This window comes from Helianthus annuus, chromosome 7 (assembly GCF_002127325.2).
Source record: "Helianthus annuus cultivar XRQ/B chromosome 7, HanXRQr2.0-SUNRISE, whole genome shotgun sequence".
Taxonomy (NCBI): Eukaryota; Viridiplantae; Streptophyta; class Magnoliopsida; order Asterales; family Asteraceae; genus Helianthus; species Helianthus annuus.
Genome location: NC_035439.2, coordinates 128,749,261 through 128,821,349, shown reverse-complemented (window position 1 = coordinate 128,821,349; position 72,089 = coordinate 128,749,261). Strand labels below are relative to the sequence as shown.

General features: G+C 39.7%; 3 protein-coding genes across 3 annotated transcripts; 2 read left to right on the top strand and 1 right to left on the bottom strand.

Annotated features, from left to right (window-relative positions):
* Nucleotides 1–19,629: 19,629 nt before the first annotated feature.
* Nucleotides 19,630–21,801, bottom strand: LOC110890077 (zinc finger protein BALDIBIS). Its single transcript, XM_022137645.2, has 3 exons — nt 21,333–21,801; nt 20,720–21,119; nt 19,630–20,526 (listed from the first exon to the last, which is right to left on the bottom strand). Exons 1-3 carry the CDS (start codon nt 21,463–21,465, stop codon nt 19,782–19,784), a joined length of 1,278 nt encoding a protein of 425 aa, XP_021993337.1. The 5' UTR covers nt 21,466–21,801; the 3' UTR covers nt 19,630–19,781.
* Nucleotides 21,802–38,211: 16,410 nt separating this feature from the next.
* Nucleotides 38,212–39,313, top strand: LOC118480427 (agamous-like MADS-box protein AGL29). Its single transcript, XM_035975263.1, has one exon. The coding sequence runs from the start codon at nt 38,354–38,356 to the stop codon at nt 39,095–39,097; it is 744 nt and encodes a 247-aa protein (XP_035831156.1). The 5' UTR covers nt 38,212–38,353; the 3' UTR covers nt 39,098–39,313.
* A 545-nt stretch (nt 39,314–39,858) lies between these two features.
* On the top strand, nt 39,859–40,542 carry LOC118480267. The gene has a single exon (XM_035975027.1). The coding sequence runs from the start codon at nt 39,859–39,861 to the stop codon at nt 40,540–40,542; it is 684 nt and encodes a 227-aa protein (XP_035830920.1).
* The last annotated feature ends 31,547 nt before the right edge of the window (nt 40,543–72,089 follow it).

Here is a 72,089-nt window from a genome sequence, read left to right as displayed (position 1 = left end):
AATCCCATGGATAAAGGAAAAGGGATCGAGATGGGGGAAGGTTCTAGACCAACAGAAATAGAAATTGGGGAAAGTTCTAAGAAATCTGAAGAATTACCATTACAGGGAGAATTAGATCGCCTACTGGCAAGCTGTGATATCATTAGACCTATCAACACCAACCTCTACCCTTATCCTGCTGAAACCCAACTTCCAATAAATTTGGAACCAGCCATCCCAGAACCTTTGATCCACACCCAACCTTTAGGAGAAATGGACGAGTGATGGACTAACGACTGGCAGTTTCAAAACCTCCTCAATAACCCCTATACCTTTTTCCCTCAGTTCGACCCAAAACCTATACCAAACCCACCAATGAGCAATGAAAACCTAGCTGAACTCCGCCATTTTGGCGAAGAGCTGGTGGATGCGGGAAATAGGATCCGGGAGGTGGGAGCACAGATCTCCTGGAAATACGACGAGAGGGAACGTCGTTTCTAAAATATCAACAGAAGGGATGGTGTGAGAAAGTAGTTGTGATTGTATAATAATAATAATAGTAATAAAAATATAATCTTGTAAAATAACTTAAAAATAAAACTTTTTATAAAATAACAGTGTGTACGGATGCCTAATATAATCTATAAAAATGGAAGTCGAGAAATCGACAATTTTGGCTATACGTGTGTTGTAAAATTTGTGTGATTATGTGCAATTGTTTTGTTATATTTGGTTATCAATTATTTTATGCTAATAATTTATATATATATATATATATATATATATATTAATTACCAGATGGAACCTGCTAATAATGAACCAGTTAATGAAGTGAACCAATCGGAGCAAAACCAGGAAAATCAATTTATGACTAGGCAAGATATCGAGAATATCGTTGCTCAAGGAATAGCCAATGCTATTCCTGCAATCCTGGCTGCTGCCCAGAAACCTGTTGAACCTCAACAAATTATTCCTAGCAAACGTACTCATGAAGATAACTTCAGTAATAACGTAAACGGGGGCGGTCATCATACTAACAACAATAATGAAATACGGCAAGCCCCAATTCTCAAAAGAATGAAAGCTGCAGCGCCTGGTTGCACTTACAAAGAATTTCTTGCTTGTAAACCAGCTGAATTTGCAGGCAATGAAGGGGCGACTGTGGCACTGCGTTGGTTGGAGAAAACTGAAGCAGTAATTATAATAAGTAAATGTGCTGAGGAAGACAAGGTCATGTATGCGTCGCATCTTTTTAAAGAAAGGGGCGCTAGAATGGTGGAATACGGTAATTCAAGCTAAAGGAAGAAATATGGCCTATGCCTTGAGTTGGGAAGAATTTAAACAACTAATAGAAAGAAAATTTTGTCCCGAATATGAAAAAGAACAAATGGCAAATAAATTCCTGAACCATCAGATGGTGGGTGTAGACTGTCGAGGATATACTTCGACATTCTTCGAATATGCTAGAGTGGTACAAACGCTGGCTTCGCCAGAACCGGTACTCATTTCTCGCTATATTTGGGGATTGATTGGCGAAATCCGTAATATCGTTAAAGCTGTGAGACCTCGCACTATTGACGATGCGATAGAATTAGCTAACACCCTAACTGACGAGCTGGCACGCACAAGAGAAGAAAACCGGAAGAAGGAACTGGCTCAGAAAATTACCCAAGGATTTCGTGTGGGTAATAATATCAAATTCAAGAAGAGGGGAACCGGGCAATCTTCCACTCCGTCTTTCTACAAGAATTGCAGAAAGAAACATTTTGGAAAATGCAATGAAACCTGCAACTTTTGCAAAGTTGTAGGACATCGTGAGGAAGATTGTAGAAAAAAGACCAGGATCTGCTATAATTGTGGAGAAGCTGGGCATTTCAGACCCGAATGCCACAAATTGGTCAAACTAGCAGACAACAAAGCCAAGACGGCCAACAGAGCTACTAAGAAGAATGCCAGAGCATTCCAGCTGACCACCCAAGAAGCAGAACTCATTCCAGATGTGATAGCTGGTACGTTCCTAGTTCACAACGTGTATGCAAAAGTATTATTTGACTCTGGTGCAAACCAAAGTTTTATCAATACTTCATTCTGCCAAGCTCTTAATTTAGCTTTGACCAATCTTAGGCAGATTTTTACAATCGAAACGACAAATGAAAATTCTGTTAACATAGATAAGGTTTTGCGAGAAGGAAAGATAGAACTCTTAGGCCATAAATTTTCTGCAAACTTGTTACCTATGAATTTAACCGGATTCGATGCCGTTTTAGGAATGGATTGGTTAGTAGCCAAGCATGCTCGAATCCTTTGTGACAAAAAATCCGTAGAAATTCGTACCCACAGGAGAGGTAATCTCAATTACAGGAGATAAGCCACGAAAGTCACTGAAATTTATTTCAGTAATGAAGTTGGCCAATTATTCAAGAAAACAAGAAGTAGTGTATATGATTTCAGTAATCATTAACACGAAAAATAAGGAACTTACAGAAATTCCTGTAGTAGCAGAATACCCAGATGTATTTCCCGAAGAACTATCAGGATTACCACCAAATAGGGAAGTAGAATTTAGGATTCATCTAATTCCTGGAATTACACCGATAGCCAAGGCACCTTATCGGTTAGCACCCACAGAAATGTTAGAACTGAAAAAGCAATTAGATGAATTACTAAGTAAAGGTTTTATACAACCTATCCCCATGGGGAGCACCAGTGTTGTTTGTTTAAAAGAAAGATGGGTCAATGAGAATGTGTATTGATTATAGAGAATTGAATAAGGTTGCAATTAAGAATCGATACCCATCACCTAGGATTGATGACATCTTTGATCAACTTTAAGGAGCTAGATATTTTACTAAGATTGACTTACGCTCCGGATACCATCAGTTAAAAGTACAAGATGAAGACATACCAAAAACTGCTTTCAGAACTAGGTATGGTCATTACGAGTTTACAGTCATGCCCTTCGGACTAACGAATGCACCTGCAGCATTCATGGACATGATGAATAGAATCTGTAAATCGTATTTGTATAAATTTGTAATTGTTTTTATCGACGATATACTTATTTATTCAAAAAGTCAGGACGAGCATTGTCAGCATCTGCATGCACTCTTAACTTTGTTAAGAAAAGAAAAGCTTTACGCCAAATTTTCGAAATGTGAATTTTGGCTACAGGAGGTGCAATTTTTAGGACACATGGTGAACCACGAAGGTATTCATGTAGATCCCTCCAAAATAGAAGCAATCACCAAATGGAAGGTTCCACAATCAGCTATGGAAGTTAGAAGCTTTTTAGGATTAGCTGGATACTATAGGCGCTTTATTAAAGATTTTTCTAAAATAGTGGTGCCATTAACTAGGCTAACCTGTAAAGCAGTTAAGTTTAAATGGGGACCTAGGCAAGAAGAGGCTTTTAAGATTTTAAAGCAAAAGTTAACAAATGCCCCAATCCTAGCCTTGCCAGAAGGGATTGAAGATTTTGAAATATATTGTGATGCTTCAAAACTAGGATTAGGATGTGTGCTAATGCAACGCAAGAAGGTAATTGCGTATGCCTCAAGGCAATTGAAAAAGCACGAGGAAAACTATACGACTCATGACTTAGAATTAGGAGCCATAATTTTTGCCCTTAAGATTTGGAGACATTATCTGTATGGAAGTAAGTTTACTGTCTATATGGATCATAAAAGTTTAAGGTGCATATTTGGGCAAAAAGAATTAAACACGAGACAAAGGAGATGGATGGAAATACTAAGCGACTACGACTGTGATATTCAGTATCACGAAGGAAAGGCAAACGTAGTCGCAGATGCCTTAAGTCGTAAGTATCATGAGAAACAACGACGAGTTCGTGCTCTTAGATTAAATCTGCAATTGGATTTAATGGAACAATTAAAGAATGTTCAAGAAATCGAAGACGATGCTGAAGGAATGAAAGGACGAATAAAAGAGTTAGAGCAAGGAAATGATGGAATTTGGAGATTCCATAAGAAAAGAATTTGGGTACCTAAGCAAGGAGAATTAAAACATAAGATTTTAGAGGAAGCTCATAAATCTCGATATACCATACATCCAGGAAATAATAAGATGTACCAAGATTTAAGAAATAATTTCTGGTGGATAGGTATGAAAAAGGACATAGCTAGATATGTTTTTAAGTGTCTTACTTATTCACAAGTTAAGGCAGAACACCAGAAACCTTCCGGGTTACTCCAAGAATTAGAGATGCCTGTTTGGAAATGGGAACTAATAACCATGGATTTTGTTACAAAGTTACCCAAAACCAAAAAAGGTAATGACGCGATTTGGGTAATTGTGGATCGATTAACCAAATCAGCTCATTTTCTACCCATGAAAGAAACCTTTAGTATGGAAAAGTTAGCCAAGTTGTATGTAGACGAAGTAGTATCCTTACATGGAGTTCCACTCTCCATTGTATCGGATAGGGATAGTCATTTCACTTCCCATTTCTGGACTAGTTTCCAGGAAGCAATGGGAACCCGACTAAATTTAAGTACTGCATATCATCCACAAACAGACGGACAAAGTGAAAGGACGATACAAACTTTGGAAGACATGCTCCGGGCATGTGTGATAGATTTCGGTGGAAACTGGGATGATCACCTACCTTTAATCGAATTCTCCTACAATAATAATTATCATACAAGCATCGAAGCTGCCCCATTCGAAGCACTGTATGGGCGAAAATGCAGAACCCCAGTTTGTTGGGCAGAAATAGGAGAAAGTCAATTATCAGGTCCTGAAATCGTGCAAGAAACCACCGACAAGATAACTCAAATCAAGGAAAGACTAAAGACGGCTCGAGATCGTCAAAAGCGTTATGCCAATCGACGCAAGACACTAGAGTTTCAAGTTGGTGACAAGGTACTCTTGAAAGTTTCTCCTTGGAAAGGAGTAGTACGGTTCGGTAAGAAAGGAAAGCTGAGTCCAAGGTACATAGGACCATTCCCAGTAATTCAACGAATAGGACCAGTTGCTTATCGTTTATAACCACCAGAAGAGTTAGCAGGAGTACATGATGTGTTTCATGTATCCAACCTCAAGAAATGTCTATCTGACGAATCCCTGGTAGTACCTTTTTCAAGATGTAGAGGTAAATGAAAAGCTAAAATTCGTGGAGAAACCACTGCAGATAGAGGATAGAAAGATCAAGTTTCTCAAGCACAAACGACTCGTGCTAGTCAAAGTCAAGTGGGATTCGAAAAGAGGACCCGAATACACCTGGGAGCTGGAATTAGAGATAAAGCGAAAATATCCTCACTTATTTCAATAAATCTCGAGGACGAGATTTTAATTAAGGTGGGAGGATGTAAGGACTTTCAAAATTGTCCCAAAATAACCCATAAGTGAAAACCTGAACCCTGAAACCATACTATGCATGAAAAATCAATAAAATGTGAAACGTGGGTTTCAGGCGGGCCGCGTAAGGGTTAGCTTAACCTTACGCGGGCCGCGTCAAGGTGTGGTTGACCGGATAAGCATTCCCGGGCCATGTGGCATACACATGGTGACCTTACTCGTGACCAATCAGACCTACGCGTAGACTAGGCGGCCACGCGGGCCGCGTAAAGTTTGGCCGATGGTTCACGCGGGCCGCGACAGAACCAATTTTCAGCTATAAATAGCTTGGCTCCTGAGCAGTTCGATGGTGTCGAAAACATTTCATAAAAACGAAGTTATACTGTCCAAATTCGAAATTTACTTTCATAATAGCGAGGTGCTGCTACGATACCGGGTATTAACTCGATCGCTGCTACGATTCAATGTCCGATCGATTGAAACTATCCAATGAAAGTTTAAGTGCTGCTCAAATTAGGGTTTATACTTTGTCATTCGTCGTAAATTTAATGGATGTTTAAGTATTGCACTTTGTCATTCGTCGTGAGGGTTTAATCTCGTGAGTTATCGTAAATGCTGGATTAGTTACTGACCTAGTTCGTATGCATTGTTATTTAAATTAGGTTATCAGGCTAATCAGTAGGTTAAACTCTGCCCGCATAAATCTACAATGTGAGTCATTCTCTTTTTATCAACAATGTTTTACAATACTCCAAATTATTTTCAAAAGTTATAATTACAGGGATTAAGTCTTTGTAATCTTCAATTACAGCCGGTATGTGGGGTTTTGTATACATTACTTGATAACCGTCACCATTGGACAACGGGTTAGCCAAGGGGTGATATGACCATAGTCACAGACACCATTGGACAACGAGAGCCAATAGGTGGTCGAGTGACAAATACCGTTGGGTAGATGGTTGATATATATATAAACATTGTAATCGCTCTTAATACTGTAAATTATAACAATGCGTCGTTTTAGACAAAAAGAATGATTAACCAGTATTTCCCCGCTGACAAAACCTTTTTCAAACATGTTTCAGGTGATCTGTTGTGATCCAGGAAAAGTGCCGTGAAGCACTACAAGCTTAAGGAAGTGGCTCAATATAAATAAAGAAACATGTTTTGTAAAATAAGGATTTCCCAGTGAAATCACTTTATTATAAACTACCGGGTTTTATCCCGAATTTTGAAATAAAATAATCGGGCATTTCAAGTTTTAAAAGATCCTGTTAAAATCTTCCGCTGTCGCATCAATTAAATACCAAGGGTTCCTGTCCTCGGCTCCTGATCGTGTCAAACCGGGGCTGGGGCCGTGACATAATCATGTTCATGTTGGCACTCATCATTTATCCTACAAAGTGTAAGAAATCTATGTAGGCATGGTGTTTTAAATTTTAGGTATGGTGTTATATTCTTTTGATATGGTATAACATAGAAAACATCAAACACAACAATTTATAACACAATCATATATGTATTCTAGGCATTTAATTTTAAACACACTAATTAATTTCTTTGCATGGTGTTTAGATTTCATGCCTAGAATACATTAAATCGTGTTTTAAATTCTTACGTTTGGTTTTTTTCTATATAATACCATGCCAAAACAAATATAAAATATCATACCGAAAATTTAAAACACCATGCCTACATAGACTTCTTACACTTTTTACGAAACATGCCCTTTTTTTACAAGAACCCTTACCTATACACACACACATTATTGTATACTAGAGAAAACTCGCACGATGGGGCGGAGTGGTCAGTTTCACTATAATAATAAAATTTAAATAAGATTAAAAAATGAAAGAAAATAACATGAAGGTGTTGGTTAGCCACTACATTAAAGAGAATGAGGTGATCGGTCTTTAGGCTAGAATGATGGGGAACTAAATTTCAAACTTTCACTTTATAACAAATATATTGTATCGCATTAATATATCGCGTTTCAGTATCTCGTGTATTCAATTTCAAGCTTTTACTTTATAACCCCATATATCGTATCATTTTAATATCTAGCGTCTTAATATTGTGTAGAAATTATCTTCTTATCCTAAAGAGTTGTATTTTAATAATAACTGGCAATAAGACCTGCGCGTGTTGCAGCACGGGTACATCACAAACATCGAATAGATTAGTCCAAACCTTATGTTATGCGTTAATAATATGAAAACACGTGTTTCGACGTATCCTGTTGAATTCAATGCAACCTATATAAGCATTGCGATTGGATCAAAACATAAAGAAATCAAATTCATACCGTACAATTATAACCTATTATATGTGGCACGAGTCATACATAGAAAATATAACGATTATAACGAAAATGCTGACACCTATAATCAAATGAGATTAATTAGAGTTAAAAAAAAGGAAAAAAACACAATTTGACTCCATTTGGATCGAAACAAAATTTACAAAACATTCATAAAAATCACGACAACATGTTATATTTAACCTGACTCGTTTCCCAAAAAGTTTACGTCGAAACATACACCAACTCGAATTTATACCGAAATGTACATAAAAATATGTACGTAAAATTAGTTTTTTAACGAAAACGTATTATATTTAATAAGACTCGTTCCATAAAAAGTTTACGTCGAAACGTAGAGCAAATCGAATTTATATCGACGCGTACAAAAAAAATATGCACATAAAAATTAGTTTTTCTTAAGTAAAAGATATATAGCTGTAAACTCGAAACAAATTATTAGTAAAAAACTTTAGGTTAAATATGTTTGCAAAATCGTGTCAAGTAGCACTAATGCCACAACACTGTCAGCGACCACTAACATCAGAAGAGCTCGTAAAAATAAAATTAAAAAAAAGTAAAAAATAACACCGAACGAAAAACATACGTAAAATCGTTGAACTACCTACGCCGGTTGCAACGTGTTAATACGAAAAATTAGACATAAATGTAAAACGTAGAAAAGAATAACTAAGTCGATCCAGGACCCAAGTGTTGCGACAAACTTGTCAAATGAAGAAAAATAGACGTGTTGCGACTGCTTGTAAAATGGGAAAAAATAGACGAAAAAACGTTGAACCCTACACGCATGTTGTGGCGTGTTCACTCGAAAAATTAACGAAAGTTAAAACAAAAAATCTGTGAAAGTTGAAAATAAAAAAAGTGTTAGGCTTAAAGTGCAAAAGATGAAAAGCTTTTTATTAAAAGTAAAAAAGTCAAAGGGGTTAAAATGCAAAAAAAATAAAATCTTTAGGTTAGAAGTGAAAAATGCAAAAATCTTTTATGGAAAAACTCCCAATACCTATGTTACAACAACATAAAACATAAATTTGTTGCAAATTTATAGTTTGGAAATAATAATAATAATAATAATAATAATAATAATAATAATAATAATAATAATAATAGGCAAAGAGTTGGCTGCAAAATTTAAATTTACGAAAAAGTGTAAAAAGTCATAAAACACCAAAATGTAAACCATAAAACACACCCAAAACTCACAAATAACAAAATGAAGATTACTAAAACATCATATATGTGGGTTGTGTTTTGTGTGTTGCATGATAAGACTCTGATTATCGAATGACAAACATTATTGTGTTTTATGTTGATTAGTATGTTGTGTTTTATATTCATAGTTCTACCATTGTGTGTTTGAAGTTTTTATAGACTATTATGGTTTGAATATGGTGTTTTAGCAATCTTCACTTTGTTATTTGTGGGTATTAGGTGTGTTTTACGACTGAAATTATAGTGTTTTGTGACTTTTTACACTTTTTAGGAAATTTAGACTTTCTAGCCGAACCTCACCCATAGTAATAATAATAGCCCAAATTCATCGAATATCATCCACTAAATTGGTAGTTGAATTCATGTCTTATGCAAAATTTGTCTTAACATGGCTATGAATTTATAATTTTGTCCATCTAAAATAAATTATATATTAGTATATTGATTATTGATGCACATTTTTTCAATATTAGACACACAATTGTAAACATAGTATATGTCCAATAAAGGGTTATTGGATTTTATCACTCCCAACTATCACTTTGACTCTCACCACTCCCAACTTAATACTTTGTGTGTTGTGTCACTTCGGTTGAGTGGTTTTTGGCTCCCCATTTGTCTTTTAGGAGCAGATTCACCTATAGTCATTAGTAATTCACAAAGTGTTAGCCTTGTATCACCAATAACAGAAGTCAAACACTAAAAAGTGAAATTGTGTTTTATGTTGATTAGCATGTTGTGTTTTATATTCATAGTTCTACCATTGTGTGTTTGAAGTTTTTATAGACTATTATGGTTTGAATATGGTGTTTTAGCAATCTTCACTTTGTTATTTGTGGGTATTAGGTGTGTTTTACGACTGAAATTATAGTGTTTTGTGACTTTTTACACTTTTTAGGAAATTTAGACTTTCTAGCCGAACCTCACCCATAGTAATAATAGCCCAAATTCATCGAATATCATCCACTAAATTGGTAGTTGAATTCATGTCTTATGTAAAATTTGTCTTAACATGGCTATGAATTTATAATTTTGTCCATCTAAAATAAATTATATATTAGTATATTGATTATTGATGCACATTTTTTCAATATTAGACACACAATTGTAAACAATAGTATATGTCCAATAAAGGGTTATTGGATTTTATCACTCCCAACTATCACTTTGACTCTCACCACTCCCAACTCAATACTTTGTGTGTTGTGTCACTTCGGTTGAGTGGTTTTTGGCTCCCCATTTGTCTTTTAGGAGCAGATTCACCTATAGTCATTAGTAATTCACAAAGTATTAGCCTGGTATCACCAATAACAGAAGTCAAACACTAAAAAGTGAAAGAAAATAAGATGAAGGTGTTGGTTATTAAGAGGTTAACGAGCCACTACATTGAAGAAAATGAGATGATCGGTCTTTAGGTTAGAATGATGGGGAACTAAATTTCAAACTTTTATTTTGTAACAAATATATTGTATCGCCTTAATATATCACGTTTTAGTATCTCGTGTATTCAATTCAAGTTTTTACTATATAACTCAATATATCGTATCATTTTAATATATAGCGTCTTAATATTGTGTAGAAATTACCTTCTTATCCTAAAGAGTTGTATTTTAACAACAACAATAATAATAATAGCCCAACTTCATCAAAAATCATCCGCTAAATTGGTAGTTAAATTCATGTCTTATGTAAAATTTGTCTTAACATGGCTATGAATTTATATTTTTGTCCATCTAAAATGCATTATATAGTACTATATAGATTATTGATGCACCAATATTAGACACGCAATTGTAAACAATAGTATATGTCCAATAAAATGTTACTGGATTTTATCACTCCCAACTATTAGGTATTGGCCGTTGCCACTCCCAACTATCACTTTGACTCCTACCACTCCCAACTTAACACTTTGTATGTTGTGTCACTCCGTAGATGAACATTTCTTAGTGTTTGACTTATGTTAGTGGTGATACTAGGTTAACACTTTGTGAATTACTAATGACTGTAGATGAATCTGCTCCTAAAAGACAAATGAGGAGCCAAAAACCACTCAACCGAAGTGACAAAACACAAAATGTGTTAAGTTGAGAGTGGTGGGAGTCAAAGTGATAGCTGGGAGTGGCAGCAACCAACACCCAATAGTTGGGAGTGATAAATTCAATAACCCTCCAATAAATACGTAACTATGCAATTACGTAATAGTACATAGTCCAGTAGTGTTACGTAATTACACACTATTACATAATCATGTAACGTTACGTTTGTTTTAGAGTAAAATGCATATTACATAATTACGAACGTACTGGTATATAATTCTGTAACATTATACAATAATACGTAATCACATAGCTTGTAAAATAAAGAAAAAATAAAAAGAAAAAAACAATAGGAATAACCTACTCAAATTAAAGAGAATAAAATATTAGTTTTTATAGTGTAAGATTTGTTTTAAATATTAACATATGAAAGAGTTATGGGTGTTTAAAATTCGTAAGAGAAGTGGGTTCAAAAGTTAACAATAGTGGTTTTTTCTTTTTTGTCATGTCCCCACTTATTTTTTAGACTACACGAAGTGGGTGGGTGGGTGGGGGGGGGGGGGGTTGGGGTTCAAAATATGACGTTATGCGACATGTGCTCGATACGTCAACACTCATCAGAAAACTGTCGTGGAACAAAAACGGAAAGGGTGGGACGTGGCGTGAAAGGATGACGCTATTCGACACGTGGCACCCATTTTTTATTATTAATTTATTATTCAAAATTATATAAAATCCATTTAATTTAAAAAAAACATTAATACTAATTAAACAAATAACATTAATAATAAAAACATTACATAACTAAAAACAACGAAACTAAAAAAACACAAGAAATAAACTAAAAAAGATTATATAATTAAACTACAACGTTAAACCTAAACATAATTAAATAAAAAATCTAATTATCTGTCACGTCGAAACGTATTTGAAGTCACAGTTGTAGGCATGCCTATAGTTGATGAGGGTGACTTGTAGGATGTATTCTGCAAGGTCACCACCCTGATTTTCCACCGCATTGTGCATAGTATCAAATCTTTCACTATCCGTTTGTCCTAAAACAAGAAGAAAGTACATCCACGGTTCGGGTGGTATTACCCCTATGAATGCAAAATTGCTGGAAAATACTCCCCTAAAACGGACCACTCGAGTGATTACGAGGTGTGTAGTGGGTTAGCGCTTCGACCCATGATTCACACAACGCGATGTTTTCTTTTTCGGTCCACGGAATCATTGCCATTTTCTTAGAAAATTTTGAAGTGAAATTGTAAAGAAAGTTGAGAGGAAATTAGATGAGTTATTGAGAGAGTTTGTAAAACAAATTGAAAGAAAATGGGTTTGTTTATACTGGAGATGTAATTTATTTTTAAAAAGTAAAAAGATAATTTAAAACTTTACCGTTGGCACACAATGGCTACAACCCACGCCCACGCAAAACGTGCCACGTCGCCCCACATAGCACCTCCACACCGGTGGAAAACTTACCGCCTCAAACCCCATGCCGCCCTCGCCGTTGGTGGGCCGGTGTGCACGACGTGAAGAGGCAATCGCGCTGAATTTCTACGCCCACACAGTATAATCTTAATATGATTTAATTATTGAAGACCATTTTAATCTCAACCATTAAATTCTTTGATCAGCCATTAAATTCTTAATCTCATACAATAGTGGTGTATTTGGTTTTGAACGAAGAATATTGTTTCTTTCTCACAAGTCTCACAACTTTATGTGAAGGCATGATTTTTCTATACAAATAACTTTGGTCAATTTTTTTAAGATGAATAATAGCTTATTAAAAGAAGAATGTTGTAAAATATTTGGTTTGATAAACTTATCATAAATTTCAGTACTCATATAAGTAAGTTACCACTGACTACCAGTTGTCACTAATTACCAAAGGGTGAGGGTATTGGTACATTCCCTAAAAGTAATGACACACCCTCTTAGCAGCCCCATATAAGGCAATGAGGGTTGTATAGGGGTTGAGTGCATTAATTATATCAGAAAAAGTAAAATTATACAACCCTCATTGCCCTATGAGCGGTGTATTAAAAAGGTGGTAGTTGGAGCATTAAACCCTATACGCATCTCATTGCCCAATACGCCTCAAACTAATGCCAATCATTGGATGTCAGCCAATGATTACCAATGATTGGGGTGTAAGTAACTTTATTTTGATAGGGTATTTGTATGGGGAAGTGGTGAAATATTAAGAAAATTAATTTTTTTTATAAAATGTTGTTATAAAATATTTTGTAAGTATTATAAAAACTTTATATTTTTATAAAATGAATTGTGTATATTTTTAATAAAAATATGTGCATGTTTTTTTATATTGTAAAAAAAAAAAAAACCACCACAGCCGACCCACCACCACCACCACAGCCGACCCACCACCATCACCACCACCAGCACCACAGCCGACACACCACCACAACCACAACCGACACACCATCACCACCACTGCCACCAACATAGCCAACCCACCACCACCACCCTAGCAGACTCACCACCACCACAAGCACCCCAGCCGGCCCACCACCACCACCATAGCCGGCCCACCACCACCACCATAGCCGGCCCACCACCACCACCACAGCCGACCCACCACCATCACCACAGCCGACCCACCACCATCACCACCACCACCACCACAGCCGACACACCACCACCACCACCACCACCACAGCCGACCCACCACCACCATCACAGCCGACACACCACCACCACAACCGACCCACCACCGCCACAGCCGACACACCATCACCACCACTGCAACCAACATAGCCGACCCACCACCACCACCCTAGCAGATCAACCACCACCACTGCCGACACACCACCACCACCACAGCCGACCCACCACCATCACCACCACAGCCGACACACCACCACCTCCACAACCGACCCACCACCACCACCACCACTACCACAGCCGACACACCATCACCACCACTGCCACCAACATAGCCGACCCACCACCACCACCCTAGCAGACCCACCACCACCACAAGCACCCCAGCCGGCCCACCACCACCACCATAGCCGACCCACCACCACCACCACCAGCATAGCCGACCCACCACCACCACCATAGTCGACCCACCACCATCACCACAGCCGACCCACCACCATCACCACCACTACCACCACAGCCGACACACCACCACCACCACCACAACCGACCCACCACCACCACCACCACTGCCGACACACCACCACCACCACTGCCACCAACATAGCCGACCCACCACCACCACCATAGCCGACCCACCACCACCACAACCACCCTAGCCGGCCCACCACCACCACCATAGCCGGTCGACCACCACCACCACCATAGTCGACCCACCACCACCACAACCACCCCAGCCGGCCCAACACCACCACCATAACCGGCCCACCACCACCATAACCGGTCCACCACCACCACCATAGCCGACCCATCACCATCACCACCCCAGCCGACCCACCACCACCACCACAACCACCCCATCCGACCCACCACTACCACAACCGACCCACCACCACCACCACCCCAGCCGACCCACCACCACCACCATAGCCGACTCACCACCATCACCACAGCCGACCCACCACCACCACCACCACCAAAGCAGACCTACCACCATCACCACCACCATAGCCGGCCCACCACCACCACCAAAGCAGACCTACCATCATCACCACCACCAAAGCAGGCCTACCACCATCACCACCACCCCAGCCGACCCACCACCACCACCATAGCCGACTCACCACCATCACCACAGCCGACCCACCACCACCACTACCAAAGCAGACCTACCACCATCACCACCACCCCAGCCAACCCACTACCACCACCATAGTCGGCCCACCACCACCACCATAACCGGCCCATCACCACCACCATAGCCGGCCCACCACTACCAACATAGCCGACCCACCACCATCACCAACCCAGCCGACCCACCACCACCACCACAACCACCCCATCCAACCCACCACCACCACCACAACTGACCCACCACCACCACAACCACCCCAGCCGACCCACCACCACCACCATAGCCGACCCACCACCATCACCACCACCACCACCACAGCCGACACACCACCACCACCACCACAGCCGACCCACCACCATCACCACCACCACCACCACAGCCGACACACCACCACCACCACAACCGACCCACCACCACCACAGCCGACACACCATCACCACCACTGCAACCAACATAGCCGACCCACCACCACCACCCTAACAGATCCACCACCACCACTGCTGACACACCACCACCACCACCACCACAGCCGACCCACCACCATCACCACCACAGCTGACACACCACCACCTCCACAACCGACCCACCACCACCACCACCACAGCCGACCCACCACCATCACCACCACCACCACCACAGCCGACACACCACCACCACCACAACCGACCCACCACCACCACCACCACAGCCGACACACCATCACCACCACTGCAACCAACATAGCCGACCCACCACCACCACCCTAGCAGATCCACCACCACCACTGCCGACACACCACCACCACCAGCACCACAGCCGACCCACCACCATCACCACCACAGCCGACACACCACCACCTCCACAACCGACCCACCACCACCACCACCACCACAGCCGACCCACCACCATCACCACCACCACCACCACAGCCGACACACCACCACCACCACAACCGACCCACCACCACCACCACCACCACAGCCGACACACCATCACCACCACTGCAACCAACATAGCCGACCCACCACCACCACCCTAGCAGATCCACCACCACCACCACTGCCGACACACCACCACCACCAGCACCACAGCCGACCCACCACCATCACCACCACAGCCGACACACCACCACCTCCACAACCGACCCACCACCACCACCACCACCACAGCCGACACACCATCACCACCACTGCCACCAACATAGCCGACCCACCACCACCACCCTAGCAGACCCACCACCACCACAAGCACCCCAGCCGGCCCACCACCACCACCATAGCCGACCCACCACCACCACCACCACCATAGCCGGCCCACCACCACCACCACAGCCGACCCACCACCATCACCACAGCCGACCCACCACCATCACCACCACCACCACCACAGCCGACACACCACCACCACCACCACCACAACCGACCCACCACCATCACCACCACCACCACCACAGCCGACACACCACCACCACCACAGCCGACCCACCACCATCACCACAGCCGACCCACCACCATCATCACCACCACCACCACAGCCGACACACCACCACCACCACCACCACCACAGCCGACCCACCACCATCACCACCACCACCACCACAGCCGACACACCACCACCACCACCCTAGCCGACCCACCACAACCACCCCAGCCGGCCCACCACCACCACCATAGTCGGACCACCACCACCATAACCGACCCACCACCACCACCACAACCACCCAATCCGACCCACCACCACCACAGCCGACCCACCACAACAGCCGACCCACCACCACCACCACCACAGCCGACACACCACCACTGCCACCAACATAGCCGACCCACCACCATCACTACCACCCTAGCCGACCCACCACCAAGACAATCGAGATTATCATGACATATGACATAGTGAAAAATTAATAAAATCTAAGAAAAGATACATTAATCTTATGTATTTCGGCCGTTCCTAACGAACTATTTAATAATACCATTATACCACACAACAAGACATCAATAAACATTTTAATTTTCATTTGTAACATTAATTATTTTTTCTAGTAACCATCAAATTCTTCCTATATATTAATTTCCAACATTACAAGCAATAGTATTGATTTTAAGTTTTACATTTTAGCCACCAAGTTTTCCCACTTTTTCTTTCTAACATTTTCTGCCCTAAGTGTATACTATAGATTATCCTCCCTTCAACTAAAATTACTTCTTTTTTATTCTTCCTACATATTAATTTCCAACAAACTTTTATTTTTAACTTACATTATTCACTCAACAATTCACTTCTATTAAATGAATAGATTCTGTTAAAATATGTCAAAGATGATTATAAAACTAATTGTAGCAAATTGTTTGGTTCGATTCATGATGTAGAACGAGCAACGTTTTTTTTTTACTTTTTGAATTGTTCTTTTTGGTAGAGTAAGTTATGCGAGTGCTGGTTTCATGACGAACACAACAACATCGATATCTATATAATCAAAACATGTTTTCACAGACTTTATTTTTTAGTTTTCTCTATTGGTTGTTATAACGAGTGTCGGTACCGTAATGAACTGAACTGATACCGACCAAATTTCCATCGCGTAGTGCGGAGAGATCCCACTAGTTTAATAAGAAAAAACAAAAAACAAATAACCTGATAAAAAAAATTAAACTATATTAATATAACACATCACTAGAGAAAGCACATGTCAAAACTCTAAACACACCTTTTACCCTCAGTGAGAAAGCACATCACATGGATCTCAATCCCAAACCCCTTATCCACCATCCATTCAAACCCCTCATCCAACGGTTTAAAATAACTCTAAAAACACAAAATCCTTAAACACAAAATAACCTCTCAAACAAGCACACCCCAAGATCCCTGCCCCCAAGTTGAAGCTGGTCAAAATTATATCCATCTTAAAACCACTCCTGCACCGTCATCTCCTCCAAACACCCATCTCAAAACCACCTCCAACCTCATCGCAGGCCCATCTCAAAACCACCTACTGCACCATCTTCCCACCACCATTGCAATCGCAGATCTAAAATAGTGATTTGGGGGTTGGGCGGTGGATCTGAGATCTGAAATTTCGATTTGGGGGTTGGGCGAAGTGACAACCGTGAATGTTATTAGTTGCAGAGGTTCTAGAAGGGGTGGTTGGGGTAGCAGTGGCGACAGTTGGTTCTCTTCAAATGATGAAGGGGATAGCTTCAGGCGAGGTAGTAGGAGTGGCGGCAGAGGCGGTTCTAGAAGTGATGGAGTTGCTTATCATGGTGGTGATGGTGTTGGTGATTATGATGGGGCTGTGAAGGATGAGGTAGGTGAGCTGAGAACGTGCATCTATATTTCCTTTAATTTTGTTTGATTGACTCCAATAATTCTCAACAGATTAACGATTGGTTGTGGGGTTTGAAGGATAAAATTGTTGGGGTTTCTTTTGGGTAATTACTCAAGTCTTTTTAATCACCTTAATGGATTGATTGGGTTGTTAATTTTGGATTGAGTTGATGAATAATTTTGTTGAATATTGGGGATTAAAGATCAAATTTATATACTCTGTATCTGTATTTCGGGGGAAATGAGAAGTTATTAGGGGAAATGATTTGCACATGGTAGGTTGGTAATAAAAGAGACATTAAATGACAAATGTACCCTCATGTGACCTGCACATGGTCACATTTAACTGAAAAAACAAACTGAGTTATGTCTAAAGGACAAAATGTGATCGATTTTAAAACATAAAGTACAAAACTTATCAATTTTGAACATAAAGGACAACGCCTGAAAATAGGTATAAAGATAAAGGACAATCTTTGAAATTCACTCGTATTCTTATTATTATTATTATTATTAATATTATTATTTTAATTATTATTATTATTATGAGTTTGAAAAATTTTGAATCAAATAAATCATGTATGCTTGGGTAAATAAACATTCTTGGTCGATAAGGGTCATATAGGTCGATAAGTTAACGGGCAATCATCCCGTTAACTTAGCCACGATAAAATAAACACCTTCGACATAAGCGATCGATAAAATGGAATGGTTCGGGTAAACCTCCGGACCATCGAACAAATGGAAAGTAAGTTTGATAAATAAAAAATTTGATATTTTATAATACACACAATTCATTTAGTAAAATATGAAGTTTTAAATAATAATAATGAAAAAATAAATAATAATAATAATACTTAATAAAAAAAACATATGCATATTTAAAAAACAATGTTATAACTAGTCCCAGCAGACGTTTTATACTAACACTTGATAAAAAAATGTAGAAGTTTTATAATACTAATTTAAAAAAATGTTGACGTTTCATAATAATAATTAAAAAAAATGTTGACGTTTTATACTAACACTTGATAAAAAATGTAGAAGTTTTATAATATTAATTATAAAAAATATTGACGTTTTATAATAATAATTAACTAATAAAAATGTTGCCATTTTTCTAAATATATTAAATAAAAAATAACATTTATATACCTTCCTTTTATAACAATAAATAATAATAAATATAAATGTTTATATTTTTTTTATTTTAACAACAATTTAAAAAAAATATATATAAAGTTTTTTTTAAATAATATTTCATCCCAATGAAAACCCACACATCCCCCCAATTTTATTCCACACAAAAGAGCAATCATTGGCTAACATCCAATCATTGACAATTAATAGGATGTGTGAAAAAGTAACCAAAAAGTAAACGTATAGGGCAATGAGGGGCTTATCAGGTGGGTCCATTTTCAGGCGTATAGGGTAATGAGGGGTGTATAGGGTTAGGGGATGTGTGGATAAATTGAGGGGATGTGTGGATAACCAGACCCTTACCAAATGACTCAAGCCATCAGTTGATGAGTAGTGTGCCCTAATCCTGTAAAAAACTTGCTCTCAATCAAACAAATCTCCCCCAATCCCACAACACATCAATCTTATTTTGTGACTACTCATTAATCATACAAAACTACTATGATAGAGCCTTATGGCCACCACATTACATATTAATTATTACCACTACCCCCTTCATAGGAAACAAATATATATATTGTCACCAACTGTAGTAAGGTACATGAAAAAACTCACGGGACTAGTGTCCAACTGATCATTTGTCAATGTCACATTTATAATCCCGAAATACATATATTCTTCAACATGTTGTGCCATAGCCTTCTAATTATTGATTTCCACTGAATCCTATGTTCGAATCACTCATCGGACAAGTGAACTTCATTATCTCTTGTTGCATACTAAACGCTCTTCTCTCATTCCCTTCGACTCCAAGAAAATCTCTAGTCAAATTCCCCTCGCACGAGTCGACGCGGCCACTCTTTTGCGCCAAACCCGCCATCATTGCCATCGTCATTCCATCGCCATTCATCATTCCACTAAACCCGCCGGAGTTTGTGCTTCTAGTGGGCCCCATTTCGGACGCCTTTTGTAAAACTCCGGTGGCGGATATATGCGGTGGAAGAGGTGGACAACCACCATAATTGTTATACAATGGATTTGGTTGAAAGTACTCCACTTTGTTGTTGCTATCTTCTTCCTCTTTTAAGTAAAACCCTAGTGGCAGTTCTGTAATATTTTCAGTTGGTTCCTGGCTTCTACTCAGCCACTGCATCGCTTCATATGATAATATCCCACCATTGTTGTTGTTGGAGCTTGATGACCCTAATAATGATGAGATTATCGTCGAGTTTTCGATGGGATTATTGTCGTTGTGGTGCAGCCATGTTGGTAGCATTGGTTTCATTCCAGGATTCATATTCCTACCATTGTTGTTCATCATCGTCACCAAATCGTTTTGGTAATTCAGATTCGTGGTGGTCGGATTATGAACCATTGCGAATGACGCCATTCTTGAATTTTCTTGCGCTATAGGATCGCAAAATGCTCTATGCGTTATGAAGCTGTCTTTCCTGTTATATAATATATTAGTTAGAATTTATTGTAATATACCGTTAGAAAGAATAAAGAATTATGACATTGTTTGATTAGTCCCGTGTATATTAATCATTTGATTATATTTATTATCTTACATGGTATCAGAGCCTTTCAAATTTAATGTTTCAATAAAACATTTATTCGGAAATTAGAACTTGAAATCTATACCTGGAAAAGATTGTTCCACAATCACACTTGTACTCTCGCGTGCCACAAATCTTGCTATGCGCCTTCCAATCCGATTGAACGGCGTATTTCTTCGAACACCTTTCACATTTCCACTTCTTTTCTCCATGCTTCCGGCTGAAATGCTTCTTAACTCCGGTGAGATCTCCTAGAGCTCGCGAAGGGTCATGATGAACACAACTTTTTTCTGGACATATGTAAACCTTCTTCCTAACAACTTCGTCTTTGTTTCTTTGCTTTAGCTTCCATGGTAGGTTGTGTCCCCTTCTATGAAGCTGCAAGTTCTGATCTCTTTGAAATCCCTTGCTACATATCTCACACACGAATCGGTTCGTCGCCATTAGAGACTTTGGAGATAAAGCTATAATTTCCGCATCCGGATCTACAAAACACAGTTAAACAAAACTCTAACAATTCAACATGAAACAACCAAACAAACAAACGTACTTAGTAATACCTCACTCATACAGTACGCTGTGTACAGGTAGATGAAGACAAACCTTACCTCTATCGATAGAGAGGTTGCTTCCAACAAGACCCGACTCAAAACGAATTTAATACGATATAACTAAACTCGTGAGATTGATTTAATTACCTGGATTTCCAGCTAGATTACGTTTTCGTTTAGCTGGATTCGACGAAGTAGGGTTAGGGTTTGTGATGGTGTCATGGATGAGAGGTGCGAGAGAAGGAGGAGGAGAAGAAGAGAATCCATCACCACATATCATTTTTGATAACAAGATCAACAAAAGCTAAAAATAGGTGAGTGAATGAATGATGATGATGATGTATGAACATGTGATTCATCCATCAAGTGTTCTTCAAAGATGACGAAGAATACCAATAAACAAAACAAGCTGTTTAGTTCATGGATTGTGTAGATAGATCATAGATTCACTTCAGTTAGATTCAGATGGAGATCTTGTTTTGCTTTGAATCTTGTTAAGAAAGAAGTAAGAACACAGTTGATGAGTATCCAGTTGAGAATATTATTCACACAGTAGAACACACACAGAAGGGGAGAGAGAGAGAGAGACAGAATTATGGGATGATGTTACACGGGCTGTATGTAAAGTCGGTCAGGCAAGAGACTCAAGTGGACCACAATAGATACCTTTCTCCGTGAGTAACTTTTGACTTTTACTTCAACTCTTTCATTTACATTTCCTTTTTTTTCATTGTAAAAATTGATTTGGTTTAGCTAAACATAACCCTGTCTAGTAAACGTATCGATCGCCATGTAAGATGAAATTTTCTTTTTAATGGTAAAAGAACTACGTATATATTAATATTATGGTTATTTGGCGTACAAATTAAAATCTCTCTAACATAAAAATGGTTCGGGACGTTCGGCCGGGCAAATTCATCAACGTCGTAATTACGCATAAATTGGTGCACGTACGTATTAGAAAACACGTATACATTAACCACTACAAGAAATAAGAGATTTGGGGATGACACCTTTAGGGGCGACATAAAAAAAGTCGCCCCTAAAAGTCTGGTCCGTGTTTTAATATCACATGAGATTCTGACGGTTTATCTTCTTTCTTGATTTGTGGCCATAAAACCCTTGGGCGGCCTTTGTTCCCCCCATCCGACCTCTCTTTCCCCCCAAATTGCACAACCCTGAGAGGGAGACGACCACCATCGCTACTGTGTTTGAGACGACAACCACCACGTGAGACGACCACCACCGCCGGAGCACTAGGCCACCACCAGCCCACCACCTGAGATCCCCAAATCACCACCGTATCTCACCGTTCCATATTTATTTCAAAAGTTCGGGGTTGTGTTCTTATTTTGTCATAACCGATTGCAATTCCACTATCATCTACCTTCAACAAGTTGTGCTTATAATTTTGCAACAAGCACATGCATAATTACGAACTTTATATCCACAACACATTGAGGCTCTCACTATCTGCACACCAAGGCAGGATATCTGCACACTTAGGGTTTACATACGCTGCGTATTGACCAATACGCAGCGTATAGGGTTACCTAAATACGCTGCGTATTGGTCAATACGCAGCGTATATAAGTGGTAGGTGCACGACCAGACAGTCAAACCTAGTACCATGTCAAATCAGTCTTACATAGGGTGCGTATTGATCAATACGCACCGTATTGACAGACTGATTTGACCTGATACGATGTTGTCCAGGGCACGTGAATAAAGTAATACGGTGAGTAGGGATCAATACGCTGCGTATTGACATGCCAGATGAAAGTCTATTTATCCCTCCATTCATATCTGTTACCCATCACCCGACATATACTTTACTTTCCTTTTCATCTTCTTCTTCAGTAAATTGTTAGTTTTTGGTTCAACCTTGTTAAAATGTCATCATTTTGGAAGGATAATTATTTCGGTAATCGCTATTCTAACGACACATGGGGATCAAATGCTGCCAATGAGGAGGAGGAGGTTGTGTCTAGAGTCCCTGTTGATCAAGAAACACAGTTGCCAGACTTGAACAATACTCCCACTCCACCTGTTGATGGTCCCTGGTGTTTCCAGGATTTAATAAAATGGTCCCTTGTGTTTCAGAAATTGACACAAATGTTTCCAGGTTTGAAGTGTCAAATATTTTTTTTATTATTTAGTCGACGTCATCCGTAAGGCGCGTACGGGCCTAACGGGCAACGACGGACTTAGTTTCGACGCTCGTTAGGCCCGTACGCGCCTTACGGACGACGTCGACTAAATAATAAAAAAAAATATTATTTAGTCGACGTCGTCCGTAAGGCGCGTACGGGCCTAACGAGCGTCGAAACTAAGTCCGTCGTTGCCCGTTAGGCCCGTACGCGCCTTACGGATGACGTCGACTAAATAATATTTTTTTATTATTTAGTCGACGTCGTCCGTAAGGCGCGTACGGGCCTAACGAGCGCCGAAACTAAGTCCGTAACGACGGACTTAGTTTCGACGCTCGTTAGGCCCGTACGCGCCTTACGGACGACGTCGACTAAATAATATTTTTTTTATTATTTAGTCGACGTCATCCGTAAGGCGCGTACGGGCCTAACGAGCGTCGAAACTAAGTCCGTTTAACGACGGGCTTAGTTTCGACGCTCGTTAGGCCCGTACGCGCCTTACGGACGACGTCGACTAAATAATAAAAAAAATATTATTTAGTCGACGTCGTCCGTAAGGCGCGTACGGGCCTAACGAGCGTGGAAACTAAGTCCGTCGTTGCCCGTTAGGCCCGTACGCGCCTTACGGATGACGTCGACTAAATAATAAAAAAAAATATTATTTAGTCGACGTCGTCCGTAAGGCGCGTACGGGCCTAACGAGCGTCGACTAATTAATATTTTTTTATTATTTAGTCGACGTCGTCCGTAAGGCGCGTACGGGCCTAACGAGCGTCGAAACTAAGTCCGTCTTATATGTAGTAACTGCGTACAGGCCTAACGAGTGTCTCTGGAATATAACAGGTTCCGTGTGAATTTAAAGTTCAGAAGGCTTTATACGCTGCGTATTGATCAATACGCAGCGTATACGAAGTGTCAGTATACGCTGCGTATAGGGCAATACGCCGCGTATTAGCAGTTACTACATATAAGAATTAAGTTCCATGTTCTAACAGCTCCGGAACAGAGGATAAACTGGTTAAGGCGTTACGGTTCTAAATGATAGGTCACGAGTTCGATTCATGCTAAGGGCCGGTTCTTTAAAGAAGACCCCCTTTTATACTGATTTTATATATATTTACACTTTGGTCCCTGGTGTTTCATTTTTTATAAAAATGGTCCCTGAAGTTTCATGAAATTACAAAAATGGTCCCTGATGTTTGATAATTTAGATAAATGGTCCCTGATGTTTCCAGGATTTACAATAATGGTCCCTTATGTTTCAGAAATTGACACAAAATGTTTCCAGGTATGAAGTGTCAAATTTTACCAAGTTTATATACGCTGCGTATTGGTCAATACGCAGCGTATAGAAACCTGGCAAAAATTTGACACTTCAAACCTACCAAAATGACCCCAAATGTGCATCAGTTTTATATACGCTGCGTATTGACCAATACGCAGCGTATAGGGACCTTGTTTTCTGTGCAATGATTGGTAATCAGGCACTGAGATCTATGGTTTATCTACGCTGCGTATTGGTCAATACGCAGCGTCTAGGGTTAACCTTATAGGCTGCGTATTGACCAATACGCAGCGTAGATAAACCCTAACTTTTGCTAGGGTTTGGTGTGCCAATAGGCACTTTAGTGTGCCAATAGGCACACTCTTTCATTCGTGAGCGTTAACCATGTGATGTGTGAGAATAATCAATGGGCCACTCAGATTCCTTTTTATTTTTTGTTTTTTTAAACCTTTAGCTGAACTATATATCATGGATGTCAAAGTGTGAGTTAGTTAAAGCTCATAATGTAACACTTTAACTAGCATAATGATTTATTACACACCACCTAGCCTAACAATTTTTTTTTGGAAATTACCTAGCCTAACAATTAATTATAACTAATTAAGTGATGAATATAAATAATCATTGAGATAATGACATACATATAATCAACTAATAAGCTCATGTGTAGTAGTTACCCCCATACCTTCCTTTACCCCAACATAACCCCTCATAAAGCTCTATAATATATGTGTGTAGTAGATGGAGCCTCTCTTCTATGTATATGTGTGTGTGAAAAACCAAAACAATAACCCTGCTATCACCAACACCCCTTTCATAGATGGAGCTCCATAAAGTCTAAGCAGCGGTGTTCTGGATGTCATGGGGCTTTGTAGCCCAAGATGGTGTTGGTATGTAAAAGTTTTTTTTAATGATTCTTGTTTAAACTAGAAAAAAAATCCACATAAAAACTTTAATATTAATTAAAAATTCTAAAGTTGAAATCGACATAAACGTGGTGGGGTTTGTTTTTGATTTGAACGTGAGTATTTAATTGTCATTTTTCTCTATCTCCAAGTCCGTGATTTGCAGTGGATTAGATCGAGTGTAAGGTGTGGGCTCACTGGATTGCCTGTGTTTCATCATCATGAAATGTCACTCCACACACGTATCTAAGTATAAATATTCATTACACAAGTCATTTTCAAAGTAACATGTTTTAAACATTAATTATTTTCAAAGTGAAAAATCTTCATGTACTAATTGACTAATAATAAGTTAACTTGATTTTGGTGCAATCTATGTCGGTGATTTTAGTGTCATTTAGGTATTTTATATAATTGGACTGCCTTGATTACCAAATCAGAAATCTTATTTCAAGATTAAAACAAGTTGGAAAGTTTGGAGTGCACATTTATCTTATGATTTTATGCTCGCATAACAACAGAGATCCGGTAGCATCGCCCCTAACAACGAGGTAAACTAATGGGAGCTCGAATATGCTCTTGTAATACTTAGGGTGCAAACGAGCAGGGAGCTCGACTATGCTCTAGCTTGTTTAACTTAAAGCTTGAGCTCGAGATCGGCTCGGTTCGAGCTTAGTTTTTTAAGCCCGAGCTCGACTCATAGGTAGTTTTTAAGCATGGGCTCGGAGCGTTTATTTTTTTTTTTTGTAAATTAATTTACGTTAATTATAATTATTATCTTATATACATTTATATATAACTATATATATATATATATATATATATATATATATTTAATATATTAATTATAAATTGTATAAAATAATGGACTCGTTTATTAAACAAGCTTATTTTTAAGCTCGGGTTCGGGCTCGAGCTCATCTAAACTCGGCTTGTTAAAAGCTTTTTTTTCGAGCTCAACTTGAGTAGCTCGGCTTGTTTACACCCCTTTTAAAATTCCCCCACTGAATTATGTAATACAATCACAATCACAATTACCAAACGTTCATTTTGTCTTGGCTCGCTTTTGGTTTTAGTGGGGGTATGCACGTTTTAAGGTTAATGTTGGCACAACAACATGGTGGTGGTACGGCTGCAATATTGCCTAAGAGTGCCTGGAGAGCTCGAAGTTTAACTAGTATAGCTTGGAAGGTGGAGTCACAAGTGTACATGGCTGAGTTAGCATGAACCGACTCTGTTACCAAATGTTGTGTATCGAATTGGTTTAGATAGACAAACACAAGAACATGAGATGGTCTAGAGAAATCTCTTAATGTTCATTAAGCATATCCATAATTCTAATTATAGAATTATAAATTCTACCAAACACTAAGCTTACTAAGATAGTCCCCTAGATAATGGTTATTTGCACATAGGGATGTTAAACACATCAAGTCCGCGGGTGGGCGGTTCCAACCTGACACAAACGTGACCTGAACCCGAAATCATGTCAAATGTACGAACCCGAACATGACATGAATATTCGCGAGTTGAAACGAACACAACACATTTAACTCGGATTAAAAAAAACACAAAAGTAAATAAAAATACATTTGAAGTAAAAAAAATCTTACGTTAATTTCTCTTATAAATCTTAACTTTTTGGCATAAGATATCCAACCAATTTAGTTAATGACATTAAACACATTTAAAAATAATAACATAGATATAAATGAGCTAAACAGGTCAACTCATTAACTAGTCGGGTTGACACAATAACGGCCCATTTAGCTAAACAGGTTCACAGTCCGACCTGAAACTAACTCAAACATGTTTATGCTAAACCTTAACTCACGAATTTCGTGTTAGTTTCGAGTCATTTTTCCTGCCATGTCGTAATTTCTCACCCCTAGTTGCATACATCACAACCTTGTGTGTTTAATGCCTAGGCAGATTGATTAGAGACCTAAGATTGTTTACTTTGGAATTAAACAAAGTCTGAAAAGAGGTTCAACCGAGGGTGAAGAGAGTGGACTTAGACTATGGGGTGGCGAGGGGCCTAGGTTGGGGGCATTCCTTGACACGTGGCAGGTGTGGGCTCCAACATTCCACACTCAAAAAAGTGGGGTGTGTAAGGGGCGTGGTCAGGCCGACGTTGGGGTGCCATGTGGCACCTAACCAAACGGACATCAACACCCAGCCAACCATTGTCAAACATGTCACCCTAAGCCAGCGCCCCACGCCAAGCAACATTGTCACGCCAAGCAGGCAACGCCAACCCGGGGTGGAGCACCCGGCGTTAAAGGGCCAAAACGCCCACACCCACCGGTCTTAAAGTATAAGTCGAGATGAGTTCGAGTTTAAGTAGGCTTAAACTTGACTCGTGTAATTTATTTGAAATTGAATTTGTCTCAAGATTTAATTAGGTTCATTAATGACACTAGACGCTCGAGTTCAACTCATTTATTATTATTATTATTATTATTATTATTATTATTATTATTATTATTATTATTATTATTATTATTATTATTATTATTATTATTTACAACATAAAATAAACCCGAGGGGAAAAACGATTCTACGAAATTGCAGATACAATAAAATTGGAAAATATTAAAAAAATGAAAGAAAACATTGTCAACAACATAAAAATTATAATATACCTGAAGAACCAAGAAATCAAGTTCAGGCCGAAGCCTGTAAATGAAGATTTGGATCTTGTTAAAGGTTGAGAGAGTTTCCTGCAAAACAGAAAACCGTTAGGCTCGCCGCAGAGATGGGAGGGCCACTCTGCGACCACCCTCCGGCGTGAGGATAAGTATTGGTAGAGAGAGAAAATAGAGAGAGAAAATAGGGACGAAGGTTCAGAGAAATCGTACTTGGATTTGTACTTGAAGGGGTATTTATAGTAGTCAACTGAGATGACGTCATCCGTCTGGACGCACTTGAACGGGGGTTCGTCCTCGGAGCTTTCTGATATGGGGCGGACATGCTTTGGATGCCCGTCCGAGTGTAGTCCGGTTCGTCTCTGGGATCATGTCCGGCTTCGGACATGTGTCTTCAAGTCCCCTAGTTTGGGAAGTCTTTTGTGAAGACTTGACAAACTATTATTCCAAGCTTTTTTACCTCGTTCAGATGACGTGTCACTGCAGGAGTAGTTTTGAATTGATTACGTGGCGTGTTTTGTATAGTGTGGGTGACCTTCACTATCTGGACCGTCGGTCACCTACACGTGACGGTAACGGAACCCTTGTTGGGAATCGTGGGAAGCGACGGTTGATGTGACTGGCCCCAACCGACTTACATTTTCTATAAATTCAATTTTTCACCATTTCATTTTTACCGTTTTTTCTCTCTTTTTCATTCTCCTCTGCTGTTACCCTCTCTAGTATCTTCTTCTTCTCCAAAGAAAAAAGGTGCGTCTTTGTTCCTTTTTACTTTTTACAGTTATGGCTCCGGGTAAGGAGAACCTTTCGGAGAGTGTGAGCGTGCTTACCCAACGTCAGTTGGATAAGTTTATTAGAGAATATAGGATTCCCCTAGATCTACATCCGGTCCTTTCTTCTAATACGGAAGCCATATATCCCTTTCGTCAAGGGAAATTCCCCTTTTATACTCGCGTCTGTAACTTCGCCAATTACAGGGTTCCTTTTTCCCGTTTTCTGATTAGGGTTTTACAGTTTTTTAGAGTTCACGTTTGTCAGGTTAACCCATTCGGCCTTAGCCGTGTTAACCATTTTGAGATTTCTTGTCGAGCCCTCGATCAGAAACCGGATTTGAACGTTTTCCGGTACTTTTATGAGTTTATCTCGGCCGGAGACTGGTACACTTTTGCACACCGGAAGAATGTCCCTTCTCCGTCTTCCAACGAACGGTCTAGTTTAAAAAACTGGAAAGATAACTTCTTTTGGTTAGACGACCGTTGCCTTCTGGAGGACATGAGGTGGCGTTTTAAGGACCAGTCTATGTCGTTTGATCTTGACGAAAACTTTGTTTTTAACGAAAGCTTAGGCCGTGCTTTGGTTGAGCATCAGTCCCCTATTCGTCCTCTTCCCGAGCATTTCCTTTGGTTAGGTCGAGTCAGTTTTTCGTGGGCCCGGGGGGATAAGGATTGGCCGATTATACGCCGGAAGAGTGATCGTAAGTTCCGGTTCTTTATACCCCCTTCGGCTCTTTTATTTGATAGTTTTGCTAACTCTTTATTTATTTTGGAAATGTAGGTGCTGCGATGTCGCTTCTTGATGCCTTAAAGGTTCCGAGCATGGACTCCTTTGACTTTGATTTTGAGCAGCAGGAGGACGTTCCGTTCATGAAGCAGGTAGCACCCTCTGCTCATCCCGTTCGTGGTCAGGCGGATACGAACATACCTGTATCGTCTGCTGCTGAAACGACCTCTTCCGTTCCGAAGGACTCTTCCGAACAAGCCACTGCTGAAGCGGTTTCCCATATGCCGGCGTCTTCTAAGGAGGCAGGAGGTTCGTCCGGATCTCATGCTGGGCGAAAGTCCATTCTTGACGACGTGGATGATGACCCGGAGATCCGCAGTCTGGACGAGGCACTCCTGCATCAGCCTTCATCTTTGAAGAGTAAAAGTGTTGGAGCGGACACTGATCTGGTAATCCGATCCCGCAAGAGGAAGGGTGAATCGGCTCAGATACGTTCTTTCGATTCTCTCCCCATGCCGAGATTGAAGAAGACGAAAGGGAGTTCTTATTCTGAAGGCACTGTGATGGAGGAGCTTGACGAACATCTTTCTGGGGGTAAGAGTTCAAGGGAAGAAGCGGCCTTAGCCCGCAGTAAACCGACTCCAGCTTATTCAGGTGGTTTTGTCCCTGATAGCGAGGTGGAGAGCATGGAGATGGAGAATCCGGTGGGCGTGGATAAGGGTAAGGCCCATAGTGAGCCGAAGGTGGTCACTTTTTCAGGTACGCACTTGGGCTCTTCTTTGGGTCCAGACTATTTTATGGATGATGAGGAAGATCAAGTGTCTTCGCTTCCCTCATCTTGGTTCGGACCTGAGTTGATGTCCTTTTTTCGATATGCAGATCTGTTCTCGGAGGATATGGAGATTGACCCATCCACCGCTGAGGAGAAGTTTATTCCCGACTGGGACATTCGGAACAAAGATACGGTCCTGGATGTTTTGACTGCTAAGATGATGCTCTTCAATATAAATACTCCGATGGACCATGTTCGAAGTCGGAAGATGAAAAACCCGGATCTAGGGGCCGCGGTTTTGACTAACCAAGCTCAATCTAACATATTCGTGACGGAACTTTATCGTAGGTGGGTTGAAGCGGAATCTGTGAGGGAGAATTTGGAGAAGGAAGTTCGTTCCTTGAAACGTAAAATTCTCAAGAGCCCGGAGGTGGAAAAGAAGGTCGCCCAGCTGACTCAAGACCTTCGGACTCAGCAAGAAAAGGTCACCTCTTTGATGGCTCTGAATCAATCGTCGCAAGCGGCTGCTGCGGCCGCTGCTGAGGACAGGGATAAAATCTCTTCGGAATTCAAAGTATTTTATGAGTCTATGAAACAGAAGGACGAAGAGCACAAGGCGGTTTTGGCGAAAATGGAGGAATCTCTCGACGGTGCCCGTCTTGCGTATGAGAGTATGATGGCTGGTACGTTCGTATTTCCGTTTTACTAAATTCTTACTTCTTCTATTTTCTCTAACTTTTTTCCCAGAGCGTGATGCGCTTAAAACAGGGGAAGCTGATTTGAAGGGTCGTCTGGAGGAGATGGAGGGCGAGAATGCTTCTCTGAGAACGGAAGTGACTGATCTCCGCGAGACAAAAGTTTGGATGCTTACGGAAGGTGCCCAGCTTCTAGCGAAGAATATTCACAAGGGCAAGGAGATGACTGCTGCCGTGGCTGGAGTCAACAATGCGATGAGCGCGGTAGGCATTAATTCGGGCTTGCACTCCGGCTACGTTCATGCTCTGCAGAAAAAGACTCCTTTCAAGGAGATTCCTCTGCTGAATCGCAATGCTACGCAGGAGCTGAAGGTGGCGGTCGCTTGTTTTGATACTCTCAAGTTTCCAGTAATAGAAGATCTTCCGAAGCTGAGCGACGCACCCCTTCCTGAAATTAAGAAGGCCCTTCGTTTTGCTAGCGATGATTCTACGGATGAATGAGGTGGACATGCCCGGCTTCTTGGGGTATGCACCTTAGGTGTTTTTTAGTTAGTCCAGATGGATGTAAAGCTCGTTCGGTATTTTGACGGATGTCCTGCTTTTTTGGACTTGTAATGATGTTTTTACTTTTGTTTGTTTGTTATCCTTTTGTGAATGGTATTAAAACTTATTCCGGTGGTTTATGTCCGGTTTATATTTGATGTAACTACTTTACACATGCGTCCATGTTAATGGTGTACATTTTGAATTTTCTAGAACGTTCTTTTGCTAAATGCGGATCCGATTTTGTCTTATTAAGGATAACTTGAAGGAAATACGAACAATGCCAGTTCGTCTTTTCCTTTTAGGGTTGGATCCCTGGATTCGGCCGATGAGTATTCGTAAGTTGCAACTTTCATTAGAGAAATCTAACATTTTATTTACTAGGTTCGGAGTTTAAATTCCTCCGATAGATGCAAAGTAAAAAACATTTTTAATCAATCCGCAGGTACTACCCTCTGCGGTTCTTGTAATTTAACTGGTGCGGGAAAAAACATCCGCTTTACAGGAAAATTAAAATATGACGGAGCTCATAGCTTCCGTTTTACAATTATTTGTTTCAAAAACCTTCTAAAGATAACACTTTTTTAGGTGCACTCCGTTCCAAGTACGTGGAACGGAGGTTCCATCCATCTTGCTTAAAGTGTACGCGCCGTCTTTTCCTGCTGTTTTGATCTGATAGGGTCCTTCCCACTTGGGGGCTAATTTCCCCGTTCCTTCAGTTAAGCTCGCTTCATTGTTTCGCATAACATATTCTCCGATTTTGAACCGGGTTTCTTTAATTTTGGAGTTGTAGTGTTTTTCCAACTCTTTTTTGTACTTGGCTTCCCGGATTGCCGCAAGTTCTCTCCTCTCTTCAATTAAATCGAGGTTTAAACGGAGTTCTCTTTCATTCTCTTGCTGGCTTGATTGTATGCGGGGCGTGGGGATCCCTACCTCTGCGGGTATGACAGCTTCGGTGCCGTATGTCAAGCTGAAAGGAGTTTCTTTGTTGCTTGTTTTAGGCATGGTTCGGTGTGCCCATAGGACATGCGGAAGCTCGTCTGCCCATGAAATGCCTTCCTTCCCTAACCGTTTTTTAATGCCTTCCACAATACTCCGGTTGGTTCTTTCCACTTGCCCGTTGGCCTGGGGATGGGCCACCGAAGCGAAGCTCTGTTCGATGTTCATTCTTTGGCACCATGTTTTAAACGGCTTCTCCGCAAACTGTTTTCCATTGTCGCTCACTATGCAAAGAGGCATTCCGAACCTGCACACTATGTTTTCCCATGCGAACCTCAGCACTTGGTCCCCTGTGATCGTCCGGAGGGGTTTAGCTTCGACCCACTTAGTGAAATAGTCGATGGCAACCAGCAGGAATTTTACTCCTCCGGTGGAGACAGGGAAAGGACCTACGATGTCAATTCCCCATTTCTGGAACGGCCAAGCCGAGGTTACGGGTACGAGATTGTTTTTGGCACGATGGCTTATGGGAGCGTGGCGTTGGCAATCTTCACATGACTGGAGCTCGTTTACTGCGCTTTGGTGCATTCCTGGCCAGAAATACCCGGCGTTCATGACTTTTGCTATAACCATCCTTGGCCCCGCGTGGATGCCGCATATTCCCCAATGTATCTCCCTTATAACGTAACTTGCTTCCTCTGGGGTTAGGCATTTTAGGAGCGGACCTAAAAAGGTTTTTCTGTAGAGCTGACCATCATGCATCTGATATTGCAGCGCTTTCACTTTTAACTTCCGCGCCTGAGCCTTGTCTTCTGGAAGCGTCCCATTTTTCAAGTAATCTACGATCGGAGTCATCCAAGACTTTTCGGACACGGAAACTGACATGACTGGCCTAGTCTGTTGGATGGCCGGAATCTGCAGGGTCTCGACAAGAACCTCTTTTGATAAATGGCAGAATGCTACGGATGCCAGTTTGCTCAAAGCATCGGCTTTTTTGTTTTTGCTCCTCGGTATGTGCACTATTTTGCAGGAATCGAAAGAGGAGATTAAACTGTTGACCTGCTGAAGATACCGAACCATATTATCCTCTCGTGCCTCGTATTCGCCGCTGACTTGATTGGCTACCAATAGCGAATCGACATGAGCTAACACGGAGGTTGCACCTGCTTTGGCTGCGGTTTGCAAGCCTGCAAGGAGAGCCTCATACTCTGCTTCATTGTTTGACGTCTTGAATTCGAAACGCAACGCGTAAGTGTACTCTATTCCCTCCGGATCTATTAGGATTAACCCTGCTCCCGACCCTTCTTTACTGGAGGCCCCGTCTGTATACAGGTTCTATACCTTCGGTAAGATGGGTTTTCCCTTGACGCTTTCTCCGGTCGGGACCTCGGTGAGGAAATCTGCTACTGCCTGCCCTTTTACTGGACCTCTGGTACGATAGGTGATATCAAAGGCACTGAGCTCTATTGCCCATTTGGTGAGACGTCCGGAGACCTCTGGCTTCCTGAGGATTTGCTGGATCTGGAGATCAGTCTGTACTTCTATATTGAAAGCTTGGAAGTACCTTCGGAGGCGTCTGGAAGCATGTACCAAGGCGAGTGCCAATTTTTCGATCATCGGGTACCGAGTTTCATAGTCTTTCAGGATACGGCTTACATAATAGACCGGGATTTGTGCCTGGTTTCGGTGTACTACGAGTACTGCACTTATCGCAAAGTGGGACGCAGATAGATATACCGTGACAGTTTCTCCGGTAGATGGTGCGGTCAAAGTGGGTAGGGATCCGAGGCATACCTTTAACTCCTGAAATGCCGAGTCTGCTTCTGGCGTCCACTCTATTTGGCCTTTTGCCGTTCGCTTTTTTAATACATTCATGAAAGGGATGGAGCGGTCTGCTGCTTTTGAAACAAAACGGTGAAGAGCGACGAGTTTTCCATTTAGGGATTGGATCTCTTTGATAGTTTTAGGAGGCTGCATGGAAACCACCGCTTTGATTTTATCCGGGTGCGCCTGGATTCCGGATCGTGTAACCCATACCCCGAGGAATTTTCCCTCTTCCAAGCCAAAAGAGCATTTTTTGGGATTGAGTTTGAGGTTGATACTCCGAAGCCTTGTAAAGGTTTCGAGTATGTCATCTATCATGTCGTCTTCCGCCCGGCTTTTTATGACCAAGTCATCGACATAGATCTCCAAGTTTCTTCCGATCTGATCTTTGAACGCTTTATCCATCAATCTCTGGTACGTGGCTCCGGCGTTTTTTAAACCGAATGGCATTTTAGTATAACAGAACAGTCCCTCGTTTGTTACGAACGCGGTCTTATCTTCGTCTTCCGAAGCCATTTGGATTTGATGATAACCCTTATACGCATCCAGAAAGCACTTGAGACGGAAACTTGAGAGGGAGTCTATCTTTAAATCAATCTCCGGCAAAGGATAGCAATCCTTTGGGCACGCATTGTTTAGATCTGAAAAATCAACGCACATCCTCCAGGTTTTATCCTTCTTGGTTACCATTACTGGATTGGAGACCCAGGTTTGGTAACGCACCTCTCTTATAATACCGGCGCTCAACAACTTTCGTACGTCTTCGGAGATGGCCTTGTTACGAGCCGGAGCCATGTTTCTTTTTCTCTGGGCTACTGGTTTTATCGAGTGTGACACTTTTAACTTATGTTCGGCCAAACACCGGGGAACTCCAACCATGTCGGAGGTTTGCCAGGCGAACACGTCAAGTGAATTGGACAGTAGTTTCCACAACTTCTTCTTAGTTTGCTTGGGAAGTTGAGCCCCGATTGCAATTTTTTGTTCTGGAAAATGTGGGTGTATAGCCCATTCTTCTGTGAGAGTATTAGGGGGCTTGGCATTACCATCGCTCTGTCGTATTTCAGCTACACCGATCGTTGATTCGGAGTACAGTGTTGCTATTCCCGCTTCGGTGGGGAATTTTAATGCTCCATGTATGGTTGAACTGATCATTCCGAAGGCGCACATACCAGGTCTTCCGAGTATGACATTGTGGACGGACCGTGCCTCAACCACTAGATACGTCAAGTTGACAGTTCGAACCAAACTCCCTTCCCCCATCGTTGTTGGAAGAGTGATTTGGCCTAAAGGCTGGACCACCTCTCCGGAGAAACTGACCAGAGGCATCGACACTTGGAGCAATTTCGCCTTTGTCTGTGGGGCTAACTGTTGAAAGCACTGCTTGTACATAATCTCGGTGGCGCTTCCACTGTCGACGTATACTCTTCGAACCTTGTGTCCTGCAATGATTGCGGACACTATGACCGGTCCGTCCTTGATATCTTCCAAGCTAACGGGTGGGAAACCAATGGGTTGCTGCATCCAGGCGGCCAAATGCTGACTGGTCCGCTTGATGCCTTGGTTGTTTGCCCTGCGGATCATGCAAATTGTCGGTTGATTGTTCGGATTGTCTCCCGAATTCCCTGAAGATTTTCCTTCCTTTACTTCTTTGACTAGGTGCGATAGCTTCCCGGACCGTACTGCCTTTTCTATTTCTTGCTTCAAAGACCAACAGTCATCTGTATTGTGACCCCGAGCATGATGGTAGTCACAATATTTCTTAGAATTTTTGTCTCCTGGGTTTCGAAGTTTTGGTGGGGCGGGGAAATTCATCCCCTCCGCGCTGAGAATTTCACTGGGAGTTTTGGAGAGATCCGATAAATTGTAAAATCGTGACTCGGAGCTTTTCCCTCGCGGAGGTCTGTCGTTTCTACTGTAAGGGTGTGATCGTCCCCTGCTCCCCGGTGGAGTCTTATCAAACACCGATCCACCATTTTTCTTCCACGAAGACATCTTGTGATCTGACTCTGGAGTAGGATTACATGCGTTCTTGCCTCGAGCGAAAGCTCTGGCCCGTTCCATTAGTACCTCCATCGTCTTCGGGAGATTTTCGTGCAATTTTTCAACTAGCTGATTATTCCGAACACCGTGACAAAATCCGGAGATCCGTAGTTGATCAACTACCCCACTGATCTGCATGCTTTCCCGGTTAAACCGGTCAATGAAACTGTCTAAAGACTCTCCGTCCTTTCTTCGGATGTTGTGGACTTCGGTAATTTCTTTAGAGTAGTGCCTTTGTTGGCTGAAATTTTGGAGGAATAACCTTCGGAACTCCTCAAAGTCGTTGATCTCACCTTCATTCAACGCATCAAACCATACACGTGCGGCTCCAGTTAGAGTTTGTGCGAACATAAAGCACCATGCTGGCATCGGCCATTGTTCAACTCGTGCAGCTCCGTCAAAATCGAACATATGATCATCCGGATCAGTTGTGCCGTCGTACTTTTTCACCGTAGTTGGCATTTTGAGCTTTGGAGGAAGTTTGGCATGTGTTATACGAGCACTAAACTTCGACTTGGCTGTCATAGAAACTGGATGGTACGGCTTGGTAAGTTCCGGATCGCTAATTACATCCATCTGTGTTTCATTTCGCGTAGTCATTACTGGTGAAGGTCCGGAGGAACCTTGTACATATCCAGTATAGGTTTCCGAAGTGACGACTGTGGAAAATGTAGGAGTGATCATTGTGGGGCCCATAGTCCCCGTTGGTGCTTCGTCATGAAAGAGCCTGGTTCGCAAACCGAGGATCTGTTCATCTCTGGCCTGTTGTGCTTTTAATCTTCGTAGAAGACTTGCGTTTTTGGCGAGAAATTCTGCATCGAACTCTGATGTTTGCGAAGTAGGGAGTAAGATGAAAGGCAAGGTTGTTCCTGGACCCGAGCTTAAAGTAGCTGAGGTCGTAGAGACAATACTTGCTGGTGCAGTAACTTGCGTGCTAACAGCCGTGGATCCCAGATTCAAAGAACCTGGGGCCGCCATTTGTCAGTTCTTTGCTCAAGAAGTTCACTAAAGTGAAGGACTAAGAGCTTTAAGATCGGATGGCGCCAATTGAAGAACCAAGAAATCAAGTTCAGGCCGAAGCCTGTAAATGAAGATTTGGATCTTGTTAAAGGTTGAGAGAGTTTCCTGCAAAACAGAAAACCGTTAGGCTCGCCGCAGAGATGGGAGGGCCACTCTGCGACCACCCTCCGGCGTGAGGATAAGTATTGGTAGAGAGAGAAAATAGAGAGAGAAAATAGGGACGAAGGTTCAGAGAAATCGTACTTGGATTTGTACTTGAAGGGGTATTTATAGTAGTCAACTGAGATGACGTCATCCGTCTGGACGCACTTGAACGGGGGTTCGTCCTCGGAGCTTTCTGATATGGGGCGGACATGCTTTGGATGCCCGTCCGAGTGTAGTCCGGTTCGTCTCTGGGATCATGTCCGGCTTCGGACATGTGTCTTCAATACCAGAGGTGAAAAACGATTCTATGAAATTGCAGATTTTTTTTTTGAATGAGAAATTTCTTTTATTCCTGTCGTCTGTGGGACTTGAACCCAAGACCTCCCCTTCCAAGATATTTAAAGGTTTTGCCTTTGCGAATGGAACACAATCCCATTGATCCACGAAATTGAAGATACAATTACATTAGAAAATATTAAAAAAAAAAATAAAGAGGAAGAAGAAACACTGTCAATTAATGACTCGGTGTAATTATGACAAGAAACAACCTTCCTTTTACCACCATTCCCAAATTTAAGACAAAATCTTTGACAACCCTAATTTTCGAGATCCTCCCTAAAATAACAACGTCTTTATTACATACCCTTCTTCGTCTTTATATAAACCTCACACCCATTAACAACCCTAATCACCATAATCCAATATGAACAACATACCCACCACCATGATCACCACCACGATCAAGAAGAGAAAAACATCACAAGGCCGTAAAAAGATCGAGATCAAGAAAATCGAACCACAAAACAACCGTCTCGTCACTTTCTCCAAACGCCGAGCCGGTCTTTTCAAGAAAGCCAGCGAACTCTGCATCTTGACCGGCGCCCAAATCGCCATTCTCGTCAACTCCCCCGGTGGCCACCTTTTTTCTTTCGGTCACCCCTCCGCTGACGTCATCATCGACCGTTATCTCAACAACACTAGTAGTAGTAATAATAGTAATGGTAATGTGTTAGAAGGGTCAAACTCTTACAAGCTGCCACCTGTGATGGAGTTTAACCAACACTACATAGAAGTATCAAAGGAACTAGAGGCGGAGAAGCGACGAAGGGAGGCGATACAAGAATCGAAAGCGATGAATAGCGGTTGCGGATTAATGTGGTACGAGGAAGAGGTTGATGGAATGGCGGCGGATGAGTTGCAGCAGTATCTTTCGTCATTGGTTGAGTTGAAGAGGAAGGTGTTGGTTAGGGCTGATGAACTTATGATGATCAAGAAGACTCCGCTGTTTTTGGGTCCGAATGTCACCGAAGATGTCGGTGGTTCAGGGTTTGCAAACGAGGTTGTTCATAGTACGATGGTTCCTGGTAGTTTTGTGGCTCCAACAGGTTTTGATTTTGGTTATGATTACGGATCATATGATTATAATAGGGAGTCAATGCATTATTGATTAGTTGCAGTTATGTTTTTTAGTTTGTTAGTTGATTAAGACAAAGATTAAGATAGGGTTAATCAATGATCAGTGGTACGTTACTAGTCATTTTGGTTTTATTTTTTTTCTTTTGGACAAATGTTGCACTAGTGTTTATACTTCTTTTTTTTTTTTGAAAGAGGGCTATTCATCCAAGACAAAAAGCCTTAGCAAGGTGCTACACTAGTGTTTATACATCGGTATTGTTTGATTGGTAATGATTAATGAATGTATCTTCTGGAATGACTTTTCTGTTTTACATGTCTGTTTTAATGTCTATATTCTATATTGAACGCATCTTTTTTGTTTGGACGGATAAACTAGTTATAACGTTCTAACTAGCCTAAGGGTTCGGGTATTCATAAAGCGCCAAAATTGACGGAATCGTTTAAACCAAAGAAATTAAGCCGTGGTTCGAAGGTCAGTTTTAACAGTTTAAAGTTTGGAATCTATCATGTAAACTAAACCGGTTGTTTAATTAGCTTTTATTAATTTAAGAATATAAAGTTGTGTGTATAAATATATATTATTACTCGTAACAGTCCAGATCCATACAAAAGTAAGATTAAGTAAAGAAACTTCATTGGGTGGCATGGGATCGTGTGTCTCTTCCGAAAAAGAATGGCGGTCTCAGGCTTAGCAAATTGAAAAATATTAATACGGCTTTGTTAGCCAAATGGGGTTGGAGATTTTTGACCGATAAAGACAAATTGTGAGCAAAAACTATTGAAGCACTACACATGGTAAGGAACGGAGGTGATTTTCTGCCTGTTAAAAAATCATTATCGGGTGTGTGGTGCAATATTGTGCAAGTTTTAAACAAAACCAAGATTGACGGGATTCCTCTGAGATGTTTTTTTAAAGCCTCGGTGGGGAACGGACAACCTACGGCTTTTTGGTTGGACCTGTGGATTAGCAACAGACCGTTAAAGGAGTTATTCCCATGTCTTTTTTCGCTCGAAAAAGAAAAAGGATGCAGGGTAAATTGTTGTTTCAGCGGTAATCATCATCTAAATTGGAGATGGAAAAGGCCGATTTCGACCGAGGAGGAAGTCAACGGGCTTGTAAGTCTGTGTTCTCTATTGCTGCATGTGAATTTGAATCAAAATCATGATAAGTGGAATTGGATTGGTGCCGCTGACAACGATTTTAGTATAAAGGCGGTAAAGAAACTCCTCGACTCAAATAGGATCAATTCGGAGGTACACGTGCCAGAAGAAAGTAAGTGGATCCCGAAAAAATGTAGTGTTTTCATTTGGAAGGCAGAGATGGGGAAAATAGCGAGTATGGATGAATTAAGGAAAAGGAATGTTGGCAATGGTGATTCGGCCTGCAGCCTTTGCGGCGATGTGGATGAGAGCGTCGAGCATATCTTCACTAGTTGCTTTTTTGCTTCCATGTTGTGGTCGTACATCAGTAGCTAGTAGCTGGTGTAAATGTCAGGATATCGTGGCTTTCTCGTTAAAGGACCTGATCGAAGCTCACAATCATGTTGGATTGTGTGGTCAGAAAAAAGAAGTTGTAAAGGGCATTATCAGAATTGGATGCTGGAGCATTTGGAAAATGAGGAATGAAGCCAGGTTCAACAACAAATTGGTTAGTTTAGATCGTATTATTAGGGAAGTTAAAAATGTTGGTTTTTTGTGGTACAATACGAGGTCCAAAAAAGAGCCGGTCCTTTGGACTGATTGTTGTAAATTTGTAAATATGTAACTGGTTTCTTGTTGGGTTGTCTCGGTTTGAGGCAGTGTCCTGTTTTTATGAAGTTTACATTTCAAAAAAAAAGTTTATTTTGTCTAAAACTGGCTTGTTCGGTCAATCCAACTAACTCGACCGATTCGATTTGTACTTTTTTAAACCATAATTTCGTTAAAGCCGGCTGAATCGGACCATAAACACTATAATCCTGATATATAAAATATAATTGTAAGTTAATAGGGAAATTGGCAAGCTAGCTCCCAAAATAGAAAACAAACATGTCCTTAGATCTCTTGATCTTTTTTCCCTTGACACGTACAATAAATGACAACAAAACTCATAATCCTTGTTAATGATTGCAAGTTTCTATCGTTACCATTTTGGCTTATTGACCATAATTGATAATTCGTATGTACATCTACATGCTTTGGAAATTAAAAATTTTTAATCTTTCATCGTCATCATTGTACTCAGTAAATCCCACCAATAGCAAAGCAAAGGTAGGGTCTGACGAGGGTAAGATATAGACAATCTTACCTCTACGCCATAGGAATAAAAAGTCTGCTTCCAGTAAGACCCCCGGCTCAATAGTAGTTTTGCATCAAGCCTTGGACATAAGGCACATAACACTCAGCAATCGCGACAAAGACCGATTACTCGATTAGTGCATGTACCCTTTTGTCTTTCCGCTATCAACACCACCACATGATGCATGATTAATCATTCTCAATTTTTAACGTTATTTTCACAAAATTAATAAAATAATATTAAAATTATGATATAAGTACATAGCACATCTGCCGTACCAAAGAAAAATATATAGCACATCTAACATAGTACTATCATTACTTATAGGTACTTAACATATGTGATATACTATAAAAATTAACCAAACCAAAACTTAGCCCACACACTCGAAATATTTCGAGCTCACAAGAATCAACCAAAGTCAACTTTAATATGCCATGTTTGGAAAAAAAATAAAAAACGACTTTGATTTTCTACGTGTTCGATAATTTGATAAAGGAGTGATAATAATTAAGAGTTAAATATCATTTTAGTCTTTGTGGTTTGAGCCATTTTGTCAGTTTAGTCCAAAGTTTTTGTTTTTCGTCTGTGGGTTTAAAAAGGTTTAATTGTTGCCATTTTATTCCACTAGGTTAACTTCATCCATTTTTTTTGTTAACGAGAAGGGCAATTCGGTCATTTTATATGTAATTTTGTTAATTAGAATGGTAATTCGGCCATATAAAATGACTGAATTGCTCTTCTCGTTAACAGAAAAATGGATAAAGTCAAACCAGTGGAACTAAAATGGCAACGCTGAAACCTTTTTGGACCAACAGACGAAAAATGAAACCTTTGGACTAAACTGACAAAATGACCCAAGTCACAGAGACTAAAATGGCATTTAACTCTAATAATTAATAATGACTGATAGAGCAAAACAGAAAATCTAATCACAAATTGCACAAACTCGGATGATTTTATTGATAACACTTCAACACTTATATAGAAAATACATGCAACGGCTAAAAACTTCAACAAAAGAAAAAATAACAATCAATACGTAAAAACTGGATCAAGCCATAAAATCAGGAACTAGCTTGACCATGCACATTATTCTCATCCGATAACAACTTCAAACGGCTAGTAGGATAACGTTCACTTTAAGATTGAATTACGTCCAATACCCTCCTTCAATTCAATCTTTCTGACTCCGAGAGCTTCCCTAAAATAACTGAACTGGTCCGGTCCAAGTGGCTTTGTCAGTAAATCAGCAATCTGATCTTCAGTCTTGCAAGGCTTTAGTTCTATCTGCTTTGAGTCTACCATGCTTTTAATGTAATGAAACTTGATATCAATGTGTTTGCTTCTGCTATGAAATGTTGCATTCTTTGTCATGAAGATAGCTAATTCATTGTCACAAAAGATCTCAGTTGCCTCTTCTTGTTTATAGCCCAATTCATTTAGTAGTTGCCTCATCCAGATTGCTTGACATGCTGCTCCAGTTGCTGATATGTACTCAGCTTCAGTTGATGAAAGAGCCACAACTTGCTGCTTCTTTGAGCTCCAAGACACTACACTACTACCGATTGAGAACACATAGGCTGATATACTCTTTCTATCATCATTTGATCTAGCCCAATCACTATCCGAGTAACCAATTAGCTTGACAGCTACATCTCTTTCATACCATATACCATAATCAAGTGTTGCAGCCACATACCTCAAAATTCTTCTTGCTGCTCCATGATGTTTTGAGGTTGGACATTGCATATATCATGCAATGAATCCAACTGCAAATGCTAATTCAGGCCTTGTATGTGTCAAGTATAACAATCCTCCCACTAAACTTCTGAACTCAGTTCCATCAACCTTGCCTGCATCATCTCCTTGTAACTTTTCACCTTTATTCATAGGTGTTACTACACCCTTGCATCCCCACATACCGAATTTCTTAAGAAGATCTGTGGCATATTTCTTTTGTGACACAAAAATACCATTCATTGTTTGATTAATTTCCAATCCAAGGAAGTAAGCTAACTTCCCTAAATCAGTCATATCAAACTCTTTAATCATTTTCATTCTAAATTCTTCTATCAAATGTGGAGAGGAGCTAGTATATATTATATCATCAACATAAATGCAAATGATAATAATATCACCCTCATCAGTTCTCTTTATATAAACAGTAGGCTCACTTGTGAGTCTCAGATATGAATTATCATTTAAATAGGAGTTGATACATTCATACCAGGCCCTTGGCGATTGTTTGAGACCATAGAGAGCCTTGTGCAGCCTGTAAACCTTATGCTCTTCACCTTTAACTTCAAATCCTGGTGGTTGTGTCACATAAACTTCCTCTTGTAAAGGCCCGTTCAAGAAGGCGGACTTGACATCAAGTTGAAAGATAGCCCACTTTTGTTGAGCCGCTAATGAGAGAATCACTCTAATCGTTTCGAATCGTGCTACAGGAGCAAAAGTCTCTTCATAGTTGATGCCATATTCCTGAGCGTATCCCTTTGCCACAATCCTGGCTTTATACTTCTAGATTTCACCACTTGCATCCATTTTCACTCTAAACACCCACTTGAGACCAATAGCCTGTTGATCACTAGGCAGTTCAACCAAGGACCAGGTCTTGTGTTCTTCTAAAGACTTCAATTCTTGAATCATAGCCATTCTCCACTGTTGATTCTTCGCAGCTTCCACATACGATCTTGGCTCCATTGATGACAGAACCAGTTGGCATTCATACAGTTGTTGCACTTGATCATTATTAAGAGGGACTGTTTCTTGATAAACCTGATTCAACGACTTGGTTCTGGGACTGTTGTTACTACTTCCAGAGTTGGGCTCACTTTGATCATTGGTTTCATCTTCTTCATTGACTGAATTATTGCTGCCACTTGCATTATTATCTCCACTATCTTCAGACTCCCAAATAGTAACCAATTCAGCAGGCAATCCATGCTTATCTTCTTGATTATCGGTCCACTTTGCATGCTCATCAAACACTACATTTCTACTGGTCACAACTCTTCTTTTCACTGGATCATATAGTCCGTAGGCTTTAGAGTTTGGTGAATAACCAATGAAAATGCATTTGCAAGCTTTTTCTTCCATCTTCCTTCTTTGCTGCTTGGGAATGTGACTATATGCAACACATCCAAAAACTTTTAAGTGATGAACTGAGGGAATGCGATTATACCATACCTGAAAAGGTGTAGCTTCATCAAGAGCCTTTGTTGGTGACAAGTTTCTGAGATAAACAGCTGTGGCAATGGCTTCACTCCAGAATACATTACTGAGATTCTTTTCATGCAACATGCTTAGGGCCATTTCTCCTATGGTTCTGTTCTTCCTCTCAGAAACTCCATTGTGTTCCGGTGTATAGGGAGGTGTCAAATCCCTCCTTATTCCTTCTTGCTCACAAAATGCCATGAACTCATTTGAACAGAATTCTCCACCTCTGTCACTTCGAAAGGCCTAAATCTTCCTACTTGTTTCATTTTCAACTTTGGCTTTAAAGACTTTAAACTTATCAAATACTTCATCTTTTCTATGTAGAAAATAAACCTAAGTCATCCTGCTTACATCATCAATGAATAATAAGAAGTATCTGCTTCCGCCCAAGGATTTTGTTGACATAGGTCCACATACATCAGCATGAATTAAATCAAGAACTTCAGATGTTCTGGTTCCTTGTGACAGAAAAGGAGCCCTTGTCATCTTTCCACTGAGACAACTTTCACAAACATTCCAATTTCTGATTTTTGGCAATCCATAAACCAGCTGGTTGCTACTCAAGCTTTGCAAGCTTCGTTCATTAAGATGCCCAAATCTTAGATGCCACATATACGACTCATCAACAATAGTGGCGAAGGCTACATTATTTGCATTTGAAACGTCAAGAGGAAACGTGTTATTACTAGCAACAGGAATCATACACACCGTCTCACCAGTTTGCTTCTTAATAATTGTGCATGCACCTTCATCAAATACCAACCTATGTCTCGTTTTCATCAGTTGCCCAACACTCAGCAGATTATAACCTAGATCAGGTGCATAATAGACATCATCTAATGTCTTAAACTGGCCACCTGCTACTTCAAGCCTTATAGTCCCTTTCCCTTCAACAATAATTCTCTTACCATTTCCCATTCTCACAGCTATAGTTTTAGTCTTACCTAGTTTCTTAAATAATGATAACTGACCTATCATATGGTTTGAGCAACCACTATCAAGAAACCAGATGTGAGAAGGATTAACCACATCTTTTGTTGTCACCAATGCTACTTCTTCATCATCTTCCATAGCGATGAACAATTGCCCTTCTTCTTCATCATTATCATCTCCTATGGCAGGAGATGCTTGTGGTTCATTCCAGCAATCTCTACTGAGATGACCAAATTTGTTGCAGTTATAACATTGAATACCTGCTTTTCCTCGTCCATTTGTTCTTCCTCGGCCACGACCTCTACCTCTTGGAGGTCCTCTTCCTCTGCTTCTCATAAACAGGCCAGCATCTTCTTCTTTGGCTTGTAACACCTGCTCCTCAGCAACATTTTCATTTCCTCTATTAACTCTTGCTTCATGTGACTGCAACGACCCCATCAATTGATCAAAGGTTAACACACTTAGATCTTTTGATTATTCAATGGCAACCACAATGTGATCCCACTTGACTGGCAAACTCCTCAATACTTTCTCCATAACTTTCTGATCAGATACATCTTCACCATAAGCCCTTTATTGATTAACAATCTTCATTACTTTTGACAGAAAATCTCCCATTGGTTCCCCTTCTTTCATATGTATGGTTTCAAAATCTCTCCGCAGACCTTGTAACTTCACCATTTGGACCTTTGTGTCTCCTTCATACTCATTTTGCAAGAGAGTCCATGCCTGTTTGGATGTTGTTGCACCTGCAATTTGGGAAAATAATTCATCATGGATACCAGATTGAATAAGAGAAAGTGTACGCGCATCTTTTCTCTTATTATCTCGGAGTCTCATTCGATCAGTGTCTGCTGCATTGAAACCGTTTTCCACAAAATCCCAAAGATCTTGTGACATGAGAATGGTCTTCATTCGGATCTTCCAAAATTCATAACCTTCACCTTTGAAGATTGGAAGCGTTGCGTTCACGGTACTAGGGTTCATGTTATTCCAGGCCATTGGATGAAAAACGGATTGAAAGTGAGAAAGATAATTGAGAGATTGATCAGAACCTGGTTTGCTCTGATACCAAATGATAGAGCAAAACAGAAAATCTAATCACAAATTGCACAAACTCGGATGATTTTATTGATAATACTTCAACACTTATATAGAAAATACATGCAACGGCTAAAAACTTCAACAAAAGAAAAAATGACAATCAGTACGTAAAAACTGGATCAAGCCATAAAATCAGGAACTAGCTTGACCATGCACATTATTCTCATCCGATAACAACTTCAAACGGCTAGTAGGATAACGTTCACTTTAAGATTGAATTACGTCCAATATTGACTTTGGTGAAATCTTAAATCATGTTTGACATTATTTCTACCCTATTAATGCTCAAGGTTACAGGAAATCTGTAGACTAATTACGAAACTAGAATTTTTTCGTTAATCAGTCCATTAATCGCAAGTAGTCGCTAGTCCTCATCTCATCGGCTGACTAGCGACTAGCGAGTTCTCTAACCTTGGTTTTAGTTAGAAGATACGAAGCAAAAGATACGATGAATTCTCAAGTGTTTTTATATCTTAATCCAAAATGGAAATATGTTCTCAATATATATTTTAATTACAGTTTACAGAACATGTGGTGGTTAATCGTGAAAATTACGGATCAACTAAGGCCAAGGGGTGTGGTATACCGCCCCTGGCCACATCATCACTTTTAGCGCCCCTTAGCGTCCCCTACCCATCCCCTACTCGCCAAAGAGGGGGGGGGCATCGATCCTCCGCCAGCCCAGTAACGAGCGCTAATGGAAACTGCAGGTGGGACCCATTTTTTTCAACCAATCAAATTTTTTCTCTTTATTTTTGTTTTCTGTATTTTGTTTAATAGGGGGCTTCAAAGGAGCTTTAAACCATATCGTGCAAGTTAACGATAAAGCCCCTCGCTTACGTGGTGCATACATGGCTTTGACGTGGTACTATAAAACCCCTAGGGGCTTTAATCCACACCCCAGCCTAATTAAAAGACATGAACATGGTGAGAAGAAGTTTAACAAAGACAATTAATGAACTAAATGAAATAGGGGATCACTTTTGAATTATATTTATGCACGCAGTCTCATTTTACACAAAGATCCTGATTGCTCTCGTTAAAGTTTCGTTAAATTTCTTGTTCTCCTACAAAGATTGTTATATTTTTGAAAGGATTTTAGTTGATAGAAGGAGCAATAGGTATGGGTGGCATTGGAAGAGAACTCCGGCGTTTGGATAGGAGATTAATGAGCTGATTGGTCTGTGCGAGCAGCTCCACAGTTTGGAATTAAAAGAGGCAGTTGATAGTTGGAACTGGTTGGGATCGGCAGACAAAATGTTCAGTGTGGGATCGGTAAAAGCTGCTTTGGTTCGGAATTCTGTGAATCCGGGGGATTATGTTCCGAGTAAATGTAAATGGATTCCTCGGAAGTGCAACGTTTTTATTTGGAGGCTCGGTTTAAACAAGCTGGCAACAATGGATGCTCTAAAGAAGAGAAATATTGACAGGGGAGACTGCAATTGTGTGATGTGTGGGGATCAAGAAGAATCAGCTGAACACTTATTCACTTCTTGTGGGATCGCTTCGATGATTTGGTCGATAATAAGTTTATGGTGCAAGATTCCTTTTATTCTCGCTTTTTCGGTTAAGGACTTGCTCGAAGCCCATGAAAATTGCGGCCTAAAAGGCAGGAAAAAAGACCTAATTCAAGGAATTATAAGAACTAGCTGTTGGTGTATTTGGAAGGCGAGGAACGAGACTAAATTCAACAATAGAGAAGTGAAGTTAGAGGGTATTGTTCGTGAGATTAAATCTGTTGGTTTTTTCTGGTTTAACTCTAGAACGAAAGATAGGGGTTTTAGTTGGGAAGAGTGGTGTAACTTTGTAAATATGTAAGTTGTTTTGTTTGTTGTTGTGCCGCCTCGTCTTGAGGTTGGTGGTCGTTGTTAATGAAATTTTCCTTTCAAAAAAAAAATTCTTGTTCTCCTCAATTGCTCTCATATGGAAAAAAAGTATTGGGTCCACCACTGAATTTTATGGTTGGTGGAGAAAAGGAAAAAAAATCTATCATGATGGAAGCTCGCTTGAAAAAAAAACAAAGAAAAATGCAATTTGCGTCCCTGTGGTATGTGTGAAACATCAACCTGAGCCCCTAAATTCATTTTTTGGTTTTTTGAGCCCCTAAGCTTATAAATTCATAACAGTTTGAGTCCCTCTGTCACACTTCCGTCTGTTTGACTGTTTGAGCCAGGGGTAAGACTGTCTTTTGGATTTATTTCCCTTCTAAAAACCCCAAAATTTATTATTAAGCCCTAAGTTAAACAGTTAAGCACCAAACATGGACATAACATATCACTAAGTTAAATTTGGTAGACTTGACGAAACTTACAGACTCGATAACAAAAGACCGTAACATACACCGTAACATACAACGTAAACAAAACCGTGTACTGGTTCAACAAATTGTGGATCTTTACTGACTGGTGCACTTCAAACAAACTATAACACAAAAACAATCTTAGATTAACGCCAAAAACCAAAAACCCAGTTTTAATAAACAGAGAAAACCAAAAACATCACAAACAAACCTTCATAATAACCAAAACCCAAACCTCTGTTTTGATACCCAATCCCATTGTGAACCCACCACCATAACCACCGTTCACCTTCCTTCTCCTACCACCGTAACCGCCGTTCCCCATCATTCACCCACCACCATCCATGGGTTTGTTCATAAAAACAAGAAAGACAATAACCCATCAATTAGTTCACCGGTAATTCCTATAAAAAAGATCATCTTGAAATGGAAAAAAGATCACCGGTAATTTCTGTAAAACAATAACCCATAATTAATTCTGTTGATCAGTTTTGTTTAGACATAAAGAAAAACATGAAAACATACCTGATTGCAGCAGTACAGGCCAACAAAGAATCCAGATGGAGACACAGCAATAAGTTTTGACATGATTGTCATCTTGGTCTGGTTCCTCCTTAGGGTGCAATCTAATGATGGTGATGATAAGAAACCGACAAGGGAATCGGTTATGGAGAGGGAGGCGAGATTGATGTTATGTGTTATTAGGGTTTTGTGAAATTGTCTAACCCCTTAACCTCCACATTATTCTCCTTATATATGCACCCAGGAGGAAACCCTAATTAGTTAATAAGGGTAATTAGGCCCATCAACAATTACCAACTAATTATTTAATAGGATTGTTATATATTTTGATCCATATAATGTAAATGATTATAATGGCTACTAGATTAAATATAAAATAAATATATTTAATCTTACATTCTCCCACTTAGCCGAGTAATCATTTACTATGAGTGTTAGATAATCCTGATCAGGAGTTAACACTCATTTTAGCCTTAAACAAGTACTATAGCAGAGAAATACAGCCGTTGAATCATTATGCGACTCAGGACCCCCATTAGTCATACTATAGCCTTAATTTAAAACCTAATCGTTATGATCAAAATATGCATAAGCCCTTTGTTTGATTTGTAACTTTATTTGTCTATATGCCATTATGCCGGCTTGACATATTCTTAGAGTCATACAAAATCAAACTGATGAGGAAAATTAACTAATAGTTAGTCATTCATAGTACGATATGCAATTGCGCACGGCCATTAATTAATACCCGTCTATGAGCTCTCCTAATAAGACTTATGGGTAATAGCCCTTCAGTTATAGGATCCTTAAGCATATCATGAATGTATTCGATACAAAACTTAGTTTCCTCAATTCGTTCATAAGCGAATAATTAATTGCGTATCGAAATTTAATGCAGCACCTCTTGAACTGTTATTGTTCAAGGAGTCATGGTAGCTGACTTTATCACAATAATTCTTCAAAACATTAATTATATGGAGTTAATAAACTTACGAGTCCACTGATAAATTTCCAACAACATTTAGTTACTATATTATGTCGTTATAACTTAGGTTGTTAATATCAGTCCATTATGACTCCTCCATGAGATAGGTTTGTCTGCTGACATAAGGATATACCCAAAATTACATTCTATCATCTTTAAATATCACAATTTAGAGTAATAAACCGGTTTTAATTCTCACTTCTTCTTCAAATTATAGCCTCTCGTTTATTTAAAGATATTGTAATACTCCATTAGATGCTTCACGTTAATCTAGACGTATCTAGTGTGTTGCAATGTGAGTAATATCTAAACGAGTATAGACTTAAACTTACATAAGGCTTCTAATTAATGAAGCGTAAGGAAAATAATCTCATTTATCCTATTATCCTCTTAAAGAAGAGCAGTATTGTTTGTTACATATGTAAGGACCCATTTAATGTTAAACTTATAGAACGAAATTATTGTCCCATTGGGTATATCTCGGTACGTTATGATATTTATTACATAAGAGACATCTCTGAGATCTATTATATCAAAGTTTGTGTTAACAATGCTTTGACTTATGTAACATATACTTGTCAAAAGAATATCATCTATATAGACAAGTTTATCTTAGTTGCTCCCACTCATTTTGAGGTAGGTACATTAATCCACTTGGTTGTTGATGAAAATAATTACGTTAAGATTTTCATCACATTATGATGTTTGCATTAACCCATACATGGATATTATTGGCTTACAAATAAAGTGTTCTTTAACCTTCAGTTTGAAACTTTAGGTTGTTATCTAATGAACATGTAAATGTGTCAGCCATTTGTTAGGGAAAATTGTTTTTAATGTTCATCTAATGTAGCTTTAAACCATTATAAGCTACTAGAACAGTGATGACCCTCAAAGAAATCTTTGATAATTTATCTCTTCCTAAGTATAACCTTTGACAATCAATCATGCTTCTTAGTGTCTTAACGCTTATATCAAGATTTGGTTTAGTTATGAACACTCTTAGGTAATTCAATCAAATCCCAAACGTTATACGAACACATAAAATCAGGTTTACTAGAAAACAGTTTTATTCTATTCAGATGATTGATTTACGCTAATGGCTTGATTTTAAGAGATAGGATCATTAAACATTTCCAAAAATCCATTTCAACTTTCATTAGGGAGGTTACGTAATCATCAAAGTTAGTAGGTTTTAAACCTAGATGACCTCCGGAGTTGATTATTGGGTTTTAAAAGTTTCAGCTTTATGGATTAGCTCTTGGTTAGGTTGCTATCATTTTCATTCTAAGTTTGTAAGAGTTGGTGCAGTATGGTGTACAAGAGGTGTAATCGGAGTTAAATTCGGAGTGAAATTTAATGACACTCTTCCCCCCGCCTCTTGTATTCCTTGCAAATCATGATAAGGACTTTAACTGCTCCCACTGACCTTAGAAAAATTTAGGAACTCAGCATGCTTAGGGTCAATATTTAATGACCAACAAATTCTAATAGAGAAAACAAATTAATGATGTTAGTTGTTGTGATCTCTCTTGTTGAGGATTACGTTAGTTTAGATAAGAAATCTAAGTGTGCCCACAATTAAGCAACAATGAAACTTTTGTAAGAGTAGCATTAGATTTTAAGGAGACAAGTATTGATGGAACAGTGTCGTGATGGAGCGGTGTCTTGTACAAGAGGTGTAAATTTAGGTAATGTAAAATTTTTACTCCTCCACCTCTTGCAACTATTGCAAGTTATTATTAAGACACTTAATGCTCCCACTGATCTTTAATATCTCTAGAAATGCTATAAGAGAAGTTTCAATGAGTTACGTGACGTGGGAACCTATCATATATACGTTAGACTTTATTTGATTTCTTTAATGTCCAGATATCATAAGAAACTTTAGGAACATATTTAATAGAAATCTTATTAAGTATATGTGTGAATAGATTTCTTTTTAAGACTGTGGGCCATATGCGACAAAATTTAGATACAAGTAGATAGTCTTTAACTGATAAATGAATTATGTCTGAATATTCCATTTGGAATAAGTTCCACGAATGTCAATGAATGACTTATGATGGACCCATACTTATTCCTTAAGCCAAGTCATATTTTAGGGCTTTAACGTCATAATTTAAAATCACTTAAAATGAGAATAGATGAAAAAATCATCCTCATTAACCATGTTATGATTTCTCATGAATTTTGGTTCTAATGGATGAAATTTACATGTCTTATCTTCCTTTTGTCAAATTCTCATTTGCATGATGACAAAAGTTGTGAAAAAGTAAGGTATCATCTAGTTTCATCTTAGTAATGTTTCTATCCAGATATTTAAAACAAATAAGAGGAGAGTTTAAGATAAGTGTGACTTTACGTTGACTATGCAAACCTCACAACCTTCATAACATTGCTTAATCATGATACTATATTCTGATTAATCTTCAGAATATATAAGGTATCGAAAGGCGTTGTTAGAAGACTGCTTATTATGGTTCTTATAGCCTTAACAATTAATTTTGTCACTAACTCTCATGTTAGTTATTTGTTGACTTCTGGTAAGGAAACGTTTAAAACTAGAGTCAACTAATCATGTGCTAATAGGAATATTAAAGAATTATCAGACTTAAATATCATTAGTAAGTTACTATCAAATTAATTTATCCAACTGTTCTTTAAAATAATGGATAGTCTCGTTGCTTATGCCTAGTCTAATGACATAATTATGCAGTGAGATTTTCCCTTGAAGAACCTTAACGTTGGGATTAGCACTTGTAATTTGTCTATGGACCTTAGAACAATCCTCTCTTAAGGTTTTAGTGGTTGTAAGGTGAATAACATCTTATTTTCCAGTTCAAACATTTATTTCTATGTACATATGTTGCTTATCAACACACTCGTTATACTTTGGTATTTTTTTGAGTGTTATAGTTGATTTATAAGGCATCAAATTGTACAAGTGAAAATCTTAGTATGTAATGTACTGGAAAGATATACTTATTTCCATGTGTAATCCCTTAACTTTATGGGTCATGGTATTGTACATTGTTATGTATTCACATATACCACTTAGCTTTATAATTTATAATTTTAAATGAAGGCATGCATCTTAGGAGTTCTAGTGATTATTCCACAATTATAGATTAGTCTTAGGAACGACCTAATCTGGAATAACCTTTTAGTGACAGCACTTATGTTACAGAGTTCTTGATTATCATAAGAGACATCATGTTTGATTTGTCCTATTCATCATGCTCTACTTTTCTTCTGTAGTGCTTTATCAGAAGAGAGCAATAGGATCATCGTGTCTTAAGAGATAATCAAGGATTTAATTTAAGAGCTAATTCTTATAGAAACTTTAAGCAAAGCATATTAGATTTAGGAATTGGAGTGGATGAGATATAGATTTATAGAAGAAAATTAGAGTGAGTAAAATTATGGGTACTAAGAATAAGGCAGACAAAATGATCACAAAAATTAATTGAGGATCATTAATATAAGGATCATCAATATAAGGATCATTATGTGAAGAGGTTGTGATATGTTGTTGGGATTGAACCTTACCAGAGGAACATATAATGAAAGCCAAAACTGGATCACAACAGTGGACTCACAATAAGCAGCTGTTTACTATAAGCTTTCCTCTTGACTGTGGCTCCAACAACTGATATACTCCAAAGTACTGCTTTTATCAACATCTGCTGACCTACAACTGCTGTTCTATTCAAGGACTGATGAAGACTAAAAGCCCTGCTGTTCAATCTGCTGCCCTGAGTCAAGCACTGCTGATCATGACAAGTACTGCTGGGTTCACAGCAGTGGAATGATGCAGCATCAGTTTTATGTTTGTTTTATGTAATGTAATGCAATATCAGTAGTTAGCAAAGTAGTAGTAGTTGTATAGATCAGTAGATAGAGTTTGTTAGGTTGTTAGATGTCACTTTCATGGTGACGTCAGCTGAGATGCTTCAGTAGTTTGGATTGTCTATAAATGTAACAGTACTCTGTACTGTTACACTTGATCGTTTTGAGTGAGTTCTTCTCCTCAATTCAATCCTTTCATCTTGTACAACCAACCTTGGAGCATTAGGCTGAGGAGGAGCTTAGTACTGTAAGCATGCTTGTAATCTTTTGATTTGCTTTGTAACCTTTCGACTGATGAAAAGCAATTGTTTATCAAACTACTCTCTCCTTTGGATTGTGCTTAACAAAGTTTGTATTCATTTCCGCTGCACTTTTTAATGTTTCATATTCTCTGAATGTTCAATATATACAAACAAACACAATCATGACAGCCTCCGATCCTAACAATTGGTATCAAAGCTAGGACAGTCAAATTCGATCTAACAATCAATTTGACATAACAGTTCAGCTCAAAATTCATTGATACTAAGGTTGATTGTATTTAGTTAAAAAACAGAGCAAGTGAAATCATGTTCAAAATGATGGATCTGATTCTCTGTAAAACAACCAAGATGTCATAAGATTCACAAATTTCAAAATAACAAGTGATATCATGCACAAATCACTCATAGTCCCCAGATCTGGAAACTTATCTGGTAACTATGATATGTTTATCTTCATTCAAAATTGATTTCAACTGTTGTTATGAATTTGTGATGATTTCATCATGTTTTATGCTAAAGTATGAACCTCAAATTAACAAAACCTATGTTCATAATAAACATTAGTGTTTTGCTAACTTAGAAAGAGGGAAATAAAGCTTTAGTCATGAAATCTGATGTGTTAAAAAAAACAGGTTGAAAATCCTTAGAAGGACCAAATCAACTCTGTCAAAACGCATGAAGAAAATCTGGGGTCAAAACTGTCCAAATCATATGTAATGTGAGAACTGGTAATAAAACATGTACAAATGTAGCCAGATCTCTCAAAACATTGCTGAAAATGATTTTGGATTTAGGATTCTTTCATAAAAACCTCCCAGTAAGTAATTTATTACTTATGAATGGGAAGGATAAAAAGGGAAGAAAGAAAATGAACAAAACTCAAAAGTGTGCTTATCTCAAAACTCTTGAAACCAAAAGAAAAAGAGTATAAGCATAAAACACTTATGAGGTCAAAGTTGGGTAAACAGTGGTCATCATGCAACTGTGTGCTTTCATCAAATACAGGAATCGTTCGGGTAACAATGGCATCTCCAGTGATTGACCTTAAAAGAAGAATTTACAATCAATTGTCAAGAAAATGACCCTAAACAATGGTCAAAATAACTTGAGAATAATATGATCATGTTCTTACTTGAAAAGCTGTCAGATCCTTTTGATGATATTTGCAAAACATCCTTTAACTATTTCTTAAGGTGTTTTTCTCAAATAAAACCAGCTATATTACTTCATTTCTTTTGAATAATATATTTTGGACTTCTACTCATTTTTTACAGTAAAAGTTTTCTCACCGGTCAGGATATAATTTCCTTATTTTTGTGTGAAATTTCTATCCCTAAATCTGATCAAAAGGAAATGGCACACATGTCAAAGTCATGTTAAGCTCAAGTTTGTTTGTCACAGATCAAAAATTGATTGCAAATTGATTTTCAACTACTGAGATACTCATGTTCTAATTCAAATAATTAGACACAAATTGAGTAGCCTTGGTAGAAAAGACTTCATCATCTGGGATGCTGAACCAATGTCAGGAATAATGGACATGTGACAAAGCCTTGAACAAAGATTTCCGAGATAACTGTTGGCAATTTAAAACTTGAGAATTTACATCCAAAATGTAAATTGTTGAGTATAGCATTTCTGAAGGAAAACAGATGTTGGACATGATATTGTGTTTACATAAGACAAAATCAATACCCACATCTGATCAAGCAGATGCTAAAATTATTTGTCAAAAGTCAAAACACTGCTGCACAAACAGTTGTTATACTAATGACCCTCATTATTGCTTTATACCACTGTTGTACCTTAAATGCTGTTGTGCCTCAACATCTGCTCTCTAAAGTGTAACATTTGTGCTTGTAATCATTGTGAACAGTTCAGTTATCAATAAAACAATGTTATTTTATTCCAATGTTTGTTTGGTTGTGTTTTACATTTTTCATATTTTGACTTTTGCTCAATTTCAAACTCTACATCGCTTTCTGGAGAGTTATACGCTAACTGGTGCTTAAACGTACTCAGTTTAATGCGACAAATACTCCGGAACATCAACATATACTCAACATACCTTAAATAACCTTTACATAACTTAGAAATAAGTTTTGAAGGCTTTGGTATGGCAAAAACAAGTTAATTCGCTTACAGGGACTAAACTTGACAAACTGCGAAAGTATGCCAATTCGAACTATAACGAACATTCCGGAATATGTCCATAAGTTAAACATACCATAAATATCCTTTACATAGCTTAGAAATAGGCTTTGAGGGGTTTGGTATGCTAAAACAAACTTTTGGATCATTCAGGGGCTAAAAGTGTCAAAAAGTGCACAAGTTTGCACTTTCGCGCATAACTTACGTTCTGAATACATCCGGACATCCAAAAATTTATGTAAGCATCCTTATATTATGCCTTAGTGTTTGGCATGTGAAAAATCCATTCGTCGCGCAATTTGGATCGTCTTTCGCGCTTATGCGCATTCCGTCGTAATTAACCGAACATCGCGACCGTACGGCCAAACGAACCGACATCCGAGATATTTTTGAGCACATTTTAAGTTCCCTACACTTTAACTTCATTTTAGAGCTTTGAAATGGGGTTAACGGGGCTTAAACGTGCCAAAAACGCATCAAATACCAAGTTTTGGTGCTGCAGGGACCAAAACTGCAATTCTGCCAAACTAGGGGCTTACGGACCGTAAGCCATAAGCCATACGGTCCGTAAGGAGTCCCCAGTACAGCAGAACCCACATTAAATGCTGATTAGCTCTTCAAGTTTCGAAAGACCAAATGGCCCTTGCCTCTTCCAGCAAATGAGGGGCAACCTCTGACTTACCACAACATTGTGACAAGTGGACGGACAAGATCGTGGCACGAAATCCAAGAAACGATCCTAACGGTTCCACTTTTCCTATAAATACCCCCCCCCATTTTGCTCAAAACCCACACAATCTGATCTTAAGGCTCTAAGTTGGAACCATTGTTTCATACCTGAGCCATTTTGGTCTAGATTAGCATTCGGGGACCCTCCGTAAGTATTCTTTCGTTCTTTTATTCGCTTTTCGAGTCCGAAAGTCGAACATTGTTTGACTTTCTGCATTGACCAAGTTTATGGTCGATGCGAAGTTCATTAGAACTTCATAACGTGAGCGTGATCACGATGGTTATAGTCCGTAGTGACTATACCTACTGATCACCACGTTATCTAGGCTCAGTGACGAGTCGTAGTTTCGGCCAAAATGCGCATTCTTGCGTATTTTGTAACCAAACTACTCGTGAGCATCAAAGCCGTTTGCTTTGATGCCAAACCTGTTTTCTAAACTTAGTTAAGCATGTTCTAACATGCTTAGCTCGTCACTTTTAGTTTAGTGCTTATATAGGGTCGTAAGGTAAGCGAATTAAACCATCGCTTATGCTTTCGAACCCGACCCATTTGGTCGATCATTAGGATCCGACCAAACACATTAGGTGACCATAGCTATAACCTTCCGAGGTTATACCTTGTGGTCACGATGTTAGGCGTTCCAGACGCGTTCTACGCGAACGGCGCGTAAGGTAGCATAAGCTACCTAAACGGGTCGTGATGGGTCGCAAGCACTTAGGTTAGGTTTCATTTTAGTATGTAGGCTTTGTTAAACCATATTACACGGGTCTCTATACTCGTTTGGTTTACGAACCCGCATACTATCCGATCCTTCCGATTTGGTCCGGTATATTGACATAGCTACCTATTAGGTGCCGTTTGATATTCCGTGATCTCTAGCATTATTTGGTTATTATACAAGAACTACAAAGCAATCTCAGGTGAGTACATTGAACCCCTCTTTTACTGTTTTCCAAACTGTTTTGGGGTGAAACACATGTGCCTATCTGTTACTTTCATGCTTTCCATGTTTTTCACATCATATGCCTGCTATGTTGTTAGTACATTATAGTACACGATTTCATTACATTTCATGCTATGTATGCCCATTGTGTGCGTACTTAGTACATTTGATTTACATTGCATTTCTGTTGCATATGTTTACTCAGCATATGGACACATTGATTTACATGAACATTTCTGTTGCATATGTTTACTCAGCATATGGACACATTGATTTACATGAACATTTCTGCTGCATATGTTTACTCAGCATATGGGCACATTGATTTACATGAACATTTCTGCTTCGTATGTTTACTTAGCATACTTAGTACAATTGTTTACATCACATGCCTTCATTTTGTTATGACATTTGGTTTGTTTAACATGGGACAATACATTCATTAACATTAGCTACGCCGTTCGTTAGTAGGTAGTGGTACCATAGGAATTGACAACTCCCGTTTCTGAAATCCTGGGTTTGATAGGATTGGAAGGAATGACCGAATTCGATATACATAACTTAGATAAACCTTTAATTTGTTTAAGGGTTTATCGCCGCAGTCTCAAGGCTTGGATGTATGCATAGTTTACAATACCGCATAAATGTTAGTATCAATAGAGCATGCATTTTTCCACAGAACATAACGTTGATTTAAACCACGTTTTACTTCAACGACTTGTTTTGTGCATTTTACATATGGTTTAAGTTGATACATTTCGCTTACCATACATGATACATTTGGGATGCACATTTCATGATTTACATTAAACATAAACAAGTTGACATTGACATACACATTTGGTGGTTTACATGGAACATAAACATTTGACATGGTTTACACAATAACACTTGACATTTGGTTTATACATGAACAATTTACATGGTGGATTGGTTTGGGTAAATGGTTGGAGTAACGTGCCGTATGTAATATGATACAAACATGGTGGATACGCCGCTGGTACTTCCTATATAAATGTTTGTATAGTATTACATATCGTAGCGTTATCTAAGTCATTTCGGTTTAGACACATTACATTTTACACAAATAACATATTCTTCGCAAGACATTATTTTCACAAACAACTTATCTTATTCAACTCATTTTACTTGGTTACTCGTTTAACCTTACACTTATCTATACATATCATCTGATGTTATCGTTTTTCAAATGGTTTACAAAGCAAGACAAATTACAAGGTTCATGACTGACTGTTATTAAACATTCTTTAAACTCAAGTCATGAATCCCATTTTCACAAAACCTATGTATCTCACAGGCATTTTTATGCTGACTTACCTACTTTCACATGTGTTTTCAGGAGCTGTTCCATAGGATGTTGATCACGATACTAGGGCGGACCTGTGCCTTAGAGACTAAAACTGAAGATAGACTTAGTTAACTATGTTATAAACTCTTTGTTTTCCTGTTTAAGACAATGTACTACCCTTGTTTAATAAATAAAATGTAACTTTAATTTCCATGGTTGTATAACAATTAATTCTGTCCACAACACTCCCCGACGTTTTCCGCCGCGGTTGCATGTTATACGCGGTCGGGGTGTGACATAAAGTCTATCCACCGCTGAAAGTCAACTCCTGCTCCTTGAAAATCTTGTAAAACACTGATGTTCAAAATCATTGTTCTATCCACTGATATACTATCCACTGATAGTAAAAATCAGCCAATGCCTCATTTTGTTACCGTTGTAACTACTGATGGTTGATCCATCAGTGGCTGTCAAAACAACTGTCCTCCATTATTCACTCTTTCATCAGGTGTTGACACGTGGTCAGCTTTTTAGTCGTCAGATCGTTATAACCGCTGCCACATTAGCATTCACTTTTTCCCTAAAATAAAACCCTGATTAAACCCAAACAGGGGCTCACACTGTCGAATTGAATTCCAAAATTCTCTTCTCAAAGCAGTTTCCCACTCTTCTTCACAAAAACTTTCTTCGATCTTCTTCATCAAAAATGACGAAACCAAAATCGAAGTCAAAATCAAAACCATCTTCTTCCTCCACCACAACAGACGCCACTCAAATGGCCGCTGAAACCACAGAAATCCGTTACAAAGCCCCTCACAATTATGTGGGTATACTCACAAAACCCACAACCGATAACACCTTTGACACCACCATTGACACCTTGTCTGCATCAAAGTATAAAACTTTGTTAACAACAAACGCTTCCATCTATCTTCAAACCCAGAGAGAGTTCTGGAAAAATGCCACCCTTGAAAAACAAGGAGACATCGTCACAGCCATCAACTCCTCGATACAGGGTAAGAAGATTCAAATCTCTCCACAATCTATTTCTGAAGTCTTCAAACTCGATGACTTGAAAGGTAAAACCTCATTTTCTAAAACCGAGTTGTATAAGGATTTCATGAACAGGGGTTATGCAGAGCAACCAAAAAGGGATACCTTACAAAAGGGTTATTTCCCTTCTGCACCCAGATTTTTATTTCACACACTGTTAATGTGTGTTTCTAATAAAACAACGTCTTTTAATGAAATACCAACAAAAATTCAATGCCTGGGGTATGCAATTTTAAACAATGAAAACTTTAATTACTCCCAGGAAATATTTGATGATTTGGTAAAAAACGTTGATAATAAGGCATTTCTGCTCTTTCCAAGATTTTTAAGCTACTATTTTGAACAAAAATTTGTAGAGAAAGATGCAGACTTGCCCAAACAAGGTGCTTCTTTTAAAATAAACTGTTTAACACCTGAAACATTCTCTAGAATGTTGGCACCAATAAAAACAAAAGCAGAGGTGCCTGAGCAGAATTTAGCAGATGAAACTGCTCCTCAGGTATCTGCTGCTGAGCCCACCGCTCCAGGTGATCAAAGCAGCACACCCACTGTTTTGAAACCCACACCTGCCACCACTATAAAGACAAAAAGAAAAACATCCAGAAAGCCCACCAAACCCAAAACAAAGGCACCTCTGGAAGATGAGATCCCAGAGTCAATGCCAGTGACAGCACAAAAGTCACCAATAACCACTGCTGCTAGTTCCTCACAGCAGATGAAAGAAAGATCTCAACCATTGCCTCAAACTCCTCCTGCATCCTCACAAAAGGATCAGGTTGTAAGCACAGGGACCCCACAATATGAAGCTCTGGACCCACTCGGATCCATCTTCCACAGTCCTGATCCCAAGGACTTGTCTCTTTCAACCCCTTTACCCTCACCCCACATAATACCACCATCCACTATACCCTTGTTGCATGCAGCTGATGTTACTCAGACACAAACCAGTTCCTCTCAAACACCTATCACTGAGAGTATACTTCAACAGGTGATTGGGTCTGATGTTGACATTTCTGCTATCCCGGCAACAACTGAGGAGGTTACACTGCAGGAATTACAAGTAATTCCTGTCAGTAGTTCAAGTGGAGCAGCCACTACAAATGTTGGACCCACTGGTTTGCATTTGGACAGTGGTTACATTCATAAGACTCCCTTGAAGGCAATTTCTTCAATAGCACCATTGAGAACCACCAGTGAGATTGTTTTAACTACTGGCAACATCAAAAGGTTATCAAGTGCTGAAGAAAGAAGTCCCCAGTACCAAGAACAAGGGGCATCAATGGCTGATTTTTGGGATTCTGTTCCTAAGTCATACATTGGTAAAACCACTGCTGGTGGGGATTCAGATGATCCTGTTAATTCAGGTGATGATTCAAAATATCAGGAATTGACGGGCAGGGTCGAAAACCTTGAAACCTCTGTTGCTGAAATAAAAGATATGGTGCAGCAGCTGTTAAAAGCTCAGAAAGCCCATTCCACTGCTCCTCCTGCTTAAGCACCTGCTCAACAGGCACCTGCTGCAAATGAGTTATGGAACTTATTCCAACCACTGCTGGAACGACAAAAACAGATGGCAGATCAGCAGCATGCCATACATGTTCAAAAGCTGACAAATATGGTGGAATCAAGATTCAAGGATACTCAGGCAGATATTAAAGCTATAAAGGCTCACATTCAAAGTGCCTCTGGAAAAGTTCCCTCCACTGTTCTTTTCATGAATGAACCCTTCCCAGATAATGCCAAACCAAAACTGCAGTATCAACACACACCACATCACCACACACCACCACAACTACTGCTCCACCACCATCTGTGTCTACAGCACCAAAACCACCATCACCATCAAAAACAGCCACCCCATCATCACCTCCTGCCAAAAAGCAGAAGACAACAGATGTTACAACATTTGTTGTAATGACAACAGTGGTTGAAACACCTGTTGTTTCAACTGCTGTTAGTCAACCACTCATCACCACTCAAACCCCTGCCATCACAACCCCTGCTCAAAAGCAGAAGACATCTGTTGATACATCAGTAGTAATGACAACAGCAGTTGAGACACTAGTTGTTTCAACCACTGTTAGTCAACCATCCACCACTGCTCTCACCTTTCCTACATCACAACCAAAGCTCTTCAACAGAAAAAGAAAGCCAATCTCTGCCGATGAGGGCATACATGATCCTAATGCTGCAAAATATCCACTGGAACTTGAAGCTATCAAAAATGAGATGAGGCACTTCTGTACAGAAGAAGATCCTTCAAAAAGAAGATTCTCCTCACTCATAGGCTACATGGCACCAGAGGATATGGATGATTATCTCAAGATCAAGGCAAGGCAAGCTAAAATAAGAGCTAAAGTTGAAAGTGAAAGTGAAGGTTTAAGTGACGAAGGCATTGCTAAAAGACTGGAGTTCTTCCTCTCAAAAGTAAAGCAGATGGAAGAGTTTGCAAAAGAACTGAACAAAGAAAAGGCTGATCAACGAAATAAATTAAGAAAAGAATACCAAGCCTATATCATGAAAGAAAAAATCTACCTTGCTGAAGCAAACCAGTTTGAAGAATGGCTAATAGTTGCTTTAAAGCATGAGGCAGAAAGGATTGAAAAAATAAAGAATGATCCTAAAAAGAAAAAGAATGCTCCAAATTAGAGCAAATACAAAAAGCTCATTGCTGACCTAACTGTTGAGTACAAAAAGAAGAAAAAGGAGCTGGTGGATGCAAAAATGGATACTGCTGAAGACATATCAAAATGGTCAAAGAAGCAGACTGATGAAGCCTATGAAAGGCTGAAGAAGAGAAAGATAACTGTCTCAGGCACTTCAAAGAAACGTGAACGAATGATGAAGCTTGAACAGCAGATAGAAGACCTCAGAACAATGTTCAAATCAGCAGACAATCCTACTCTTGTGACAAACCAAGAAGAAGGAAAACATCTGTCTGAAGAAGAGGTCAAAGAAAAGGAAGCTGAGTACTTCAATGATGCCATCATGAAAATGGGTCTAAAAGAAGAGAACTCAACAAAGCTTCAGAACCTTTTTAAAAAGGTATTAACCAAGCCTGCATCACCAAACACATCGACAGGCATGACAGACTTTGATAGGCAAGAGCTGATAAAAAAAGAGACTGCAGAAGACATAGCTGCAGCTAACAATGTCATTGAGATGGCCTTCAAAAGAATGTCTGAAAGTCTGCAAGTTTTCACAAGGCCAACATCTCCAAACTCATCAAAGAATAAATCTCTCCCAAGAAACCCATTAGGTTTAAAAATACTAAAGTGGATATCTGATCAAATGTAACACCTCGGAATTTTGTGTCCAATAAATAAATGACACGTGTCGCATACGACAAAAGTATTGTAAACCCGGATTTAATTAAAGATATACGGTAGGATTTTCGAATATGTCGACATGTTAATTTTATACCTCTGAGCGACTTCGTCATTTTAAATCCCAAGACCCTAAGCAAAATTAATAAGCATCTAATATATCTTAATCCGGTAATTACTAATAATAACGGATGCCCAAGTTTACTAATTTGGATCCTAAGAAAAATAATACAATTCAAATGATTGTTCATAAACCCCATCCTTGTGCAAGCCCATGATACATTGTGATAACTGTACAAGCATTGGTTAAAAGCATTGTGCTGAGAACTTTAACCAGAAATCATGCAATGCAAGTTGTCCATTCAAATCATGAAAGGTTATTTTTTTTGCCACTGACAATGGCTTACGGACCGTAAGGATTCAGCTTTATGGACCGTAAGGGGGGTGAAGGGGTAAAAATGTTTCCGCCATAGGCTTACGGACCGCAAGGGCCATGCCATATGGTCCGTAAGCGACGCCCAGCGACAGAAAGTTGGCTGTTGGCTGTTGTAAACGGTAAAACATTAACGTTAAGATTTTCCAAAGATATGGGCGACCCCTAATCATCTCCTAGCACTAAGGGACAGTTGTTGATCATCAAGGAGCCCTTGTAGACCTTGTTGTGATGATCTTAATTATCTTCATTGCCTATAAAAGGCCACATTGTGCAACAAGTTTCCTCACACCTTCATCTGCATTTGAGGACCACTTCTGGAGCTCAACTTCCTCTCAAGTGTTCCCTAATCAAGCTTAGGACTTCAGTAAGTGTTCTAATCCTTTCTAAATTGAGTTTAGCTTAGTTATTTAGCTAAAAATCAAACCGTCGTAATTATGGTTTGACTTCGAGATTAGTCATCAATGGCTCAGTCATGTCTCGAATTAAAAGTAGTTATAAGTTGGTATTTATGTGGGTAATAAACCCTTAAGAGGGTTCCCCCTGATCACCACACTAACTAGGTCAAAACTCGGGTCAAACATGTAATTAAAAAGTCAACAGAAAGTTTAAAATGCGATTTATGCATGATTAACAATGTAGAACACTTATAACCTGTTTTATCATTAATATAACTTGGTAAATAGTGTAAGGACATGTCTAAACATGTTCAATCCGACAATTTACTATAAAGACCCGGTTCGGAACCGAAAGTCACATAGTTTGACTTTCACTTGGACTTTCAGTTCTGACCCGTTATGGTATGTTTCAAAAATACCGTAGAGCCTTATTTGGACCAGATTACATGCTAGTATAACCCTCTGTGATTATACACCTCGGATCATGAGTTATCCAATTAATATGCATGATTCCGTTAATTACCCGTATGTTGACCATTATGCCCTTATTGCCTTAAAACGTAATTTTTGGAAATGTAAAAGAGTAGAAACTTTAATTACCGATATATAAACGTGTATGCAAAGTTTGACGTCAATTTGAATCGTAGATTAAGAGTTATGCTCATTATCGCAAAATGAATGCTTTATGTTAATAAAATGGCGTAATTAGCGTATAGCCTAATTAAGCCTACTTTTTGGTATCAAACTTAATACCCACTGATGTAATATATTATTTTGGGATTTTTAAATATTTTTTTAATTAATTTTAGACTGAGCATAACTAGTAGTCGTAGGCTTAATCCAGTAATCGTCGGTTTTGCCCTTACGGACCATAAAATGAGTTTCGCATATCTAAACGACTTCAAACCTTTTGCTACTGATCACATATGATAAATAGATTATTTTAAGCCTTCGGGAAATATAAAAATATCAGATTTAAGTATAGAACCCGGAAATGGCCTTTAATCGCCTTATTAAGCGTTTTTAACGCAAAGTATGTGACAAAATTATATTGGACATACCAGGGTTGATACCTACTGATATAAGAAGCAAATTATAATATTTTAACAGTAAGCAAAGGTTGATAAACTCAGACTCCAGTTTTGAGCTTTTCGGCTTATGTGAAATTACCAAAATACCCCTACGGGGCCTAGTTGGTGTTTAAACACGTTTCGGGCATAATGAAAGGCATCTTACTGATGTCACAACATATTTGAGGCATAATTAACTTAGGAGACCTGTCTATAGCTCTCATGAATACCCATCACGCTTATTACGCGTACGATTCGGGTTATGTAACAAGTTTACATAAATTAGCCGAGACGGGTCAAACCTTAACGGTTTTATCTCAAAATCCAGAATGTGAATAATAAACCCATATTGAACAAGTCTTCAAACTTGTTGGGTCTAAATCACATTCTATCCGGTCTTCGCTTAATCGTGCGTACCAACCATATCTTTGAAACTAGCCGGTCTAAGCTTAAGCTTAATTAAAGACCCGTTAGGATTCTAATAGGTTAATTTAAACCTTCGTTCCAGATTAGGAGACCAGTAAAAGCTATCTGCAATTTATTTCGATTAAGGATTTATACTTGCAAAGGTAAATACTTTTAACTTATTTTCCGTTATACGGGCTTGGGTTACGGTATTTAAAATACCGCTTGGTCGGGCAGTTGACCCCAACTCGTTAGTAGTTGGGTATTATCAATGTGACCCGTTTAAAAATTTGTTTTGTTGGCTTTACGCCTTTGGGGGCTTAATGACCATGTCCCGGATATCCTTGGCAGCATTTTACGAAATGGCCACGACCCTGACATCCGGGTGTAGGCGTACACCCGTCATTATGTCCATGACTATAAAGGTATAGCCGTTGGTTTTCCCGCCACGGTTTTATACTATGTGGTGTGTCTATTAAACTTTAACCTGGCATGACCCGGGCGACCAAACGCATAGTAAACATGTAATTCTTTACAAGATTTAATTATAAATTATGCCAAGTTATAAAGAGTTTGTGCCTTGTGCATTCAAATCAATTTTATTAAACATTTTACCAAAGTGTCGGTTGAATGTATTTACCAGTGTAAACTGACGTATTTTCCCAAAAAGATTAAATGCAGGTACTAAACGTAATTGGCTGGCTATGTCTCCTTAGCATCTTAAAGAGTCTCGCAAGCTTAAGGATGCCTTCGTCTGTTGAACAATACTTTTATTATCATTACTGATCCCCTGTGGATTTTATTTCAACAATGTGATACTTTGATATTACAAATAAAGTTGAAATATATTTATCTTTATGTTTCCGCTGTGCATTCATATATTGTGTGGTTTGACTATATTGTTGCCAATTACGTCACGATAATCCCCCACCGGGCCCACCGGGAGACACGTGGAAATCGGGGTGTGACAGGTTGGTATCAGAGCCAACACTGAGTGAATTAAACACTAGCCTTTGTGTTTAATCTCAGTTACACAATTGCACATACTTGAGTCTAGACAAGAACATAGGACAAATTCGAATTGTTATTCCAGTTTGTCTTTTTATTGTTTATTGTTATTTAAAGTTTTGAAAGCAGGAAATATGCCACCAGCAATTAAGCGAGGAAGAGGAGGAAGAGGCAAGGGACAGGTCATTACTCACAATGACCATGAGGCTGGACCTTCGAACATGCGAGCTCCTTCGAGTACAAGAAGTGAGGAACCACAGAGACGAAGAAGAAACCTCTTTGAACCTGCGAGACATTCTACCTCGCATAGCTCAACACCCTCATACCGTCATTCATTTGGACCAGATTCGGAAAACAATCCCAATAACCCTCAACCATCGTTCATACCTCTCCAGCGATCTGCTTCGCATCGTTCTTATGGCGATCCCTCACCTTTCTTCGTAGGACAGTTTAACCCGGCGGATTATGTCCAGGAGCCAATAGGGTATAACCCTTTAGGGCCAGAGGATCACTTTTCTGAAGATAATGCAGTGGATATGGACGAGGATACAAACCCCGTCGAACCTGCAAGGGGTACTCCCAACCATCCAATCGAGATTTCTGATGGGTCATCCTTTCATGGAACACCCTATCAAGGTCCCGACAGCTACCAGGCGAGGTTTGACCAATATAATTGGTACTTTACACCATCACATCACTTTTCGCCTCATGACCAACAGCAACAACAGGATCCTTCTGAGGATTCGCGGTTCGTGGCAGTCACGCCACCGCCACCGGTTCAACAAGTAATCCCAGATCCGCCAAGGCGTAGAAGATCAGGTGCACGGATGTCCACCCGAGGAGGGGAATTCCATTTCAGCACCCCTCGCCACTCGAGATCAGGTGCACCAGTTGCACCACCTCCGCCACCTTTCGGATATGACAATCCGATACCAGCGTACGGCGGTTCCACCGCGTACAATCCGTTTGAGCAGCCGACTCACACGCACTACAACTATAACTATGATGCCGATCCATATGTGGTAGCGGCTAATTACAATGCCCTCCCTGGAACCTCTTGGAGACCAGATTACTCAGCTCATGGGTATCCAATACCTCCTAGACCTCCGATCCAGCAACCGTCGCAGCAGCCACGTTTTTCTCCACCGGAGCAAGAAGAAATACTCCACCGTTTAAATCGTGTGGAACGAGACTTCGAACAAGAACGAAAGAGTAATCGTGGATTTCTCAAGGGCCTAGCAAACCTACTAAAAGGGAGGAAGAAACGAGATCGTTAGTCTCCTTATGTATTGTTGTATTTACAATTTAGTCCCTGCGTGGACATTTGTCGTATTTCAGTCCCTACGTGGACTAATCTTTTAGTCCCTGCGCGGACATCTATCTTGTATTGGTCCCTGCGTGGACTTGTTTTTCTATAAACCTATGCGTAGGTATTTATTTATTTAAAAAGTCCCGTTAAGGGCAGCGTGTAATCATATTTGAAATTTATGGAATGTTATGTTATGAATTTAAATTTGTTAATTATAAATGAAATAAATCAAAAATCATTCCTTTTAAATTTAAATCTGCCTAAATAAAGAATCTTAAGAGTGAAACCTAGCCAGGTGTCTTTATAAGACCCGACCAAGATGGTAAGACCTGATTAAAAGATTCAGATTCCAAGTTAACCTCTGTAATCATGTTAACGTTCATGGGAGATATGATTCGTTAAAATCACATGCGTCATTCTTATATAAGAATCCTTTTAAGGATTCCAAAGCCCAAATTAAAGATTTGTAAATCCTGGGTTAAAATCGTCAATAAAGACGATCACTTATTAAGCATCCATTAGCGATGCGGTGCCTACGGGCCAAACTTATTAAACATCCATTAGCGATGTAGTGCCTACGGGCCAAATTTGTTAAACATCCATTAGTGATGTAGTGCCTACGGGCCAAACTTATAAAACATCCATTAGTGGTGTAATGCCTATGGGCCATAATTATTGTCATATAAGACAAAAGGCAGTGGTAGTCTATGACTCCCTGTCAGAAAAGGTAAAAGGACTAGGGTTCAAACCTTCATGCCTTGATTCTCTGTAATCCCGGCTAATATTATAAAAACGTCCTCGTGACTAGGCTTTTATGCCACTAACAATATTGTTTGTAATTAGGGTAAGTTATATTCAAATCCTAAATAAAAAGTGAGTAACAAATTAACCAGATATGGTCTCTGTTTACCATGGTTAATGAATTGCCATAAAAGACAATTCCATAATAAACTCCTAAATAAAATTTTTCGTTATCTTCTGTAGCAAATTCAAGTTACCATGGCTGATCCAAGTGGGGAGAATAGTCATTCGAAGGAAGACGAATACGATAACGCCCAGGTTCATTTGACGGGCGCAGAATTGAAAGCTCTTGTCGACAATGCTGTTAAGACAGCCCTGGATCGACAATACGAGGAGTATACTGAATCCCGGAGCAGAACCATATCCAAACCACACTCAAAGCCGAAACCCACTCAAAATCTCACAGCAAACCACCGTCTAAGCCCAAAAAGGACGATGATAATCACTCATCTAATGAAAACAATGTCCGTCCAGAAAGGGTGTATACTGATGCATCTCGCGCCAGGGGCTGTACCTACAAGTATTTTGTATCTTGTAAACCCCGAGATTTCACTGGGGAGAAAGGCGCGATTGATTGTATGACGTGGCTAGATGAGATGGACACCGTGGTGGACATCAGTGGGTGTGCAGAAAGAGACGTGGAAAAGTTTGTTTCACAATCCTTCAAGGGCGAGGCCCTGGCTTGGTGGAGGTCTCTGGTTCAGGCCTCGGGGAAGTCTGTTCTATACAGCATGACATGGGAGGAATTCATTTCTCTCATCAAGGAGAATTACTGCCCTCAACATGAGGTTAAAAAGATAAAGACTGACTTCCTGTCATTGGTTATGACGAACCTTGACTGTCAAGCTTACCTCACGAGCTTCAACACGATGTCCCGGTTGGTTCCGTCCTTGGTAACCCCGGAGCCAAAGAGAATAGCTCGTTTTATCGGTGGGTTGGCCCCCGAAATAAAGGCAAGCGTGAAGGCCTCTCGGCCAGCGACCTTTAGATCCGTAGCTGACATATCTTTGTCCCTTACTCTTGATGCGGTCCGACAAAGATCGCTAAGGAACAAAGAGGCTGAGAAGAGAAAGCGTGAAGATGATACTTCACGAAGGTCGGGCAAGAAGCACCGTGGAAACGGTGATAACAAGAGAGGGTCTGAGTCAAGGAAGGATGGGCAACAGTCTGGTGAGAAGCCCAAGTGCAAGAATTGCAAGAGACATCAGTTTGGAAAGTGTAGACTCGAATCGAACTCGCAGACTCAGTCGAAGTCGTATGCTTGCGGGTTATGCAAGTCCAAGGACCACAAGACCGTGGATTGCAAAAAGATAAAGGATGCAACCTGCTACGGCTGCAACGAGAAAGGGCACATTAAAAGCAACTGCCCTAAATATGCCAAGAAGCCTGAAGAAGCCAAGAAGACCAATGCAAGAGTCTTCAGGATGGAGGCGAAAGAAGCAGTGCTAGATGATAACGTGATCACAGGTACTTTTCTCGTAAATAATATCTTTGCAAGAGTACTTTTTGATTCGGGCGCTGATAAGTCTTTCGTAGATCATAAATTTTGCAAATTACAGAATATGCCTGATATTCGCTAATTTACACATATTTTAGTCCCCCATTTTATCCCCATTTTATGCGTTTTCGGCCGTAAAACCATCATGCGGATACTTAATCATGTATACTTTTGTTTACAGGCATAAAACAACATACCAGACAAGATGATAGTGAAAACGAGGATTTTCCGGGCGAAACGAATGAACTGCGAACATTCTGTGGAAAATTCTGACTAGGAATGGCAATAGGTCGGGCTTGGTCCGGGTATTGGCAATCCCAGGCCCGTACCCGGTTGTAATTCTTTGTCCCATACCCGGCCCGTTACCCTTCGGGTATTTTTCGGGTAATTACCCGTCGGGTATCGAGCATACCCGCGGGTATCGGGTATACCCATTAATTTCTTAAAAATACTCGTTGGGACAAATGTGCAATTTTTACTTTGATATTTGTATAATTTACTATTTTAATGACTATAACAAATGAAAATATGATTAACAACTTATATATCATATTCAGACCACATATACTAAACTAAATTAAAACGATTACTTAATTAAGTAATTGTATCGGGACCACCTAATTGCATAAAACATCCACATAATAAAGGGTGATAAAATAAGTTATATGTTCACTAAACATTTGCCATATGCATATCCACATATAACTATAGAGAATGTAATAAGTACATGTACTAAGTTTATATATATGAAATCTATATATGATACTTTCGGGTATTATTCGGGTAAATGGGCCGGGTATCGGGCGAGTATCACTAAATCCCATACCCGTACCCATACCCGAATTTTTTCTATTTTTAAGCCCGTACCCGGCCCATACCCATTGGGCTTCGGGTATACCCGGCCTGTATGTTTCGGGTTTCGGGTATACCCGTCGGGCTTGGGCTTTTTTGCCATCCCTAATTCTGACCTGGGCAAGTTGCACCCCCGTGCGACTGGTGGCACCCCCGTGCAGATGCGACAATAAGGCTCAGCTTGGCGTTGCACCCCCGTGCAACTGGTGGCACCCCCGTGCGGATGCGACAACAAGGCTCAGCTCGGCGTTGCACACCCAGTGCGATCAGGAGTGCAAC

Bases quoted from the DNA above. Each gene is read 5' to 3' on its own strand.
- LOC110890077 (XM_022137645.2), bottom strand. From the start codon at position 21,465: ATGATATGTGGTGATGGATTCTCTTCTTCTCCTCCTCCTTCTCTCGCA. The intron at 21,120-21,332 runs GTAATTAAATCA...TGTGTTTTGTAG, and splicing joins TAATCTAGCTGGAAATCCAG to ATCCGGATGCGGAAATTATA. The intron at 20,527-20,719 runs GTATAGATTTCA...ATTATATAACAG, and splicing joins TGTGGAACAATCTTTTCCAG to GAAAGACAGCTTCATAACGC.
- LOC118480427 (XM_035975263.1), top strand. From the start codon at position 38,354: ATGAACAACATACCCACCACCATGATCACCACCACGATCAAGAAGAGA.
- LOC118480267 (XM_035975027.1), top strand. From the start codon at position 39,859: ATGGTAAGGAACGGAGGTGATTTTCTGCCTGTTAAAAAATCATTATCG.